Source organism: Plectrocnemia conspersa, unplaced genomic scaffold (genome assembly GCF_051122295.1).
Source record: "Plectrocnemia conspersa isolate PC_06_02 unplaced genomic scaffold, ASM5112229v1 ptg000012l, whole genome shotgun sequence".
NCBI lineage: Eukaryota > Metazoa > Arthropoda > Insecta > Trichoptera > Polycentropodidae > Plectrocnemia > Plectrocnemia conspersa.
Genome location: NW_028277176.1, coordinates 9,259,578 through 9,320,525, shown reverse-complemented (window position 1 = coordinate 9,320,525; position 60,948 = coordinate 9,259,578). Strand labels below are relative to the sequence as shown.

Genomic DNA, 60,948 nt, shown 5'->3' with positions numbered 1-60,948 from the left:
TGAATATATATTGCAATAATAATAATGTGAAGATTTCCATTTTTACATATTCATTGACTCATTTTTTCATTTTAAATTCTTCTTCATTACAAACTATAAGGCAACCTCACATTAGATGATGACTTATCGACCTATTGCAGAGGAAATAAACAAACGATTTAGACAAGCAAGCATTTTACGTTAATTAAATAAATAAAACCCTTCACATTATCACAATTGTTTTCTATAATAATAATAATAAAAATAATATATATATATATAATACAATATGTATATACTATTGTTTATAATAGTGTATAAGTATATTATACTGCTGTTTTATTCGCAGTTTCAATTCGAGGCTTTGTCAGCTCAACTGACAATTTGTTGGGTCCGGGGGGAGTTTTACTGTTTTCGTCATCAGCCGTTGGTTGTAAGGTTAAATTGGCTAACGCAATCAGGATAGAGTCAGACGTCCATTCTGTCTCAGTTTCCGTATTCTAAATATACACATATAGTTATTAAACGAGTTATCGTAAGTTATAAATAAAACTTGATTGTTATACTCACCGAAGGCAACATGTTTTTAGCAAAATGCAAATAACAATATCCTTTGTTTCCCTGTAACAAAAATTAAAAAAATCAATTATAGTTTTGTCAAAAAATCAAGCATAGAATATTCCGTTTAACCTCGACTTTTATTGCATATTGAATAAAAATTTGAATTTCTGGATCTGATGTCATCATTAACCTTTTAGCTGAGCAGTTTTTTTTTTACATGAATAAATAGTTGATTCTGAACGGGCAGTAAAATTTGTCAAATTAAAATTAAAGTTGATTAAAATTTAAAGTTAAATTTACCAGTCATAAAATAAAAAAATGCCAAGTGGATAATAACAAAATTCATTACAGAACGATTATGCACTGGCTCTTGTAATGATATAATACAAGGTATGACAAAATTTGTACCTCCCATTGAACACTTACAAAAAAAAGTTAAAAGTCAATGACGACATTTTGCATCACGCCCGTCATGCATGAAATTTAATTACAACGCCTTTAGGAGTCATGTCATGATACATTTTTAATGGATATTTGTTTAGGGGAAAATAACATTATTTTTATGATGTAATACTTCAATATTATGATCGTAATCCCATAAGACTGCAGCTAAAGGATTAACGATTTTCTCCTCTCGATTTTCCTATCTTATAAACCCTTTGGTTTCCATGGATTACATAGTAAATAAAATATTTGTTACGAAAAAATGATTTTTTTCCCAGAAGCAAATAACTTATAGCCAATTAAAAATATATCCGACTCTTTCTTCAATAAAAATTATACATCTGATAATTATCACCAAAGTAGCAAATGCTCATATATCGGATTTATGTAACCAAAGGATTTATTAGTCCAGATAATCAGTTTCTACGATAACATGGCTCAAAAATTTTCTGTCAGAATAATAATAACAACTTATAATTGTTTTGAAATTCCATAACAGATTTGTGTCTTTCGAAATTACAAAGAATGGGAGTGATTATCCGCTTAAAACATAGAACAAAAAACACAGCTATGCATTTCCATGCTGAGATCCTTCAAAAGAATCAAGAGTATCAAAGCAAAGAAACTTGCACTTGTTAAACTGGATATCTTCACCGAATAGGTATAGAGCAGTTTCCTTTAATTGCATTCTAACCATTGTTTCTTGATTTACACCATCGAGAACAAATTCCACTTGTTTCAAAAAAGGCAAAGTCTAATATGCATATTAGACAAAAACAAAGATTATAGTTATGATTTGAGGACTAAATGGGATCTGACCATCCTACCCTTGTTGCTACCATACTACTCTTCCGACTTGAAATATAACAAGCGGAGCTACACCGAATCGACTAAGGCCCACTGTCCACGGAGGCATCGCTGCATAGACGCGTATTCATCATTGTACGCCTGCTTGCTGAGTACATATAAACTAACGAAATATTATTTGACTTCCCACCTCACTCCAAGCTTTCTCAGTAATATATTTTCTTGCATAATTTGCAAGATTACTATTATAAGGACACTGGTACTTTTCGACGATCTGAAAAAATTTAGCAGCTGAAATTGCCATTGTTTTCTACACGTTCACGCAGTTCGATACTCTCGGGCGTCTGACATGCTTGAAGACTGTTGTCATGAAGCTTGCATGCAGCGACGTGAGCGTAACGTTGCAGCTCCGTCGACAGTGTTTCGTTGGTTTATATGTACGCAGCAAGCAGGCGCACAAGCGTACAATGACGAATACGCATCTATGCAACAACGTCTCCATGGACAGTGGGCCTGAGAAAACCCTTTGAAGCTTGAGAAAAACAACTATCTGGTCGAGCCAAGCAATCACCCCGAATTTTTAAGACCTAATCTTCAGAAATCAATAGGAGAGTACAACGACACAGCCATATTTAAAACTGTTGACTTGAAAAGGAAATTAAAAATAAACATGCGTGCCACATTTTACATTTTATAGATTTTACAATAATAATGTGGACTAATCATCGACACTCGAATTATACTCTTCAGACTCATAATAATTTTATAAACCGGTTTCTAATGTGTGTCATGATATAATAAGACAGTTTGAATCATTCTCTTCGATGATCTCACTTGTCGATGACTAAGAAACTCATCGAGTTTAGACAAATACACATACACACATACTGCTGCAACTTCATGGATCATCTTGATTGAGTTTGCTTTCCTTGCAGAAATTAAGTCATTATCAAAAAGGAAAAATCCCTTGCAAGGAAGGAAGAAAGAGCAAAGATCGATACAAATACTTCACCTATAAGAATAATTTATAAGACAAATAAAAGCATACTCGGTCAATGATATGAATTTCAATGTAATTTTTTTATTATTGTGTTCTATATAAACCATTTTACTTTTACCTGTGCAGTGCGACAAGTGCATTTTTGATAATCAAATAAAAATCCTAGGTATTTTAAAACCGCCCTACTCATACGAACCTACGTGATACATTCATATGGGTATTATAAAAATTATTCGGCGACATCTTATATTGAGAACCTCCGACTTGCAAAGGATACAAAAAGGGTCATAAATGAGTCTATTGTGTAAATTTTTTAGTTATATTGTAAACAAGTATTGTTATTGCAAAATCTAATGGAAAAAACCCGATGTTTTTTACCTACTTTTTGAATAATAACCAAAAGGTAGGGCGGTTAAATTCTGATATGTGCATACTTTTGCCCCACTACAATGGCGATCAGTTATATAATATAAGATCCTTAAAATAGAAGCAGTTTGTATAAATGGCATATCAACTAAAAACAAAGTGTTTTCTATTTAGCTAATTTTAAAATTAGCAATTCTAATAATTCTTTCCGACGACAATGACAAAATTGTGCTCACCTTCCAAGTAATCATACTGGGCTTAACGTTGCGTTCATTAAGTGCAGCTTTCAAATCACGGACACGTGCCAAGCGATCAATGCTACTAACCTACAAAAATGAAATAATATATAATCAAAAAGGAATAACAAAAAAATAATAAATAACAATGGATTCTTATTTACCCTAACTGAAAAATCAAGGGGGTATTTTGGTCGACGGTATTGATAACGTCTCTTTGGTCTCATCGACGTGGTATCAGGAGATATATTTCCACTCTCATCGTTATCTCCTAAATCAAATTAAATATTATTGTAATAAATTTAAAAATAAAAATAAGCGTCAATAAAGATTTTCGTACCATTATCCTTGCTCTTTCTTTGGAATCGTCTCATAGCTCTCGGAGGACCACGTCTTTTACGACCTTGATCACCCGATTCTCCTTCCGTCAACTATAATTTAATCAATATATTATTTATATTTTTTTATAATTAACTTAAAAAGGAAATAATCATTACATCATTTTGTTCACTCTCGCTATGTTCGTTCGATCTTGGAAGCCTTTTCTCAACTTCTTTCAATATGCAAGGCTTACCATCTCTGAAATTTTAACATCCATTTCATGTTAGCAATACTGCACATTACATATGTACTAATAAATATTAATCAAATTATTACTCACTCAATTTCCTTCTCCCTGAAATTTACTAGATAAGGTATTCTGCTCAAATATTGTTGATTAATCAAATTCCAAACTATACCCTGCGATGGCTTTCTTTCTTTGTTTGTCTCTATTACTTCGGTAGGAGTAATAATTGTGTCAACGGGAATATCATAATCAGCAAATAAATCCTCAGGTAAAGTGTCAAATACCTAATAAAGTACAAAAATCATATCAAATTTGAATTTTTTTAATATTTTTATTTATATAAATAAAAAATAATATTCACCTGACAATTGTGAACTAACGTTGATATTTTTGTATCACTATTGATCACATTCTTTTCGTTTAAAAACGCATATAACAAATCTATCGAACCTGTTAAAATAAAATTGCATTAAAATTTTCAATAAACAATGTAAATTTATTATATATAACGCAAATATAAAACATACCATTTCCTTTTCCAATGTGATTGCCGTCTTTAGATACGGCAACGGAACCGATGACCCATAAATCGACATTTATTGAATTATCAGGCTCTGTTTTTAATAAAGTTAATTAGCTATCTCGAATTTCATGATTTATTTATCTAATCTATTTAAATACTCACCAACTTTAACCCCGTGTTCTTGAAGCCCTGATATATTGACGAGACTTTCCAGTTCTAGTTTATTTTCGCTGTCGGGTTGGTTTACACGAATTAGCAATTCTTTCTCAGATTTTGGATTCAGAACGAATAAATTTTTACCATCTTCTAAACACGCTTTCCTGCATAGAATAATACAATTAAATGTATAATAGTTGAATGCACACACAAATTAAGCACAACAACATACCTAACTCCTTCGTACAACTTGTCAATGCTGACAAGTACGGTCTTGGCATTTTTGTACATATCTAAATCGCGAAACAGTTGAGTGGCTTCCTGCACACCCTTAAATCCTGGTATACGGAAATACGGATGACGAGGGGTAGTCGAAACATGATTAATGCGAAGAGTGTACCATGCCTTGTCACGGAAAGCTTTTTTGGCGGAATCTATAAAAAGTATTGTATTGAAATGAAATTGAAAATAAAGTAAAGAATAAATTCAATTTTTCAGAACAGTTACCTAATTGTGGGTTAACCTTGCGTCTTCTATAAATGTAAGGTCTGCGGTGCCTCTCAGGCTTACCGTTAGCATTACCTGCTTCTCCTTCTCCACCCTAAAATACACAAGTCAATAGTTAAATACCATAATTTTATTAAATTTAGCCAAGTATTAAATTAAGTTTTCAACAACACTGATCGGTTAACCATGTCTCACCTCATACTGTTCGCTTTCACTATGCACGCCATTTGGCAGTTGCTTCCTGTAACGACCTGGGCCTGTCCAGCGACGATTGTTTCCCCAACGCGCACGGTGGTAAAATCTACGCGTCTGTCTTTCGATTCCATTATCCATATCAGAATCGATACTCTTCAAAGTGCACTCATTGCCAGCCTCGATTTCCTTATCGCGTATCTTGGCGACCAGCTGATTAGTCTTTAACTGTCGTGAATTAATCAGATTCCATATTATGCCAGTAGGCTTTTCACGCTGGCACTCGATAACCTGCGTCGGAGTTATTATCATGTCGACGGGGTAGTCGTACGGTCCGATGATGTTAGACGGAATAGAATCCAACAACTAAAATTATATTAATGATAATTAATAAGGTTTTCGTATGACATAAAAAATAAAACACATACCTGACTATCGTGTACAGTAGTGACGAACTTGGTGGTCGGCTGGATCATCTTCAAGTGTGACAGTATGGCAAGATACAGATCTACGAAGCCTAAAAATTAAAATATTTCATTAGTTCTTCATACACATGAAATAAATCTATATTTTAAAATATGATCTACGCATACCTCCACCCCTGCCAATGCGAATACCATCTTTCGACACAGCAATCGATCCAATTATAATCAAGTCTAACGGGACTTGGTCTTCGAGTCCTAAAAATTGAATAGAATTAAATTATTATATTTAAATGTTTAAATTTTTCACTCAAACCCACCAATAGGCTTTCCGTATTGTTCTAAGCCCTTCAAATTCAACGCTTCAAGCATGACTTCCGGCGTAGCATCTTCGGGCAGATTTAAACATGTCATTAAAGACTTCAAAAGTCGAGGCACCTGGACGTACAGAGTCTTGCCGGCTTGCAAGCAGGCCAATCTGTTATTTTTCATTTTTATTAATAAATATTAAAGCATACTTTAAAATTAAATAAATAAAAAAAACACCCTACTCACTTGACGCTCTCTTGAGCCTTATCATATCCGACCAACACGTGCTTAGCATTTTTGAATATTTCCAAGTCTTTTAGCTTAATGACGGGATCATCGTCGCCAGAAAACCAGGGGATTCGGTTGTATGCAAAGTAAGGCACACGTCCGGATGACTGGTTTTTCCTCACTTGCTTCCAAATGTTCAATCGTATTCCCTTCTTCGTAATCTCCACGGCTGCATTTTTATCAAAAAAGTTAATCAATATATTATGCGAAAAACATAGCATGTGCGATATAATCGGGAAATTGAAATGATGTAAGCAAAAACCTTGAAAGTCTTGATAGTGAAAAATTCTCTCGTAGAGTAAACAGACAACAGTTACGAGCCATATCAATATTTACCATTAAAATGTGATTATCGTGAACTATACGTGCATTGTGTAAAACTGATACTAATTTTAAGATAAAATGATTAAACAACACCGTTTTGATGGAAAAGAAAACTTTAGGTATTTTTAGGTATCAATATCTTATCTATATTTTTTTAATTTAATTTTAGCAAAATTTAATACATGTAATTATTACATTTAAAATAATAAAATGCCTAACTTTAATATTTATAACTAGTAGTATTTACCAGAAAGAACATCTGTGTATATAACTTAGCTGAATGAAAAAAGCAAACATTTTGACAAATCGTTATTGACGTCATTGTAAATTGCAATGCATTTTTCCACTTTTTTCCACCTTTTCTGTTTAATTAAAAAGTTTAAGATATTGCATCCTATTGATATTTCCTTTATTTTTGAATTCTCTATCACTGATCAAATACAAAAGTAAATATCAATTAAAATTATAGATTTTACCTAGCATAAATTAAGAATAGAATTCTCAGATTGACTGCAACATTAGTCGTGTGTGAAATTATACAGAAATAAATTTAAAAAAAAGGAGATATTGAAACGAAATAAAGATCGGAGTGCTTAGGAATGTTCGCAAATAAAAATAAAAACGCTTGGATTAACACATGTGTTCCGCTTAAAAACGACTAGAAGCTCTTTTTTCAAATATGTTATTACTGGTTATGAGAAATAAATTCTTTTGGCCAACGGGACACATTTTAAAGAATTATCCCGATGTCAACTACTTGAAAACTTAACTTTGGAGGAATATTTAAGGAACTAGCTATAACCCGTCAAATGGAATTTCAGCTTCACATTTATTACTTATTTTTATGTCCTAGTTGTAAACAAATCTTGAAATTGTGTTTCAAGTATTTTTTATTTGGTAATTAAATTAAGTGAAAACAGCGCCATTTAGTAGCGTTAGTGACGGACATTGTTACATAGAAAATTATGTATTTTGATTGTACATTATAAATGTTTGAAAAATAAAGTAACAATAATTTCAGATGTTAATCGTCAGCAGTGTATAGAAAACATCCCAAGCTTTTCATTATATTTTCAAGTGAGATTAAAAACCTAGATTTGCTGCTGTCAATAAATCATAAATAATGCTGCATTAATAACTTATATTTAAAAATAATATTAATCAGATTTGGTACTAGAATGTAAAATAAAACAATGGAAAAGTTAGCTAGTTTGTTGAATACTGTTACAATCTAAATCAAATTGACAATCTCAAGTAAATAATGATAATTTTATCAGTGATAAATGATAATTGATCAATATAAAATGTTTTATAATATACTGCTGATAAGTTTTATGTAACAATAAAAATACATATTATATTTTAATTAACGACTATACGAACATAATAATTTCATAATAATTATCAAATATGCAAAATTATTCGTCAAAGTTCTGAATATATGTAATTGAGATAAAATGAATAAGTATTGTGAAGTCATGTTTTAGTAATGAACTATAAACTGATAACAATCAAACTTTATATTTAGAAACAAATGAATGCTGCATTACATTACAAATGGAATAAAAATCTAACATAAGCGGGTTGTGGATATAATGTAACAATAGTTTAAATTCATAACAGTTGACTTGCAAAATAAACGTTTTTTTCTTTGGTATTTAAAACCAAGTTTCAATAATGTCAACTTTGAAACAAATACCATTACTACTAAAATAATACTATAAGTGTTCCATCAGGAATAAGTCACCGAGTAGATAAATAGAGGTTATCAAGTCAAGATTCGGTATTTTTAATTAGAAAAGAAGTGCATAATTTCTGTACTTTAAGTGATTTGCGTAGAACGGGGCAAAAGGGCAACCTTTATAACAATAATATGAAATTAGAGCAATCATATATAAGATATGCAAATTTGCTTTAATTTGTGAAAATTGAGTATTGATAGTGGATGATTTGTCATCATTAAAATTTTGAATCATTTCTAAAATTACTCGTTTGCTTTGATAGCTGCCTACAACGAAATGCATTATTCATATGGTTATTTAAGTATGATAAGGATTAATCTATTAATATACATTAGTGTTTGTGCATTATTTGTGTTGTATGTATTCATTGTTATAAACTGCAATTTTGATCCGAATCATTTCATCAGACTGAATCGGAAGCGATCATGAGACGAAGTAATATAACACTGTATAGATCTTAGGTCCGACTGAATCATAGGATGTCAGAAATAATTCATGAGATGGAGGCCTATACAGCACTAGTCAATTTTGATGATCTGAGGAACACTAACAAGTCCACTCTGGTTGAGGAAAACAAATCAAGGGAATTTCTACCTAGTAGTGAAGGATCTCAAGCTTTTTTAACTGAATCTGTATTTGATTAAATACAGATTTTTAAAACCTGTAGTCCGGCCCATTTAATGTGTTATATATTACTCGTGAAAACAAGAAACAAAAATTGGCGTTAATTATTCTCAATCTCCATTTCAATGTTAAGAATTTTGACTTGGCAAGATTCGTTTACTTAATTGAGCATATAAGTGATTTTTTATGATACGAAAAGCAACGTTCAATTCTTTTTGAGGAAAATACTGAATGCGCGGAGGCGAGTATTTAATCAAGATAATAATTTAATGAGTAAGAATTAGGAACGTCAACCAGTGGTGGGGTGCCTCTCAAATGCTGCACAGTTATCAGACAATGCTCCTTTGTGTGATTTTTTGAACAAAAGTTCTGGCAGCAATGCTTCTCCATAATCATGTGCAAAGTTGTCCGAAAAATGGACAAGTATCAAAGTTGAACACATGATTCAATATATTTCTATTGCATGATGCATCCCCATACAGCCATTGAATCGATGCTGAAAAAATTAAATCGGGAATTCTTCAAGCATCCCCCATATAGCTCTGACCTTGCTCCTAGCATTTTTCATCTGTACAATGTTTTCAAAAAAAAAACGTGGATGGGGTTTATGTTGTCTTCAAATCAAATAATATTTTTAACTCGGTTCATATAAAGGGGTTTCAAAAAATTGTAGAAACGACAAATTTAACATTAATTACTGCAGAATATGCAAAACTATATTGTCTGGCAGCTATAATTTAATTTTAACTGAAATTTGAGCATATCAAGAGACCTCAGGGAATAAACAATCAACGATTATAAAAATACTTGTTGGATAAGCTACAATCCTGTTCCATTAAATTTTCTCATTTATCAATACAAACAACCAGCTTTTATTTACTTGCAATATATGCCTATGTTCAATAAGTGCTTTATAGAGTTGTTTTTGTCGATATCTGAGAAATTTACTCTGAATTAGAGTAATGGATCCATATTTTAGGACGCTACGATCTAGCGAATTGTTGAAAAATTATTAAAACACACGCTCTGTACGAAGAAGTCCAAGACAAGACCAACGGCAGCATTTCTACCGTAATTATAGAGAAAACCGGAAAATATAACAAGTTCTATTATATAGTGAATCGGCATTTGTGCAAATATAGAAAAGTAACGGCAACAGACCAAAATTGGATCCCTGTGATGCTTAAAAAATGAGCAAAATACTCGTCAGAACAAATACCATAGATCACATATAAGTTACTCGAGAAAATGTTGTCAAGGTGCGCGATTCTAATTCATCCCGGTGAATTAAGAAATGATGAAGTTTTCTGTGACAAATAGAAAATATATTGAAGAAAAACCACTACTTCACATTAAACCTTTGAGTAGTGAGTCAATTTATACACAGTTAGTATACTCCTGGGAGTGAATAAATTTTATGTATCCTTCCATAGTTATTTCTATTGCTAGTTATTATTTTATAATGCATTTATAAGTATATTATAGAAAAAAAACAGTGATTCTCAACGTTTTGTTGCCTTGATTAATTTTACTACATTTTTGTATTAGTATGTTTTAATAAATTATTTTAACACTTTTTTATCATTTTACATAGTTTTTATATATTATTCGACTATTGTGGATTTTTTTATAAAATGAATGTAAAATATATTTTTTATGTGTATTTACATCGTACTCTTTAATTTATTGGTATTGTTTTTTTATAAAAATCTTTCCCATTAAATCAAATTTAAAAAAATATATAATTATTTTTTATTCTCAAAACAGTGGAAGATCGACTACCGTACATGTACGGCGATATCGCTTCAAAGGCTAAAACTTTCATGTCGATAACGCCGATTTTATTCATAGCTAATACGGATACGACCAGGTGAATCTCCATAAACGGAGTAACAATACTATGCGAAAGTATCAATGTTTATATAGCGATGAAACAATTTTCTAAAATGATGAATCAGTCATGGACAAAGTAATAAAAAAACACTACCTTAATGTAGTGATATATCTAAAGATTTTTTTGCAATATGTTCATCACATATGATCTTAGTAAACTTTCAAGGCTGATTCCATATTTTCCATTGAATGGATATTGCTGTATAAAAGTTGACTAAGAATTTTTGGATCTGAGTTTATATTTCGAAAGCACTCATAATAGTAAGTAGTTGATGAGCATAAAGCAAAATTCTTGGAAACAATTTCGGTTATAATTGTTTTTTCATGCCCTAAGAGCTAGTTAATCACTTTATAAAAAAATTACTACCCTAGCCATTGTCTTTTAATAAAGTTCTACGAACTTTTTGACACCTTCTCGTAACTTACTTATCGACAATGGTGCTTTATTAACGTCTCAACAATAGTCATAAGTATCCGATCTTACTATTGTTTGGTAAAGAAGTTTGGTATTTAGGTTGCTTTTGAGATGCAGATGAGATGAGATCATTGACGGGTATACAAAGGTAATAGTAGCATAACTGAAAGATTTAAACCAAGCGTAGATGTTTATTATTAAGAGCTGATTTAATCAGAAAAAAATACTACCCTAACCATTGTCTTTGCATTCATTTCTACGAACTTTTCAAAACTTACTTACTGACAATGGTGCTTTGTCTATAATTCACATGTTTCTAAATAAGTGCTACAGATGGTTCCGAGATGCACCGGTTGGCGGAGACCAATCTCGTACTGATCTCCAATGGAATCAATACAAGTATGCTCAGTAGCAAGCAAAGAGAATAATAGTAAGATGCGACTTCATTAAAACGATCAGCTCGGAAGATGAGCATCGGCAGCTTCCGACGATCGCCGCCAGAGAGGAGATAAAATGCGTCGGTAGGTAGGTTGTCGATTTCCGTTCGGGTCCGAATGCGCCATTTATACGCATCGCGAAAGGGTGGGGGTAGAGGGAGAAGAGGGCGAAGCTCTGGCGGCGGAATAAAAAAAGCTAAAGAATAGAGTAGGCGCAAGCAGTTTGAAGGTTATGTGTGCGAGTGTGTGTGTGTATATGCGTGTGAGGTTCTTACGCGAGGTGTCGGAAGCCCGGGAGCTGTCGCCGTTGACGTTGGCGTCGGTCTGCTGCATGGCGTCGAGTGCGGTCGAGTTGGGCCGATGGAAGGCCGGTCGGTCGAAAGCTTGGCGTCCGCTAATGTAGAGCCGGTCGTCAATGAGCGCGCATAAATACGACGCCGACCACGCGAGTGAACAGCTAGCGACAGTGTTGCCGCATCGAAAAAAAACAATGCTTTTTCGAGAACAAAATATTTTAATTCAAATATTTCAAATGTAGCGTTTTTCAGTATGTATTAATTAGATTTTATTATGGCCAAAACTTGGTGGCACTCTGGTAACACTGGTGTGACGGACACACATTCCCTTGGCGACTCTGGCGTGCTGGCACGCCAGTTCGTGCCTCGCGCACCGTCCACTCATTCTAATAAAATGTAACTGTAATAATATTCAATAAAAGACTAGTGCAGTGGCTCAATCTGTGTCTAATTGCCACCCGTCACCTCCCTTCGCCAAAATAATATCAATTATATGGCCGTCTGTGGACCTTTTACAGCACCCGATCGTTTCGATGACTTTTAACTCGGCTATAACTTGATGGATGTTGATTTTTAGGTACTCCAGCGTTTCGAGTGTGTGCCAGTTGATGTCAGAAAAACGTGAAATAAAGTGATCTGGAAACTTTTCATGCAAAACATCCAACGTTGCACCTACTATATGACAAGTTGCATCGTATTGATGGAACCACACGTTTTCCACAATCAAATAATAAATTACACTTATCTTCACGAAAACGCAAGTCTTGAGATCAATTTGCGATTATAGACTTTTATGACGAAGATTTTTACTCATATGGAAAAAATTTGAATAATATCATATATTTTGATTATAAATGGATTTCATCAACAATATAAACACAATTCGTGGTGACCAAACTAACTTGTCACTTTATGACTATAAAGATGCCAGTAAATTTTATAAATAAGACCGCTAAAAATCCAATTTAGTATTTTCATCTACGCGCTCGCCACTAGAAATGAATTTCGAAGATAATTATTAGCGATATGACGTAACATTTATTTGACAGCGCAAATAATGATTTTAAAACGGATATTTAATACTGGTCTGACACAAGTTCAAATGCAATAACAAAGGAATGCGCTCTTTTAAGACGGTCGACCATTCCACAGACACAAAAACAAAAATGGCATTGAGGAACGTCAACATTTATTATTTATATCGGCACTCACAGTCATTGAAGTAGATCTGCTGCTAGGGCGTTGCCATTGGCCGGTCCCAGAGCCGGCTAGAGTCTCGGGAAAATATTATATTTATGTATTTTATATCATGAAACATACTTTGGAGGACGGATGATGACGGGTGCAATGACACACAGATTGAGCCGCTGCAGTATTTATTTATATTATATATAAGATAGTATTTTCATTTAAAGTTTACAATGCATGTTACATGTTAAAACGATGTGAGTGATCAGCGGACGAGGCACCGCCGGTTATCAAACCGCCTTGGTTTGGCCATAATAAATAAATAAATAAGCCCCCACAATACATTTTCTTTGTACTTCTAATTATATTTTTAATTTTATACAATGCATAAAATTTACGACAGTATGCGGGGGCTCTTTATGCGCGAGAACCTGGGCAAAATCTCGACGTCTAAGTCGGCCCTGACCGTTCTTTTTTAGAAACAGCCGCGCTTTCCAAACAAAACGCACACCCCAGAGGTGCATCGCAGCCACCAAACTGCCCCTCTAGAACCTTAGCAACTGGAGACTGGCAGTTCTCTAGAGTTGTGACCTTTCGCATCGAGACAGAAATATGAAAATTAAAAAAACACACAAAGTGCAGTAGAGTGCTGTGTTTTTCTGTGTTCAGTTGCACTCCGGAATTTTTTATTTAAAATGCCTAACTTCAGTGGTGAAATGCCTTTGTAAAATTACATAAGTATAAACTAGGGTTTTCAAGTCGGTTAAAACCGAAACCGATTATCCGGTTTTTCAGTAATTTAAAAAAAACGAAAAACGGCTTTTTACATTAAATGAATAATATTCGTATTTTCTCAGAAAGTATAAATAACGTATAAAATCGATGAATAAATTTCTAAGAGATAATACTGCCGTTTCACAGAAAAATCGTTCCAAAAATAATTTCTTCCGGTTATCTTTTTCTGTGAAAAGCGCGGTCAATACCTGATAACTAGTCAGCTGGTTGAGGTAAATATAAAAAATAATAAAATGGTTGAGGTAAATATTAATGTTTGAACAGCCCAATTTTTTCGATGGTCAATGTGCTTTATTTATGTACATGCTTCCATTATCTTTTAAGCGCACAATTTATTATATAGTAGCTTACTAGTTATTAGAATTTTAATTTGTCAAAGTTCTTCTTTTCATTGATCCTATATGTCCAACAAATATCAGACACTACAATTCTGAATGGTTTTTGGAATGTACTATATACTAGAACAGGCATGGCGAACCTTTTTGGGTTCGCGTGCCAAAAATCCTCCAAAAAAAAAAAATATTATTCCTCGAGTGAGTGCGTGCCCAAGGAGTAAAAAAATTACCAAGATAGAAAAAATAAATAATTATTTTTTTAAAACGATTGTCGTTTATCTTAGAAAACATTTGATAATTAATAAAATGAAATAAATTAATAATTCACGGGTTATTTAATCAAGATTTTAATTTTTAAATTTCAAATTAAAAAATATTTTTGAACTTGGAAATCGTTCGCGTGCAATCCAAATTCTCAAACGTGCCACCTCGGGCACGCGTGCCCTAGGTTCGCTATGCCTGTACTAGAAGATAGAAAAAAATTTACAGCAAGCACTTCATCGTGGCTTTTATTTATTTCATAAAAATTTTAATCACAGGATTTTTTAATAATAATTTATTACAAAAATGTTAATTACATATAATTTCATTTTAATAAGTACCACATATAAAATCTATAACACCAAGTACCGCATATAAAACACAAATCATGTACATATTTATTTTACATAAATATTTATTAAAATAAATAAATAAATATATTAAGCAATTAATATCAGTTCAACTGCGACATGTGTAACGGAGTCAACATCAGTTCGAACGTCGCATTCTTCAAGTTGGCCCCTCTCAAGTTTGCTTCTTGTAAATCGCTACCAGATAAATCACAATTCTAAGCACGGAATGAAAAATGTAACGTAACCATTTAAAATATGTATAATAAAGAATAAAAAAGTCACCTCGAGATCTGCTCCTGCAAGAACGGCAGCTCTTAAATCACAATTTTTTAGATTAGCATTTTTTAAAGACGCTACTCTTAGATTGACACCGCTCATATTACTTCCTTCTAAATCGGCTCCTAAAATTAGAATTAAATTTATTTTTAATATTATATTTTATATTAACTAGTAATATCAAATAGTGCAATTTTACCACTGTATAAGTCGCATAAATATCATAATGACCATTATAAATAAATGAATGAATAAAGGTTCTCAAAACAAAGGATCTGTTTATTAACTTGTGTATAGCAGCTTGATTATAAAATCACTAAATAAGGAAATATAACGCCAAAATTTAGTGAATTCTGCGGAATGACGCAATCAAAATTAATGTGCTCTCTCAAGTAAACGAAAAGAAAAATAAGTGGAGCTGGGAATTCGCAGGTCAAACGGAAATGAAATGAAATTATCATTATATCAGTGAATCCAATTATTATGCTAATAGTTGTGAGGAGTCAAATAATTATAATGAAAACTAAATGTTATTATCTAATCTTATTACCAGAAGTTGTGAATATAATAAAAGGGTTTAATATTCAGAAGATAAATCAGATTACTATTGCCGTTAAACGAGAGGCAAGATAAAATTTCTAACGGAATCTTACTAAAAATAATTAACGAAATGTGAAGTATTAGATATTTCGATACTTTTCTGTTATCAGGAGGGGGGGGGGGGGGCAAATTTATTCTAAAAAATATTTATTCATTTGATTATACATTTTATTTATTTATATAAAATTATAAATGTAATTTTTTAAGTAGGTTTATTGTAGAGTTATTTATGGAGTGTTTTCCATGCTGACAAAGGCTCACTCGCTTGTTCGCATCTAGCATGTTTAACTTTTAAAACGTATTTCTGTAGCGGCACGAGTGAGCCTTGGCCAGAACAGTGATCTATTATATATAATATAAATAAATAAATATTTTTTAGAATAAATTTTACTCCTAATAAAAGGAAAGTAACGATATTTCGATGCATATTGAAGATTTTTTTTATATGTGAGCACATGACACCTTTAGTGAGAGATCTTTGTTTTTATACAAAATCTTAGTAGCAAAATGAGACTGTGGCGTAACTGAAGGTTTATTATATACCTCTTAAATTGACTCCTTCTAGAACGGCTTTAAATCCTTTGGAATCGTCTAGTTTGCATCCTCTCATTTTAACTCCTATAAAAATAATGAGTCATGTTTATTGTTATTATAAAAGTGTTATATAACTAACCTTCCATATCTGCACATAAAGCCTTTATTCCGTAAAGCTGAGCCCCTTCTAAGTTCGCTCGAGTTAAATCTGCTCTTTCTAAGCAGCAGAACGATAGATTAGTACCTATTAAACTGCAGTTTGCCATGGTAGAGTACTGTAATATAAAATTATACATGTTTTAAAAGATTAAAATGCAATAGAAATAATTAAATTAAAATAAGATACCTTAAAATTAATGCACCTTAAATCTAGTTTATTTAAATTCGCTCCTTCTAAATTGGAACCTTGGAATCTTAATTCGTCGTCATTAGTCGTTGTAATTAAGGCGTTGATCACATCTCGTCTAGTCAGTGGGGCATTGTCTTTAGTTTTATCTACTTGACTTTGTATATAAGTCTCAATTTGAGGTACCATAGATTCGATTCCGTAAAACTTAGCCTCTTCTAGTATACCGATAGGGTTGACATTGGTGTCTATTATAATTTCGCCGTTTCTCAAGTAATTTAAAACGGGTTCGAAATACAGCGGACTACGGTCTATTAGATACGCCCCGGTAGAATCTCTAGAGCTGGGGTTCATCATATAGTGGTCGTTCTCTTCGGCGAACATCCGAGCTAACATCGAGAACGGCTCTTTGTCCGTGACGGTTGATTTTGACGTGACGAAATGCTTGCCGCCGACGTTCAGAGTTATCCAGCCGTGTGGGTTCGTCGATTTCGAAGTGAAATCCTCACCGGATGAAACATATAATATTTCATCGTCTCGTATCAGTTCAATGTCGTCTATTTCGCCTCCGTTTTTTGTGAATATTCTGGTGACGGACATGTTAAGCTTCTCGCCAGCTTTCAGCAGGAGTTCGTCGAAGTTTTTTGGTAATTTAATGACTTTACCGTCACTTTTGTATCCATTTTTGAACAGTGTTACGCGTTTACATGTAGTTTCCATAACCTCACTTTTATGACGTTTGCTCTTGGATTTTCAGTGCTGCCATCTATTGACCATTTGTTTGAAACTATGATAAAAATAATAATAATGTTTTTGTTACACGGTAGATCGCGCTAAACAATGTGCAACTATTTTAATATTTAATCAGAGGCGTACTTAGGATTCTAGGTAATTGTTAATAATATATTAATTTAAGGAATTTTTTACTGTTCTAAAATTACGATCTCAATCGTTTTGTGTACTCAAACATCTGTTGTTGTAGCTTATTATTACACATATTTTTTTAAAACTTTTAAGTCTCTTAATCGGTGGCAATTCTACGAACTTTTAGAAAAAACTCTCTCACTTTAAGACACATATCTTACTTCAAATACACATGAAAGTGTAATGTAAAATTAAAGAAAAGGATTGCGCATATCAGAATTTAAAAATGGATTGTAGAGGAGCAAGAATATTGATTTGATATATATTCAATATAAAGTCTAAAATCAAGTTCTGTACTGTAAAGCTATGCTATTTGACCTTTCCAAAACCATTCTAAATGTTGAAAAAAGTAATATAGATTTATTTTATATATAGCTTATACAGACGATCAACTGGATCCTGAGGTCAGATTGGCTCCATTGTAACCGGGAGCTGAAGATAAGTATCCCCAAAACCTTCCGATTCTCTGAAGTAATCTCAGTGGCAGGAGATCATCGTATGCTTAACTTATGCCCGTAGGGCAAGAAACTTCTCACTCACTTAAAAAAATACAAATTGTGCGACTTACCAAAACAAACATTAGTTACCTAAATACATTTTGAAAGATGATCCACTCGAGAACTTTAATGATCTGCGTCCCGGTGATTACTTCTGTGGCATCTGTGAGCTTCCGAAGTATGCGAGAGCGTCAAATATTCGGTGTTGAATCTGCGCAGGAGCCGCTTGTCGTTAGTTTCAGCATTCGTAAACTTATATTGACTTAAATAGTTAATCTGTACGTGTTAAAACCATATGTAAGTAAAATATATTTATATATTTTTAATTAAAAATATTCTTAATTATACAGAACTCGTAGTTTTCTATTCTAATTATACGAAATTATAATTAATTGGGTCAGTGAATAGCACTTGCGGTTAATAATGATATATAATTAAAGTTCCAGTTTTCTTGTAACATCCATTATAAGGAATATTTATAAATTGCCTAATTATTTATTACTATTGCAAGAAGTTTATCTTTAATAATATAAATTTGATTTATATCGCAACTCATAGTTAGAGATAATATATACTTACCATTGATCGATCTTATGAAACAAATATATTTTTTCTCTGTTTATTGGTATACTTCGTATATTATTGTTATAACGTTTTGACACGAGATGAAAGAAAACAATATGTAAATTCAAAACGCCATTCTATAACATATTTTATTTTGTATAATGAAAAATGTGCGGGGGTAAATAGAAATGGCAAGCAAGAGACGGTTATCTTTGAACTAGATCTATATAGATTTCAACCCTTTTCATTTTCATGCACTGAAAATAACAAAGGTATAGCTTTCTTTGCGTTTTTCAAACGGGGATCGTATTTCTTGACACATCAAAGGTAAAATAATAATGTCAAATATAAATAACTGCGATAAAGGGTTTGATAATGGGAAAAATAATAATAATGAATAGATAAATCAGGAAAACGAATTGCCTTTTAGTATTTATTACTTTTTAATTCCATACATTAATTTACATATATTACAACCATTTGCTTAAAAGTTTATGTATAACATCAATATATTTTGCTTTAATAAAATATTGAAAAAAAAATAGTTTGATACAAGATTTTTATTCTATCTAGTATATCTGTACAGATATGTAACTTGTTGAGTATAAATAGAATTTTAAATTATAATTCATCCTTGAAATTACAAGCCAGTGCTTGTTTTACTTTATATAAATAAAGTAAACAATAGCTAGATTGTCCTAGCGAAATATTTTCAGTTAAAACGTTTTTCATGTTTCAATTTGAAATGTTTCCTATAATCTTTTTATATTAAAAAAGTTTCATATTGACGATAGTAAAAGCTGGGGATTATATTAAAAAAATGATTAAATATTGCTATTATATTAATAATTTTATTGTAATAATTTGTTCTTTTTCTTTATGGATATATAAGTTTAAAATGAACTATTTTAACATGATATATTTTTTCATTAAAAAACACTTTAAATTAAATTATACTATATTGTAAAAGTTTATTGATTATGTCATCATTATATCTAAGATATGCCGATTCAAAAATAATATTTCTATTCACATTATATAATTTATATTCGCTATTATTTTATTAAAATATTCAGAAATAGTTTTGAAACGATTGATATAGAGAAAACAATCTGAAAATATGAGACTCCATTTTTGTATAAATATTCCTCATAATTAATAATTTAAAAAATATTATTATTCTTTGGTTTATTCGCGTTTCACCCTGTTGATTCCACCATAGTCAATATTTGTCACACTTAGAAATGGATGAAAGATTAGAAAGTTCTATTAGATAGATTTTACAATAATCGTCGTATCTACTATGTATTGCTTTAATTTTAAGTCGTTCATTTTTTAAGTATTATCATTTACGTAATTACACACTATAACATAATATTTACACATAATGCAGTAGATTTTTCACATACATAGATTATATATTACAACATATTCGAGTGGAAGTTAACATTTTTAAAGCAACGATAGAAAAATAATCAGTACATTTTTTCAATAGAGTTAATAATATATATAATAATAATTAAACTAGGATCATATGATATATTTGAGTTGGACATAAAAATGTGATTATCACATATTTTAATATGTATCATGATATGCGCATTAAATGCATTTTTTGCCTAATAATTTTGAACTTTAAGCGCTTACAAAAGTGGACAATAAATATCTCATTTTTTGAGAATTATGAAAACAATTAAAATCTAGTATTATACTTTGTCCACGCTGTACATAATGGCATATAACAAAACAACAATCTAACTATTTGCTTGTAAAATTAACAACACCAATAATGTTCGTTTATAAATATTAATAAATTTTGACTGAAGTTTCAGAACTATGATTTTTTTATATACAAATACATATATTATATGTACAATTTTATAAGAAATAAAATTTACATTAAATTGGCACATTTAGCTCAACTTGTCGCTTCAGTGCTATCTTGTAATTACAATCAAACGACAGCTTCAACTATTTATATGTTCTGGCCATATTATTTGCATAATGAACATTAAAAATATAACACCAATATTAAATATTAGATTCGTTTCATAAAATAAATATTAATTATATATTAAACGCATATTTGAACTGAAATATAAATTTTATGTATTGTTATGTATTTTCTTCAATATGAACATTCACTAAAGTATTTCGTTTTACTATGCAATCAACGTTTAAACTACATCCACGGAATCGAGCAGTCCACTGTGACTCGAGTGTTGCGTAGTCGTTCCGTTTTCCTCCTCGGGTCAAATTTGGCTGTCCTTCAGATTCCTGACCGATTCCACCGAAGACCTAGGGGTAGCACCGACGAAGGAGCACTCTCTCAAAGAACCACTCCTCCTCACTACCAAAGTTTTGGTACCGTAATCCGTGACGAAGTTGTCGTTTCTGGTGGACACTGCTCCTCTAACCGTTTGATATCCACAGCACGGCGGATAGTGAGATGTGAGAATGCGTTTGAAAGCTTCTCGAAACTCAGTGTTGAATATGGAATAGATGATCGGGTTGAATGCGGAATTGGAATAGCCCAACCAGGAGAGTATCTTGAACGCCAGACCTGAAACAAAGCAATTTAATAATGCATCTGTGCAATAATATGCTGATTTTGTACAATAAGAGTTCCACGAATAGTTTATTTCAAATTCATATGCCAATGTAAAACAGATTATTACCATATAGAATAACTTAATTTTAAGTTACATTTTATTAGATTTATTTTCGGTCTTCGTGAAATTTTATTTCATCCACGCCTTAGGCGTACGTCTAGGTTTCTTAGGATAAGGGCTGTCGACAGAGTTTTGCTATTATATATACATATATGTATAAAGCTCTATATTCAGGATGTACATGGTAATATTTTAGAACGTATGGTTGCACGAACTTGTGCATTTATAAAAGATTTATGAGTTTTACTATCACAAGTCGCGCGCAGTACCCCGGTACGGTTGACATCATTTTATTCCCAAAGTGACAATGAAATATTGTATGTTTTATTAAATATTCACTCGTCCTTATCACTCTGCACATGAAAAATGTATCATGTGTATTTTAACCATATATCACTTTTTGGCTTAGCTGCATTTCGGTTATTGATTTTAATATGTATGAATTCAATTCAATTCTCGGAAGAATATAATTTAATTATAAAAGTGATTTACCAATGCCTTTAAAATCATATTAGATTATTTTCTAAAAAATCATAAAATATTAAAATTTAATGATACGAACAAGGATCAATGTGCAATGCCAGGGTATTAAGGAGCCGGATGGCGACAGCCATAGGCGTCCTGCCTCTAACGGGCATTAGAAAAAGACGTGATCGTGATTCTTGAACACGTTCCGGAATTCAAAACTGATTGTCAATAACGAGAGCGCTAGAGGCCGATCTCACGCTCGGGAGAAATACTATTGTATTGCAACCCAGCCGTTAAAAGCTGCGTACCCACCCGCAAGGGTTGGACTCGTAGGGCTCTAGTAATGGTAACGGCAGTGGCGTACGCAAAGGATGCCGTATCTTCTTATGAGGATGCCGTATCTTCTTATAAATTTTAAGCTTTTTCGATAGAGGGAGTATTTAATTATTCGGACACTCAAACTTTAGGTCCCCGTTTAAGAATATTGCGTGCCAAAGTGTCATGGAGTAAATTTATAACTCAGGATCATTGACACATATGCATCGAAATACTACATACACTGTGGTAATAATTATAATATATAAATCTAATATTTATAATTATTATTATTATAAAAAAAAGTAATACTGTAACACGATTAACTATACATAGTATATATAAATATAAATGAATTGATAAAAAGTCTTTACTTATAAAAATAGTACTTTTCTCACGTATTGAGGATAGTAACTTAATTATAGCAGCATGTGAGTTTTCTTAAGAACCGAATTAGGCTAAGTGATTTCCGTTCCTTTTACACTAAATTCGTTAATATGAGTGTGAGAATTTTTTAGACCCATTCCAAGTATTTATTTTATTTTGTAAATATATTTACAAGCTAAAGTATGTTATATTTAAATATATAATAAATATATTTTAATAAGAATCACTTTGATTTTTGTGATGTAAGTGTTTTAATAAAATATAAATTTGTAAATTCAGAGTAGGCAAAGTTTTTTTTATTGAAAATTAAATTTGTAAGCATATTTATATATGTTATACAATGGCTAAAATGTTTTATACCATAACATAAGAAAAAGTGGGTATTTGAGTATTTTTTAAAAAAGTACTGTGACCATGAAGTGGTTAAGGTTTGGCACCAAGCTAAAAAACAGGTTAAATTAAGTGACAACTAGTGCTTCTTCCTGAGAATTTATCAAGAAAATTGCCAAATCGGGAATTTGTCTGATTTATTTGCCTTTATTTGTTAAAAAAATATTTTGTATGAATATTTTTGAATTTAACTACAGTTACATTTTCTTATTGAGCTGCATAAAAAAGGGCGAGTCTGTGCTAGATGTTCGAAAATTTGCAAGCTCGGAAATATTAAAATGGTAAAAAATTGGGGCTTCATATTAGGAACTACTCTAATTGGACTTATATTTGCTTTGGTAATCTGAGAAGAAACCACTCTGCGTGGAAATAATCAGATTGCAAAAATGTATGTGGGCTTTCTACAGCTCGAATTATTAAACATGTAAGCAATGGTACCTCGACTCACGAACCGCTCTACATACAAACTTTTATTATGTATTGTTTTGAATTCTATATACGAACCTAGATTCGAGATACGAACCACGATGTATTGCGCTTGAGGGCGCACCGAAACTATTTATTCGAGCAGTATTTGTTGTTTTTTTATTTATCTGAAATACAAAGCAAAGAGTGGTGTGTGCGAAGTATGCTACACGTATTGTACATATTTGTTTTTTTGTGTATATATTTCGGTATTTATGTAATCAATAAGATGTAATGGGAAACTGGGTTTCGAGATACAAACCAATGTCAGAAACGAATTAAGTTCGTAATTCAAGGTATCACTGTAATAGCAACAGCTGTTAAGGAAAATTTTCTCTATGATTCGGATATAAATACGCTAGCCCCAATTTCCTGGAATTGAAATATGTCGATCCATTCTGGTCCTTGGATTATTCACATCCATTGTAACAAATCATTATATTTGTTCTTTTAAACGACTATCTAGTTATCTGTTCATTAATAATATAAAAATATCTACAATAATATACTGTATTTTTGTATATATATTTTTATTTATCAAAATTTCTATAATATAAAATCGTAAAGTAAAAATGAGAATTCTCATTTCTAAAGAAATCAGAATGATTAGTAACAACCTATTATAATTGATTAAAATATTTTTTGTTGCAAAATTCTTTTAATATGCAATATTCTTAGTCTTATCTTTGACAGTTAAAAAATATTCAAAGGTTTTTAATCTAGAAATTCCATCTAAATGCCAAAGCTCACCATACGAGAATTTCTGCCATGAACGAGTGATATGTATAACTACATAAAATGTGCGTAACGTATTTAAAAGTGTGTATGTAATATATTCTATGGCGATTTTGCCATTTTAGTATTTTAGATTCGGGTAAACGGCGTTCCAGGAACACTTCATACACCCTTAAATATTTGTATTAACTCACTTTGTTGAAGGGTCTAAACATACAGGCGATTCTTTTAAAAAATTTATTAAAATTAATATATAACCCCAAGAATTTCACTTTTTAGTATAAAATATTTAGGTACAACCATGTGAACGTATTGTCTGATAAATTTTACATTTAGTAAGAATAAAGTTATTCTGCTTAAAAGTTTAAAACTTCGGTCGACTGTCTCCTGCCTGAAAGTCTTTGTCTTCGGTGTTGACGTGCCGACAGCGCTTAAAAGTTTGTTACTTATTTCAAATTCATGATTTTGTTTAATTGTTATTTCCTATTATTAAATTGTTTTCATATAAACTAAAACTACGTTGATGGTGGCTGCCTATAAGCGCTTCACCCAACAACAAATAAGTCAATAAAGTATATATTATGGAAACATATAGCCATTCTTGTCCCATAGGTAATATACGTAGGTACAATGCCTCGCTGCGGCACTAAATAAAATATTTCGTTTGTCATACTTCACGCATTATGCATAATATATTGTACATTACCTGGTATACACGTCTTGCAAAAGGCGGCCACGATGTTGACGCAAAAAAATGGCACCCAACACACGAGGAACACTCCCATGATTATTCCTACGGTGATTGCTGCCTTGTGGTCGGACACATGGTACGGCGACGACTGTACATGGGTTTGGACTCGCGCCCTGACACTTTTGCGATTGTCGGGTAGCTGGACAGTGCGGGTTACGGCTCTGATGGACTTTACGTGTTTTTGCGCGTAGCAATATAACCTGCCAAAAAAAAAAATTAAAGTTAATGAATCGACCAACTTTCGTGAAAATAATTTGCATGATGGTTGAACATAAAGTTGAATACATATTATATGTACACATCGATGACCTAAAAGAAAAACTCCATAATGGTCAACAATATAAAATGAAAAAATGTGCGCTTTATATTGATTAAATTGTTTTTGTCCATAAATATTTAATATAAGAGGTAACGATAAATTTTAATTTTATTTGACTAAGAGGGATGTTTTTCAACATAAGTATGATAAGCGTACACGCGCCAATGGAAGAAAAATATAATATCTTAAAAGACACCTTTTACTACGAATTAAAAAACATATACATATGATGCTTATCCAAGAAACGATTTTAAAATGGGCATAGGAACAGGGACGTCATTTCAGCTTTCTCTATGGAGGAAGGGGCAAAAGTTGGCCAGTTAGTAATAGTTTTTTTAATATTCTTATTTCATTAAGATTCATAGTACAGGTGGCCATCGACTTTCGCACAATTCGCTATTTCGCACATTTAAAAAAAAGCATCTTTTTAAAAAAATAATTATAAACATTAATGAGAAACGGAAAAACTTCAGTGTTGATACGAACAAAAAGAAATCAAAGATTCATAAACTTCACACGATTCGAGACAAAGATGAAAATTATTAGGCGTTCTGATAGCGGTGAATCTTTTGCTTCAATCGGACATTCGTATGATATGTTAAATTTTGCAAAATAAAAATATAATCAAGAAATACGTTCAAAATTGTGGAAATTAAAGATATATTTCCACAATCTTTCCTAAAAAAACACGGCAAAAAAACATGGAAGAAATGGAAAAATCTTTGTCATCATGGATCGATGACTAACATCAAAAAGATGTCCCTCTGAGTATTTCAATTATTCAAGCAAAAGCTCTTAGTTTGCACAAAGAGTTGAAGGATAGATTAAAAAAAAGACTTTAACACGATTTTTCAAGCAAGTAACGGTTGGTTTTACAATTTTAAAATGAGGTATTCTTTTCATAATATTAAATTTACTGGAGAATCGACTGATGCGGATAAAGATTCTGCAAAAAAAAATATTTCCTAATTATTCAAAATTATTGAAGGTGGAGAATATTCCTTTAGCCAAATATTTGATGTAGATGAGACAAGTTTATTTTGGAAAACTCTTTAACAATGAAAAATATGAATGAAGCCTTCACGCATCTTCAAAATTTTTTAAATATTATGGAAGATTTTGATCCCAATGGAGAACGCATACTCAAGTGCGTAGGGTGAACAATAAAGACATAGCATGTTATAAAATACTATATGAAGAAAAAAAAAAGAATAGTAGTACAGTTAACTCTTCATAACTTTTCAAAGGAAACACCCGCAAACCATACTTAAACGTGTCTCTTAAACGCCTCTTAAACATCTTATATTTACTTGATAAATAAATATTTTAAAATACACACAATTTAAATTTTTTTTACTTTCCTCTACTTTCGAACATTCAACATTCGCACACATTTTCAGGAACCAATTATGTGCGAAAGTCGAGGGCCGTCTGTATTTCATTAAATGACATGCATTTTTCAGACCAAATTAAAGGGTTGGAAACTCTCGCCGCAGTGGAAACGCTTGGTTATCTAGCGTTAATATTAAACATTTTTATATCAATATTACAACTTAAAATAAGTGAGAAATGAATGAATCATATATAAACCAAATAATGTCTGTTTACCTCTCAACTCATAACATTGAACAAATGATCAAAAAGTAGAAAGGATGAAAGACTTGCACTAGCCCTAAGAATGTACGGAATTCCCTTCCGATCAGGTGTTTTTACCAATTAAGAGAAGAGTGAAACTTACACTATGTGCAGTTATGCCGAGTATCGATTGAGACAACAATAAGAATATCGAGAAAGAAAAGTAGAAACAAAATAAGTATTTAATCATAAATTTACACTTAATACCATTGATATGCATACTTATCTAAATGATTAAAAAAAATAAAAAAATAAGGGGAGGTGTATAACTTAAAAATAAGTAAATAATATTGTATGGTACATTTGTATCTTTAATTTTCATATACATAGTCTGTTAAATTATAGCTGATATTATTCAATTTTAAATCATTCATTGCCAAAAAAATGACTACTGACAAATCTCAGGGCGATTCATCGTCTTAATGTTGAAATTGTGTTTGAATTGACATTAAGAAGAAAAACCAAAATATATTTCATAAAAAAATGTAACTTTAACGTTCTAATAAGTGACTAAATAAGTACTTATACATGTATGTCCGTCTGACATGCGACAGTTAAATCTTCTGAAAAAGGAGACGGTACGTGTAGGAGAAATTCAAGACCCTTCTGAGAAATTCAAGCTTTCCATGAGACGGAATAACAAAAACGTTAACATGTAGCATCTCAAGGGAAGGTTCACGACGATTTTGGTAAAAAAAATCAACTGAAAAGGTAATACAATACGTCGTGGAAGAGTTGAAAGTTGATTCGCGCATCGGTGCGCGGATAGATTCGGTGTCGTGTCGCAGGCTCACACACCGATGCGCGCACCGTGATAAATATCTATTATATAATATCAAATACTTTTTTTCGACCTGTAATATTATATAATATGTAATATTCCACCTCTTTTTTTATTATAGTATTATTTTGATACACAAGTAAAACATAAACTGATTAAAAAAATAGTTTTAAAAGTGTAGTAAGTTTTAGATATTCTTAACACATTACGGTCCGGTCACCTGTTTTCGCGTGATAGAAAAACTTCGCGGTCAGTCCGTTCACGCGTTTTCGAGGGATAAAAATAATGTGACTAAGCTTATAAAAATATCATGCAAACGCAATAAAAATAAAAACCTTTATCAAGAGATAGCAATATTTACATTTATAATTATTTTTATAGCATGATAAATATATACATTTAAAATTCTGCGAAAAAAAGCGGAAAAAAATGTGTTTTAATAACAGTTAGTACTCAGCAAAATTATCAGGCATTTTAAAGCTCTTTTCAAGATTCCATAGCATACCATTAGCACAAATATGTATTATAATTAAAAAATTGCGTTAATATTCTATGCGACTTTTAATATTAAATTTATATATATAGTGAAAAACGCATCTAATGCATATATTGTCCAATGGTTACATTATTATTCCGTTGCCTTGAGATGAGTTTTTTCATGTAGTCACCACTAATATTAATTTTAGATTTTTATTTAGTGACTTCGTAGTCAAAAAAATATTTTTAAAGCTTGCAAAACATGCATTAACTAATATTGAATGAAAATAATGTATCTCTCAAAGCAACACCGTCTCTGAAATTTGCGTTTTAGTATTGTCTTTAATTTTTGCATTTTGTAATATATGTTAATTTCAACCGATAGATGAGAAATGAATCAAATAAATATACACTTTAAATAGCCTAACCTAACCCAACTCAACCCAGCACAACATAACTCAACCTCGACTCAAACTGACCGTTACTCCCTTATTCCCTATCTCAATTAAAATACCTTATCTATATTGCCCTCATTTTAAACTTTAGTTTTGCGCTTACGATAAAATTTATATTCATTTTTATTCCTAGGATATAACCGATCTTATGTTAAAAATTGCACCTTTTTTGTTTACATGTGTATTAGGTATATAATACATTTAATACATATTTGAATAGACACCTGCGGATTAAGATGATAAATAAACACAATAGCGTCCATTTAAGCACCACGAGCCCTTATGGACGCATGAAAGGGAGATCCACATATATAGAAGAATGAATAAAAAGCATCCGGTCTCGGACCATTTCGCCCCCTATACTAAAAGCGTGAACACCGTACATTGCTCTCGTTAGTTCTTTCGAAAGATATTCTTTAACGACCCTCGCCATTATATCTAGTTCACCGCCGCCGCTGTGACGTACCAGTATAAAACGATTTTAACTCGAAGCTGTGTGTACACACTGACAAAGCGAACGAAAAGGCAAACACACCATGGCCTTAGATATATCTATGAGCTGAGTGTGTTTAATTTTTTTCCTGTCTACGGCAATATTTCGTTTTATCGAACTTTTTTGACATCATATATTGATGTTTTATTTTTGCTCGCTGTGAATACTGTGCACTGTAAAAACTCATTTAAACATGTTCCAGCAATAAACAAACTCTGTATGAATAATTTTATTTCGAGCAGAATTCAAGATACCACTTTAGCACGAATTTCTTGTACAAGATTTGTAAAGCGGCATAAAGTTACGTTTTCATGAGCGGCAGTAAAATATTAATCCGTTTTTATCGTGTGCTAAAATATTTTTTGATTCGAACCATATGAGAGATAAATATTTTATTATTCAGAAAAATACATCACTCAACTGTACAAAAATTATAATTATATATATGGTGCTTATTATTTTTCCTAGAAACGTATTTGTTTCTTTTGTTCCTTTTTATTTTTTTATCAATTATTGTTTGAATTTTAACAGTTAAATATATTTGATATTTTCACATGTTTATGCGATTTAAATTTTTGTCTTGCTGCGGATAATGAAACATTCGAAGCAAATCTAAGGCAGAAAAATAAAGAACCGACTGACTCTTATTATTAAATGCACTACATTTAATAAAATTGCAGTAGAGAATAGTAAACATTGCTACTAGAACATAGTAAATTGATGAAAAAAATCATAAACAAATCGTAAATTATATTTGCTATTTGGTAATTAAATAATATTAATAAAATTCTGTAATAGTTTACTTTAAATTTAAGCTCATACATTTTTAATTAGTAACAAATATTATTTTTTTTAAATTAAAAATATATAATTTTAAATACCAAAATATTTTTTTAAGACTTATAAAAATAGTAAAAAACATAAATATTGATTTGATATATATAATCGCTAGCTTAGCATATTTTTTATCTTGGAATTGCTTATGTAGATGTAACACACATAAAACACTACATAATTTACATTTAACAAAATAACATTATATTAGTTTTTAACCAATATTATTCCCTATACATACATACTAAGAATAAAGACGTAGTTCTACGTCGAAACAAAATGTACCTATTTCCGTTCATTAAACAATCGGTTAACATCATTATTTTGTTTTCGTTTTTGTTCGGTTCTTATTCTTGATAAAAACTGAATCAAATAGTCAGAAGCCGAAAGTTAGAAGTTTTATTGGGTACTTATAAGTGTTAATTAAGTATTTTGAGATAGAAAAAGTAATGGTCTTACTACTATTTAGTTTGCATTTACGAAAAGAGTGGGTATACATAATAATTATTAAAGTTACTTTAATAATATAAACTATAAAATAGTAAAATAGCTCATTTTAAAATATATTTTAATTTCAGTAGGCAAATTTTTAATCGCTTGATACAAAAATATAAAGACTACGTAATCACTGAATAGATCCACGTAATCGTTTTGTTATTGCATAAATGAGCCCTAAATTTATTCACGGAGTACGCAAATATATAAAGACGATTATTGTGCAAATAAAAAGCCTACATATTTAATTCTTCCATATATAATGAATGAATGCAAAATGGGGTCAAATACTTTATCTATGGCTTTAGTGGAAATTTAGCACTCAAAATTTCTTTAGACATTCACGGTTATAATATAAAGCTGATTTCAATGATGGATTTATTTTAATTAGTACAGATTACAAACATTTTTTTATTTGCAAAAATAGTTGCTAATTTATATAAATTTTAAAATCTTAGTAATGAAATAATATTATTTATATGAAAAAAAAATATTTTACAACTTTTAATTTATTGTTTTAAAAAGGTAGTTTTAATGCTGAATGGTATATTAATGCCCTGTTTTTATAAATGCATATGTTTATTCCATAAATCTTTAAAATGGACCATAAAAACGCTGTTCAGCCGGCGCGTATGGTGAGATACTTTCCCTTTTGCTCGCTCGCGTGTTAAGTAACGAGAGTGAGTGAGAGATAAGCGCGTGTGTTACATGCGTTCCGCACGCCCTTATCTGTCACTCACTCTCGTCACTTAACACGAATATGATTTAATAATTTAGGCATGCTATCTTAGCAAAAACATATTAAATTACTCAGCTGAATAAAAATTACACTGCAATGCAATGAAACTGCGAATATAATAAAATATTAAATTATAAATACGAAAATCAGACTATTGTATATTTGTAGTATATGATCTGTTGTACCAAGATATTTATTATTTAGAGCTTAGATATTTTTTTCATACCTGCAATATATTCCTATCATTACTATGCATGGCACATAGAACGATATACAACTGGACACTACAGCGTAGGACGGTGACAAGTCCAGAGCGCAAGTGGGATATCGCAGCCTAGGCGCTTCTGCAGCATGAGCTGGACGATGTAGACCTAACGATATGGGAACGAAGCTGATCAGTGCGGCTAACAGCCATATAGTGGCTATTGTTCCCACGGCAACTCTTCTCGTCACCCACCTGCCGTACCTGAAAAGAAAACAACATTGTTACTTGAGTATTTTTAGCTAGAAGGTGCGATTAAACTAAGGTAAAAAAATGTTTATTGAGCTTGTATAAGTTGATCATTCATCGCCTATAATTTTGTCAATATTCATTTTTAGCCTTCTAAATCGGTAAACCAATCATTTAAAAGTATACTCTCAGCAGTCAACGAAAAAATATCGCTGCTATAAGAACATAACAGTGATTTATTTTATTTATTTTAGTTAAATTAAGAGCATTGTGACTAAGATTACCCCAATGCGTCACGATGGTAAAAAATAATACATAGTATTATTTTAATACTAAAAGTAATATAGTAAAAATAATACATGCACTAAAAAAGAATCAATAAAAAAACATGAAATAATAAAATTAAATGATACGAACCGGACCAGCTCCTCGAAGCTGACGTTAAACATGTGCAATATCAGCGTATTAAAGAGCTGGATAGTGACAGCCATAGGCGAGTCGGTAAGTGCGGACGTCCTAACCCTAACGATCATCAAAAGAGGACGCGATAGTGATTCTCGAAGTCGTTCCGGAACACAAAACTGGAATTCCTCGAGAATAGTTTGAATGTCGACAACACTCTTTAGTAGTCTAAAGAAATGTTTAGCTACATAAGAAAGGCGCTGAGATACAAGAACGGATAATAAACAAATATGCTATTATAATAGTATATTAATAACCTTTTCGCCTAAAAAGTGAGTTCTTTTCGAACCTCATTACAAAGCCAAGCATCTTGGAAGATTTCTTATAGACGTTCTTATCTACTTGTTTTTAAGAGCGATTCTAAGATCTTTAGTGAAAGTTTCTCTAGCAAATGTACTCACTAAGATAGTAGGAATAATCTAATGGCGAACGGAATCGAGAAAATGACACATTTTCCTACACTAAAATGCAGACGGTTGATGGAACTCCATCTCCAAAAAAAATCTAAATTGCTTTATAGAGAGAAGGTGTAATTAGTAATCAAAAGTATAATGGTCAAAGTTATTAAAAAAATATTGTAAAATAAATTGCACTGTAGGAGTTAAAGATTAAAATGAAAAGGAAAATAATGATTGCAGAACTTATAAAAATAAGCTTTACTATTAAAATTAAAAGATAATATATTTTTTTTGAAGCTGTATTATTATTAAAAATTAAATTCCTATAATCCACTGATTATGCTTATTTTATTTGATGAACTTTTACTACAAAATTATTACAAAATAAATCAAAAACAAGTCCCCACAGATTCTAACAATGGCAGTTAAACGCAACAATGCTGAAGGGTATTGTTACAATCCAAGTAAAAAATAAAATTCCTTGGGGTGATTTGATAAGGGTCGAACACTGATGGTCGATTTCTAAGCGGTTCCTTCTTTTTGCCACATTTCAGCTGCCATATTCAGACACTGTAGGGTATCGTTATAATTAATATAATGTCCATCTATAGCTTACCTCAAGGGGTCTTTAATATGTATGTAGCGATCCAGAGATATGGCACAGAGGTTTAATATCGAGGCTGTGGAACACATGACATCACAAGCGACCCAAGTGTCGCAGAATTGGGCGCCGAACACCCAGTAGCCCAGCAGGTCGTTCACGCCGGCGAAAGTCATGACCATGGCGGCCACGAGCATGTCGGCGATGGCCAGCGAGGCCAGGAATAAGTTGCCTATTCTTCTGAGGCCTCGATCTGTGTATATGGCGATGCACACCAGGACGTTGCCGGCCACCGACATGAAGATCAATACCGATAGGAATATACCTGAAAACAAAAAAACGTGTTAATAAATGGAATATGGTATATGCAAGTTCTTGAATAAATTTAAAAAAATATTTGTGCAATTAATATTATACACAATACGAGAGTAATTTACACTCCCTTTGATTTTTCAGAGTGAAAAGTTTATACAGTCTTTGAAGATGCTAATCGACCGACGACAAGACGTTGTAAAGTTTCATTGCTCGTTACTTTAAATTGAGTTACCTTTTTTATATTTCGAATAAAAATTAATTTTATTACTGGTGTTAAATAATAAAGTTGTTTAATTAAGGTTATTTAAAGAGCGACGAAAAATTATATTAAAATAAAAACACGTTTTTAAAGAGCTGAGAAAGGTGAAAGGATATTTTTTCTTATTAAAACGTGTTCTCTTATACTGTATTTATTCACGCTGCATATTTTGTGATATTCAATTATATTGTCACAGGCAATAACAATCATTTCCTAAGACATACTCTCATAGATTTTATCTGATACTTTTACTTCTGAGTTGAAGTGCATTAGGCTCGAGAACTTCAGCCCATAAGCCAGACAAAAAAATATTATTGAGTGTCGTCTTAATCAGATGTGACACATATGGCTGAATATAAAATATGAAAACTTACATTTAAACCAGCGAGTTTATTGATAGCCTTGCAAATATACACTTTAAAGTTTAATAAGAAAACATATTTACATCCTTAAGAAAGTTATTAGCTGCAGTACCTCAAGGTAGTGTGCTTAGAGCAGTACTGTTATTAATATCATACATGCGATAACCCGAGCTCTTTACTGAAACACATTTATTTAAGGACCACAGGTGCAAGTAACGCTGACCCCTACTATTACAGATTATTGCCATGATCTAAAACGTAATGTATGGTCCATCGGGCTTTTCGTTATTGTCATCAATCTTCGGCTATGCGACGCAGCTTAGCGTCAGTCTTGTAATGCCATCGTTAAGAAATTGTATCAAATGTGATTTGACACGATGAGCTGGCAATGAATATCGAAGTCGATTATGGCCCTAATTTTTACACAGCTTTATGCCAAATACGTGCAAAACGTTACTGAAAAACAACAGTGCTGTCAACAGAAAAAAAAATCGCTTCCACTTTTACTAGCTTGGAATTTTTACTATCTAAATATTTCGTAGAAATATTCCATTATTTAAATACCAATATAATACAAAAAAGCGCCTTTTCATACTTTATTACAAAGGGAAACCTCAGCTTTAATAAGTACGTGTAAAACTTGAAAAAAAAACCCGTTTTCAAAGTAGCAGTTTGGTGAAACTGCACGCCCAAAGTTTCGAAGATCCGCTCGAGCGAAAAAAGACCTACAAACACCCGGCGCGCAGTATACATGAATTTCAATCAAGCTCGAAACTTTCTACTCAAATTTATTTACTGGAAAATACTTTCATAACACCCCGCGAAGCGAGATTCACGGCTGCGTGTATCGCTTATTCGGATGCTTATTGGAATTCGATAGTTAAATGGAGCGTGCTGATATGTTTAAAGGCAGACAGACGTGTACTGAACCGACAAATTTAAAACCTAATTTCCACTTTCGATAAAGCGACACACATACTAAGGTGTGCTAGGGATCCTGTCTGGGAAGCTTTGAAAAAAATTGAGCCGCAAATGCGGTAAAATATTTTAAATAATCATTTAAAGCTTATGGTTTTATGTCAATTTTTTCTCAGAATAACGAAAACTGTTATCGTTATTCTGAGAAAAAATTAAGCATTTCTCACTGCATTCTCACTTAAGTAAAAAATGCTATTTAGGGACTAAGTAGCAGAAACAGTGTCTAGGTCATCTCAGGAACTCTTGGTAGTTCGAACTGGAAGTAGAAAAGCAGCTTGATCAACCTGAAAGTTTGTACATAAGCTTGTCTGCCGGTGTCGACTTAGTGACCGCTACTGTTGATGACTTTTATATCATCGTGAGTATGGGAGGTGAGCAAACATATACGCCCGTCTCCATTTCAAAGGCAGTTGAAATGAGGAAGACGACGATGACAAAATAACAAGATGAGATTTTAAAGACGTTAGTGAAGCGTACAGGTCATACGTAGTCTCTTCTATTGCGTTGGTAGGTCCTTATTGAAGTTGTTGGTACTTGTTCTTGAGCGTCCTGGAGGTAATGCTCAAACAGGAAATGGGGCGTTAGTCCGTTGTCGAAGTAGTCATTGGAGCGAAGTAGTGATCTGAGTTCGAGTGTGTCTAGTCTATTTTTTCCCTCGTTATATACATCATCGTGCGCGTAAGCTATATTCTCACCTCGTTCTTTAGATGGGATAATAAGAATGCAGGCGTAATTTCAACGGCTGCTAGGTCCGCGGGCACTGCACGCGGGACCGTTCGCAGACGCGCAAATGCCGTGTCTCTTGGTAAGTGTAGTTTATAAATCACTTCACTAGTATTCGTAAAACGCATCTACAGTTTTTTAAAGTAAAACTAATCAGTTTTATGTTAAAAATACAGTTTGTTGGTAATTTAATAATTTCACTTAGACACGTGTCCATAATGATTATTGTAATGTGATCAAAATTTTAATATTTGTTTTCCACAAAAATATAAATTAGAATATAATTATATTTCCAGTTAATAAATATCTCACAATGTGTTTATTTATATGTGAAAATAAATTTAACTAATATGTTTTTTCTATTAAAATGTGAGCACTGTTGCTCTTTTCGATTTATGCTCTAAATATTAATCTTAGCTTTAATTTAATGCAATGTATAATAATAAATCATAATAACTACTGAGCTCAATTAAAAATTTAAATATCAAGTTATTTGTTCTTTTTGGCAATACCTAATATAATAAAGTCCAAGTGACACAAAATTATTTTTTTACTGAAATTACATAATACATTTTAAACTTCTCGAGTACCCAAAAGAAGTTATTAGGATTCCGAATAGTTCTATAATTTATTAAAAAAAATACACCAAATAGAGTATTTAATTTGCATTATTTATTGATCATTCATGTTTTTGTATTCCAAAAGGGCCGCTGAAATTAAACCCTAGATTAACAATTAATCTTACTCTATTCGATCTAATTGGCGGTGTCTATCAAAATCAGATTCGGGGCGATCTGTGGAAAATTTTCGCGTTAAATTTTCAGCGATTATTCAGACAGATTTCATGAGCACTCGAATTTGCTATTTTCCCCTCCATAATCGTTTTGACTTTTTTGCCCGTTTTTTTTTGTGTTAGGAAATATTGTTGAGTTGATAGGACGCAAGATATTTTTCTTTATGAGGGGCATTTCTTTGTCGTTTTTAGAATTCGCGCAAAATTGCTCGCAATATGAAAGCCATTTGTAACAGAGCAACAAGAAGAATAATACGCTCGACCGTAAATAGACAAAAGGAGAAAAGCTAAAAGAAAACAATACGTCAGCTTTGAAAAGTGGTGTGCCATCACGCCATCTTATAATTTCACTATAAAAAGATTAGTAAATTCAAAGTGTTGTAAATGATTGTTTTTAGAGATTACTCAAATTAATAACTATATGAAAATCTACACATTTTATATTTCATGAAAATATTGGTTTTGGATTATAGGTAATTATATCGTCACTAATTTCAGATTTTCTGAAGGTCTCGGTAAGTTTTATTCAAATCTGACCGTAAAGTATGAAAATTCATTTTATACAATAACGATACAATACTTTTACTAAAGTATTTGGGTCTATTGCTGCTTCTATTGTTCATAGAGACGGCAACGAATTACTCATTTTTTTATTATATTTGGATGACTTGAAAATTTTCAAGAAAATGCAGTCAATTTCGGATTCTTTCGACCTGCAATTGTCTTTAATTTTTGATAACCGATTGCCTTTCAGTGTCATGGAGACAATTCATTATACAAATATCTTTTAAAAGCCGGCGGAATTATTCTACTATCTCAATAGATATATTCTAGACAGGCCTTCCTTTACAAAGGACATTTGAGGATGTTTTATACTTTGTAGGGACTCACAGCAGATCGATAAAGATGCTCAATTTTATTTTGAGAAATGCGCACTACTTCAATAACATATTCTTTAAAAATCAATTTCTAGAGTAAAGAGTGCCTCAAAAAAGTGAAGCATAAATTCCATTGGTGGAAAATGGGTACTGTGGGTTCAGAGGATCATAATCCTCTGTTCTATTCAGTAAAGACTTGGACTAGAGCACTTGCTAACTCATCTCTGACAATGGCCGTCCGACTGCTTTATACGGTACAATGAGATTTTGATATCTTGTCGTGGACATAGTTCATATAAGAAATGAGTTATGTCCGTCTTATTTTCATGTTTATATATATATACATATTATGCTTTTGACCATCGTGACGCATTAGCATCACAACAGTCTTTATTTTAACAAATAAATTAATGAAAATAATATATTGGATGTAACGTTTGTAATACTGCGAAATTATTCAACAAACATCAAACATTTTTTTGATATTTGTATAACATATTGTCTAACAAGATTTTTTTATATTTTAAAATGACACAAAAAACAATATGTAGCATTAGTTTGAGAATTGTCAAAGCTGAAACAATTTACAATAATGTATGTGAACTTATTTGCGAATATCTTGATAACATATGAAAGCTAAACAATACTCGTATAAAGTTATACATTTTACGGGTAAATTTTAACTTGATTTTCCTCGGCGAAGAGAAATATTTATGTCGAAAGATACAGCATGGATAGTAGCGATATCAATTTGCACAAAGCTACAGGGTGTGCATAATTAATTTTGCTACATTTCACATGCACCCTCTCTCATGTTTTTGCTGTTAATTGTACATACATTTGAGGCTCTCAAACATAGTTATTGTGTCATGTGTGGACACATTTGAACATTGAGCTATAATTGTATCTCGTTAGGAGTACTTGTTAATTTGTGTTGAATTTTGAAGTGTAAGACACGTACGAATTATCACTGAAGAATGTACCAAAATAAATGAAATATATTCACTATAGTACAATACAATAATTAGAAATAAAGATAATATAATTTATCACATGTGCATTATTAAACATATTTAATAAAGCATCGTATAAAAGTAATAATCACTAAATGATATTAGTGAATATTTCCGCTTAACGGTCATTTTTTTACTATGTGAGTTGTTTCTGGGATATTCAGAGAGTAAACATAAAATCCAGATAATATATATAAGGCATTTTGTATCTAAATTTAGCTTACTAGTTTGTAGTAACTATACAATATAGTTACTACAAACATAATGCAATAGATAAACCTGAGAACGAGTCTTAATTGCAACTTTTTAATTTGACACCTAACAAGTGCACAATCTTGATTCAGTATCTAATGTTCATCGATCACTAACGAATTATTTAGATGATTTTAAAATAAGTTTATTAATGATTACATATGGCTTTTTATTTCCCATTTCAATGCTATCGTACGTCAGTAATGGTCCGCTATTAATCATAGATTCTATAACATCATACGGATCCAAGCGGTAAATGCAGTGTAAACGAAATACTTAAATGTTATGTGATAAGTAACTAAAACTTTTCCCTTTTCAAGATCGGTATGTTTTTTCAATATGTTTAAAGGTATTGACAACGCGATGGCACTAAAAAATTGTATACAATTGAAAATAATTTTAACATGGAAATCAGCGAAAACGAAGAGGGAGAAAATTAAAAGCTAAACGTAGCCTTGCGGAAAATGTAATATCAAGTTTATATTCGGGTCTCGCAGTACAAAGTTTTTTTTTACAAAGAATACAATCTCTCGAAACGTAAATCCGATTATGATAATAATTTAATAAAAAAACCTAATTTTTTGTATTTATTATTAGTACTTTTGAACTTATTTTGAGTTGAACAAGAAGCGCAAAAAAGCTCATTTGTACTCGTCAGATGTTTTACCTCCCAAGAAACATTATTAATAACGAGACATTTCCCATGTTACAATAAATCTAACTGTACTGTCCGTGTATTGCAATAAGAAAACAAAGACTCTTCAGAAACTTTCACAGTTTATAACAACTGCTGTAGTATTTGCGGCTAAGAGCGTTTCTGAAAAGTGTCTACCATTATCGCGCGAACGTTAACACGTATTGTATCATATTACACAACATTTCCTCGTTACGTGTCATACTATACTAACGTAAAGTGAATAGATTTACTGCTAAGAGACAAAATTTTCAAGATATGTAATATTATAGAAAAAAAAAACATTTAAATTTATGTTTTTCAGGTATACAATTTGAATTTATATCAGAGGTTGTCAATTAAAATTTTAATTGTAGCATTCCTAGAACGTTAATAAGACACAAATATCAATACCGTACTGACAAAAATATTGACAATAGCCAGACGCTTTTTATTTATTTTTTTATAAAATATAATCCTTTACGGTTAAAAAAATACACTTTGAATGAGCCGTTCATTTGTAAATTTTGATATATCGCGACATAAAAATATTTCTGCTGTCATGCGGTTTGAGAAAAATTATGTAAGCTTATTTGGGTTACAAAAAAATCTGGATAAAAAAGATTAGGGTCGGAATAGCGTAGTTCGCAAGTATTGAAACACAGAGGCCACGGGTTCGGGTCCCCGCAGCGGATTCGAATGTTTATTAATAAAAAAATCCAATAATAATAAAAACCTGCATTAGCTGCAAAGTGACATCAATAGTCTAAAAATCAGTCAGTTTTGAACGGGTTTTTTGGAAAAAGTTTGTTCACAGATGTAGGTTGTTCAGTTTTTTAACAAAATTTCAAGTAAAAGTTCCAAGAGTCAAGAGCTAAATGGAAGTTGTCTCTTGCAATATGTTATACAGATCAAATAATTTCATGAGAACAATATGGCAAAATTTACCCATACTCAGACGACATCGTTATATTATTTTTATTTTATTTTTTATTTTTTAGATTAAATTAAAACCATCGTCGCTTAACAGGTTACCCCAATGCGCCATAATGGTCGAAAACAAATTTTAAATTTACAAAACAAAAAAAAAACTTCTCATAACAAAGCTGAGCATATTAGAAGATTTATCACAGACGTCGTGTATGTGTAGAGAGAACCTCCATTTGCTCTCGAAAGTGATTCCGAGATCTTTAGTGGAAGTTTCTCTAGTCAAAATGTTACCACCGAGATGGTAGAAATAAGCTGATGGCGAATGGGATCGAGAAAATGATACAGTATGGCACTTTCCGACACTTAACGGAAGCCCATCTCCATAGAGTCTAAATCACTTTGTAGAGAGAAGGAGTCCACAACAGATCGAATGCATTTATACAATTTTAAATCATCTGCGTACAGAAGAAAACTTGAATTTGTAATTGCTGTATTTATGTCATTAATAAATAACACAAAAAGCAGAGGGCCCAGATTGGATCCTTGAGGAACCCCCGAAGGGGTAAAATATTCTTTCGACTATCAGCCCCCATTGGTTACAAACTGTCTATGATTGCTTAAATAACCGAGTTAAATTATCCGAGAAACCGAGGCTCGACAATTTTTTTAATAATAACCTATGACAAACTTTGTCAAAGGCTTTCTCAAAATCTGTATACACGACGTCTACTTGAATTCCCGCATCGAGAGAAATTGTCACCGTTTTGGTGAACGACAGAAGGTTAGTAACAGTGGAACGGCCAGGACGAAACCCGTGCTGTTGGTCTAACAAAATTTGCCAAAAGTGATTATAGAGATATTTATGAATTTTTATTTTAATTAATTTAGCAGGAGCTGACAACACTGCGACTGATCTATAATTCTTTATATATAATTTGTCACCCTTTTTATGAATAGGGGTGACTTTTGTGCATTTCCATAGATCAGGAAATGATGATATCTTGAGAATCAGATCATAAATACATTTTAGAAGAGCAGCGAGACTGACTTCGCAACCCTTCAAAATAAAATCGGGAATTAAATCAGGTCCAGAAGAACGCCTTGTCTTTAATTTATTAAATCCGTATTTAAGATCTGAGTGCTCAGTTTTTTTGATGGTCAATACTAAAGACTAAGAACATGAAGAAGGAAGCGACTGAGCAGAAGGCGAAAAATATTCCTCGAAAACAACGAAAATATTGCGCAAAACCGTCAGCAATATTTTGTGAACCGTTCAATGTTTTATCGTCGAGGTTCATCACTTTATGTTACATTATCTTAGAAAGAAATAAGTTATAAAACAATATACGAGTAAACACAAATTCTCTAAATAGGTGGTTTCTGAACAAACAGCTGTTGATTGAGTTGTCGCGTAAAATAAATTGTAACAGGCACTTTATTTAAGCACACCATACAAAACAATAATAAGCAATAAATTAGAGATATGCCGCTATTTGTTTTTAACGGGGACAATTACCGTCTTTAAAACGTGTATTTATTTACATTATTTGCTTGATTCTCCGATCGTCACGTACGTCAGCACAACAAATGCATATGAAAACTCGTAAAGGCTAATAATGATTTAATTCATTATGCTTTTTAGCGTATTTGCGTCGGGTGATCTCGACATAACAGTCAGATGTTCGATTTTTTCTTTAGTCCATATTCAACAAGACCTCTTTTGTTGCTCAGCCTACGCGAACAATAGAATTAATTTTTGCGGCCTTTGTCTTTGTTCAGATATGCAAATTGTAACGTTTGCCAAGAGTCTTTTGTACTCGTCACGTGTTTATGACGTTTATCGCGAGACGCTTTTCTTGAGTGTGCACTCTTGATTTGGTTCGCAGAACTTGCCCTTCCGTGTCGTCTTATCAGATTTAATTGATAATAAAATAGCGTATTAGAGTGATGGGCGTATGTGTATATGTAATAGAAAAATCTTTTAGTGAATAATTTAGTTTATTTACTCGATGAACAATCGACGGTTAACTGACGTATTTCCGATTTGTGGTTAAAATTGAAATTGTTAAATTATTCATGCGCTCGATGGAGCGCTTCGGTTCATTTAATATACCAACACGAATTACAATATTTGAAACAAGATTGGATAATATTTATAAAACAAATTGCGTGAATATATATTTCAATAACGAAAATAATTTTATTTATTTCACACAAATTAATTTACGTCACATATTAAAAAAAATTAATCGTTATGCTTTTATTTAATGCTTACAGTTTATTTTATAAATATATATAAATAACCACATATATTGAGAAATATAGATGCCGATTTCAGGTGGTAGAGTTTAAATGGCAGGTCTTGGAAGTTGAAGGGTTCATAACTCTGAGGTCGCGGGTTTGAGTCCCGGAAGCGACACTCGGTTTTTATTTATAAAAAAATTGCGCTATTATCAAAAACTGTTCCCATGAGAAAAAATACACTATTTATTTATTTTTAATAAATAAATATATAGTTTACTAAAATAAATTCATAACAACATACACATAGTTTAAAGTATAATATAAACTAATGTTAAAGTTTTTATTATTAAAGCTCGCGGATTCTAAGGGACAAGAATTTCATTACAATATTTGCATAAATTATTAAATCTAACAGCCAAATATGTAAACATACATTTGCATAGCTTTTACTTAAATTAATAAAGCTTATTAGTGATGTACATATTTTCCTTGTATTATTGTTATTATAAACGATTTAATATTTTGTTATATATATATACATATATATTTGCTTATATTTTGAGGACAGTAAAACTCATATTTTAACTGAATTTCAGCTACAAAGCTCACGCTCGCAATATTCAAATGAGTATATATGGATATTCTATATCAGACTCGGATGGCGCAAGATCAAAGCAGCCTCGGAAAAATATCCGATATCTACAAAAATAGTGTTATTACACAAACACACGAGGTTAGTGTGCTCGGCGCGGTGTCCTCTATTTTTTGGGCCGTCATCCCACCTATATATAAAACGGCTTTGTGTAAAAATGAAGGCGTCCATAAAACGATAAAAAGGGTCGAGCTGAACGCGCCGTTTAAAAGGCAAATAACTGCGTAGCGATAAAATAATTATCTTTGTCGTGGTGTTTTTTAAGGTCACAGGAATACGTGCACGAATAATTGAGCTAATTGTAAAACACGCCCATTGCCGTCTTTTTTCATCCATTAAATTTTAAATGTATTTGTGTGACCCCAAAAGAATGAACCGTACAAAAGGACGGAAAAATACATATACTTTTTTGTTTATAAGCGTTTATGAGAGGTAAAAAGGAAAACGCGTATGCAAAGTTGAAATTTTCTTGAAAGCACAAGAAAAAATATTTTCAATTAAGAAGAGTTTAAAATATCATAAATTTTAAATCATAATGTACTTCTCTTTATAAAAACATCTATATTATTCAGAAATATGCAGTGACTCACTATCAATGTATATTGTTTAAGGGAAAGATGAGAAAATTATAAATAAATAATAAATATTAAATATGGTGTAAAGATGAAATTATACAGGAAAAACTACGCAGGAAAAAAATACACAGTAAAAATTACACAAGGAAGAATTTGCACATGGAAAGAAATACACAAATAAAATATTACACACGCAATTTATTTCATAATTTTTTGTAACATGTTTAACCCTTACAGTGTGCATACAAAATATAAAAGTGGAACCAAAAATGTGTATAATTTTTTCATAAATATTTTTTTAGTGCTGAAAGAAAATAATTTTTAAGCAAAAATATTTTAAATTATATGAGTAATCAACATTTGTGTACTTTCTTATAATTACAAAAAACACAAGGGAATTTTTTATTAATATAAAATTTGTTTTTATTATAAAAAAAAATTATTTTTCTATTTAAAATCATTTTCTATTACTGATATTTTTATGGAAAAAATGTACATTTTTGCTTCCACTTTAATATTTGATATGCTCACCAAAACGGACAAGCATTTTACTGAAGATTATGTAATTACTTCAGTGTAAAATTTACTGCACATGTAATTTTTTCAATCTGTTATTTCTTTCTGGTGTATTTTTTTCTGTATAATCACGTGGTTTTTACTTGAGTGATTCTCTCTCTGTGTAATTTTTGCTGTGTAGTTCCATTATTTAAACGGACATGACGTCATAATTAGCAAATTTAATTTATTTAAATGCACTTAACTATTTTTGAAAAATTTTAAAAATTCAGGCTATTGTAAATAATCTGCATGGCGATTACTTTGAATCATTACATGTTTTCACTATAAATTGCCATAAGATACAATGCAAGTTGCGTTAAGAAATTCTCTGTTGAAAAAGTCATGAAAGAGGCATTCTAGAAAGATGATAAAACGCTAAAATTTCCTTGCCAGCGCAATTATAGCTTCAAAAACAGGTATTTACTATAAGCCTGGTACATCTTAAATTTTTTATTACTCGTTATTTATAAACTACAGACAAAAAAAAAATACGACAAAAAGCCACGGCGCGAAAACTCCGAATGTTTGTTTTTATATTATAGTTTTTGTAATTTTAGTTTTTGTAATTTCAACTTAAATCAACATATTTTCAATATTTTCATACTGATTGTTGTTTCTACCATGCACAAAATAATCGGATTAACACATATTATGCTGAAACTCATTCGACATTGTTATTGATTTTTTCGTTTCTAATAGCTTAACCCTAAATCTTACGCGTTTTTAATATCTATAGTATATGCATCAAACTAGTCAATATATTTATACTATTCGATTTATTCTAACATTTTTTTAAGTTTATTTAACACTGCCATACATGTCAATAATCGTGGTTATTATTAACATACACAAATAATACAACAGCCGATGCAGCAATGTAACTATGAGAGAGCTAAATATTTTTTTTGTATTTTTATTGTATGTTACACTTTACCTCAGATATAGTAGAAAGTAAGAGCACTTTAAGGGGTCAGTTATAACGTATGAAAAAAACTGAAAAGCATAGATCCTGAACTCTCACCCAGCGAAGTTTACGCCGATCGATACGCGTGACACATTCAAATATGTCCAGAAAAGGCAGTTACTTTCACTTTGATTGTCAGATATGGACCAATAAATTAGCAAAAAATTAATTCGAAAACAACCCAGCACGTATCTAAATATATTTATTATCGAAATCCATAATAAATAAGTATTTATATTTTCACCTCTTTCTTAAGGACTATATTGAATTTCATACTTAAATAAAACATTATTTGTATGTTATTAAAACGTGTATTACGAAATACGTTTTCATAAATAACTAAATAAATATTAAATAATATTAAAAAAAACACTGTTTCTATGGTTCAATATTAATTTTAAATTAATTATTTCTTTATGCCTTAAGCTTAATTTGGCGTTCTTATTAACTCTAAGGTGCTTGGGTTGAAGTTGAAATGGACTCCTGAAATTTATGAATATTTAATAAAACGGAAAAGTTGTAAAAAACTGACTATGAACTGAACGTGTCTCTTGTAATAATCCAGCATGAATTATGAACGGTATCTTATAACAATGATTCATTGACTTTATTCAAAAACTTTTTAATCCAGCATTAGAGTAATGTGATAATTTTATAGGATTTGGTATGGTTCGGTATTATCATATTTAACACGTTAAAATGTTTATAAAGCTGGTTCGAAAAATTATTCATCCTACATTAGAAAAAAAATATTTTTCTTGCAAGCCGCAAAGAATATCGTAATTTTGTCTAGATAATATTTGTGGAACGTGTCAGGAGTATCGTTTCAGTCGTGTTCGGATTAGTTCAAACGAGGCGAAGAGTTTTCTTGCAAATTTTCCTTTTTCAGGCGAGAGACGTGACAGTGTTTGCATACTTTTAAAATTTGCGGAAAAATTGATTCAAAGCGAAGAGGAAGAGGAAGGTATGTTAATGCGAAAAATACTTTTTATAAAGTGTTCCGAGATGTTTTTTTGTGATCCGAGTAAATATTTTGAGACGAGAACGAATTCGTTTACAGTCTGTTTGTTTGTAATCACTCGTTTTGTACGATACTTAGGCAAGTTTGCGGGTATGTGTTATTCATCGATTTACAACGTGTAAAAAAATACAACCCCTTTTCCCGTATACTAAGAACGGTGACTCGAATGTCTCTGAATATGAATTTTCTTGGAAAACGTATAAGATATAATAGTTTTATATTGCATTCTGAATGAAAAAGTGCGAGAAAATTAATAATATTTTATTTATTTGTAAGATATGGTATTTTAAATATTGCTTACGTGACATTCTCTGATTGCTATTTAAGAATGTTTTTTTGGTAGCGACCGGAAATATTTTAGAAATATAATTTCCTTATTCTGTCATAACCACCTTCCCTCTTTCCGCCTGTTTGTCTGCCTGGCACATGGTAATATAAACGAAAAAAAGGCTATTGTAACTGTAGTCAATGGCAGTTGTTACATACATTTTATTTTTTTGATATTCGCTATTATCACTAATAAATAGCAAATCGAAATTTTAATTAATTAATAACGCATAAAAAATTGTCTATAGTTCACATACTGATGACGGCCACAAAGTTTCTAAAAAAGGAAGTTTATGACAAACTTTATAGAACGCTTTGTGAGTCGGTAAATAATACGTTGACATGGATTTTATTATGGAATACTTTATCACTACCTTACATAAGCATTCCAAGTTGATACGGACAAAAACCCTGTTGCTCGTCCACTAAAGCCTGGCGACAGTGATTGTTTGTAAATCATTATATTAAACAAAATAGCAAATTTTCGATACAAGATTTTAAAACCCTTTATTTTTATTTACTTTCGTACATCTACATAAATCAGGAAACAATAAAGTTTTAAATTGGAAGTTGAAAATATATCAAAGCAAGTAGATTTACCTAGAAGCATTATTATAATATAATCCTGCCATATAGAGTTAAATCCCTACTTTTTGTCAAAAGTTTATTATTTATTATTAATAAGAGAATTTTGACAAGTAATCTCAAACACATAAAATAATCGTTTTTTTAGCTAGAGCTTGCAAGGAATGAATCTGTAAATGCGAGCAGGCTTTTAATATTTTTCAAGTATCGAAATATTTTGTATAAGCATTTACCTAACTAGTAAACCAACCCACACGTTTCATAATTCACTGTGCTTCTTTTCATTCAATAAATATATTAAAGGAATATTTCATTTTAATGGAAAACAGAGACAAAGACTTTACATAAAATCGTAATTTACTTTACATGAAATCATAATAATAAATTGTTTTGAGCTGCTTTAATAAAATCATAAACTATTGTGTTTTGACGCTTTAATAAAAGCAAATATTCGATGGAAGCTAATATTTATTATGAAATTTGTTAACACAAGGATAAGATCAAAATATTTCATAACATTGATCAACGGTAATTGTATTATGCATTGTGAGGTTAATAAATATAAAAGATCGCGGTTTTGTGTACTTGTAACTTGTATTTTCATAGTATAATATATATAAAAATTTTGTCTAATATATTGGTTCATTCATAGTTGTGAATGTCCGCATAATATTGAATGAAACAATGTTTATTAACGAGAAGTAAAAAAATTAATCAACCAGAATAAAACAAAGTCAATTATATATATTTACGAAACGTTTACAATTTTGCCAGCGCCATTCCAAAGCGTATTGGGCAGTAGGATAAAATTAAATTCTGGCGTTAAAGACTACAAGATTAAATTTTACAAACACACTTTGGAAAGTGGCTCTTAAGGGTTTGCTGTCTTGAACCGATGTTTATTAGAAAGAGCTCGCTAACTACAAAAAATAAATTTTAATATATAAACACATCATCAGACCCATTTAACATATGCTTGCTCAGTGTGGAGTAACACTGAAATAATATACAAACACCTCATTCTACTAATTAAACAATAGCCCTATAATATTAACTAAAGATAATAAACAACTAATATAATGTATCGAAGACTTTGAATTTAAATATAAGCACCAACTGCTTTAGAGCCTATTGCTATAGAGGGTAAGGAGTAGATTTTAATGATTTCATATATTATTATAGTAAATAGAAAAATTGTAAGCTTTAAAAATAGTAATAAATCAGTACCATTTATTAAATTTAATAGTTTGTATATGTATTGAAATAAAAAATCTATTTCTGTCTAGACTGCATATATATGTATAAGATCAAATATTTATATTTTATATGTAAGTATTTTTTTATAAAAAATTGCGTTCCAATTTATGTGTAGTTATTATAAAATAAGAATTATTTATTTTTAAATTGCTTTCAAAGCAGCGAAAATTTATTAAACAAATCAATACAACACATATTAAAATTTATTAAACTATTAAATATTGGCTTAAAAAGTCGTTTTTAAAATTGAAAACATACATTTTTATGTAAAAATACCCATTATTTTATAAACAGTATTTTAGCTATTTATTTTAACTCATGTATAACTAAACCTCGGGGGCAACGCCGCGTGCAGACCGCTTGTATAAAATGTAAACAAGCGGTTCTTTTCTTGCAAACAACTTAATACTTAAGTCTAAACTTGATAAACAGACAAATAAAATTTTAGTATAAAATATTTTTTATTTATACTACGAAAAAGCAATAAAAATAAAGTACTACTATTGACATAAATAACAAAGAGAAACATTTTTAATATTATATTATATATATATATATTTTACTATATTTGATCTAATCAAGGTGACAGATATCCTCCAGTTAATCATTAAATCTTGAACTCGCTCGAGAGTACGCGGGGTTATTAAGATTACTCTCAAATATTACATCAAAGCCAAACGAAATATTACATAATATAATATTTATTGTATAATATCATAACCTGGCGCATGAACTGTAATAAAAATCGCACGGTAAATTTCAAAACAAACTTTTTACTTTGTTCTAATATTATATACCGCCCGTAAAGATACTTATCAAGCAGCGAAAATAAGCAAACGGTAAATTTACATTGATGTGAAACGAGACGAAGACGAAAACTTAAATAAGATTAAGCTGGCAAACAAGAATCGTGGAATATAAACCAAATAGCAAACTGCGCCTCGATTGCAGGTTAAACGTGGCGTTAATTTTAACCGAGACCAACTGTAAACACATACTATGCGGTCTGGATGATTTATTTTATACGTTGAATATGTAAGTATTATATACCCAACTCTGCCGATAAATATTAACCGTATGAAAGTACCATCTCAATACAGTGTAATGCAAAACGCTATTAAATTATCAGTAAATTTTATGATTTATTAGAAAACGCTTTTACCCGGAACGGATAACAATTTAGCGTAAAAAACATGTCAAAAATTGAACGCACCCTCTATTCTTAAAAAAACACACGAATATCGCAAAATATTGTTTTTATCGTTAAGAAAAATGCTACTCACTGTCTTAAAAACTTATAAACATTTTAAAAATTGAATTTGATAACAAAATAATTCACATCCCAATCTGCTTTAAAATCACAACATTCGAAGTTTCTTATTTTCTGACTTTGACAGTGATATATCGGGTATACACGGGTAATAAAATGAGAACGGAATATCGCAAAAAGGGTGACACGGGTTCCATTATAGTGCATACTTTGTAATTTTCAAAAGTTTGAAATGGAAAATCGCGCGCCAGATTTGGCCCGCGGGCCGTAGTCTGTCGACTCCTAATATGGAGAGTATAGACATTGCTAAAGGTTTTAATCTCATTTGTTATGTTTATAATATTTTTTAAATTAATAATAGAATCTTTCAAGAAAAATTAAATAAATCTGGCAAATTCGTCTCATATATATTGACATTCATCAATGTTTAATTTTGGGATTCTTGCGATTTACATTATTTACGAGAGATTTTTCAACTAAGCCACATAATAACGACATTACTGCTCTATTCGTTGACAAACAGGCATATTATTGCTGCTATAAAAAAATCTATCGAGCTTGAAATGTTTAAAATATAGCTTTCAACAAATAGATAATCACTGAAAATCGCACTAAAAAGTAGTATTTTTTCTTAGTAAAAAACCTTTGTCATTGTTAAATTAAATGAAATATTAGTCAAAATATCTAGATAGCACTTAAGAAAAAATCTATGTAAATTAAACAATTCAAAAATAAAGAGCCTGAAGATAAATTGAATCCCCTTCTTTGTCGTAAAAGTAAACTAAATATGAACAACAATTTACATACAAAACATTTTATAATAAGACCGGCGCTTTAATTTGCTTATTCTAAGAATTATATCAAACGCTACATAATAGTATACTGAGAATTTAAAATAGAGATCCCTACTGAAAACACCTAGAACTAATAAAATCTCACAAAAAGCATCATTATTAAATTTATTTATTTGGAAAAAACAATAATGATTAAAAACTATAGAAGCAAATATATTACTTGTTAAATAACTTTCTAGACCACGAATCTGCACAAAAACTAATTTTAATCTATAATATAAACCGTTTTATAATGATATTATAGTTGTTTTATTAATCTAAATATAATGAAAATTAATAACCCATTTTGATAGGTTATTAATTCTCATTAAGTTAATCAAGATCTCTCCAATAAGTCTCGAAACTTTTAGTCTTGTTACAGACTCCTTAGTTTGTTGAATAATAACGTGTACTAGATTAATTTTATACACTTCAAGTAAATATAACTTTATAATATCACATTTTTATACGAAACTAAAATTAAACGCGATTTTAAAGAGCAAAAAATAAGAATTATATTATAAGAAAGACTAGAGAAAAGTTTAGGACTAATATGAAATTCAAGCGTTATTTTGCTCAAAACTTGCAATCATTAAAATAAATGGTTAAACTATTCATAATGTGCTAAATTTTGTTCCTTTATTATTGATCTTAAATTGTAATACGAGAATTTTAATATACATACTATGTAAATATGATTGTAAAAGTTAAATATAAACATGATTTCATTATTATTTATGTACGTCGTATTAATTTTATATTTAAAGAGAAATGTAAAATTTAATACAGTCCAGATGCTGCAAATTACGTTTGAGGTTTTAAATTTTGCATAAGGCGAATGAAACTATTCCTGAAAGCTTCAGTTGCTATTTAATAACTAGAGCAGGTCAAATGGAAACTCAAACGCAGATATAAAATAATAATTGTTATGTATTTATAAAATAAATGAGTCCACAAAGTTTTTATTTATTAAAAAATAAATAAAATAATTTGTAGTTTATTATGTAATCAATATTATCAATATTGGCCCTACAACCTAAAATGGGTCTTCCTTTCTTCGAATAATGTTCTCTCCGGTACTCCTCCAGGTTCCCCCAGTTGTTGGCTCCGACTGCACTGGCATCTTTTGTCATGTCGTCCAACTTGAGTAGTAAATTCCAATTTCACTTTCCATCGTTAAGCAGTACATGGAAGTGCTTGACGGTTTATCCAAGATCTTTGATTTTTCCGCTATAATGATTCCTTCTTTATCCTTATACATGGAGCTCCTAGGATTATTATATAACTGTGGAAGCTATTTTAGATTTGTATTTTTCTATATTATATTTACTTTATTTATATAGTAACATTTCATTTCATTTTTAGAAATTTTCAGTACTGCTTTCAATCATAATTGATTTAGAAAATTTTCTTAAGCAGTTTTTTTATGATTATTTTTCACAGTTTATGTTTTAGAATAGTAAGAAAAAAATGTTGTTCATAAGTAATTTTAAGACAATCCATATGTTATTACAATTCATTTAAAATGTTTTTTTAATATAATATTCTTAGTAAATTGCGTTGCCATGAAAAAAAGCAATTTAAAAAGAGCTGAACAACCTTTAAATATTTTTTACACAACTTGCACGAATTCCCATTTCAATATCGTATTAATCTCCCATAGCGATACTTTATAAACATTATACACAATTTAATCCATCACCGAATACAAATAAATGTAACACATTTCGTTTTATCAATGTATTTCAGACTTTTTTCGGACCCTATGTGTCCCGGGTGTTGGGTCACGAATTTTTAATAAACACTCGAAAGGAAAAAATATTCCCAACTTGAATACCTATATAAATATATATTCCACCCTGTTGCTCCCCCGTGGAGTATCAAGGGGTTGAACAAGATCAATGTAACCCCATTAATCCTACCTATAAATCGGGACTGCCTGATATTTTATTGTCTTCGGAACGATGTTCAATCCATTGTGATGTTCAACAGGTTACGAATGTATTTTTAATTTTTTTTTGTTTTGAATTTGTATGCTGTGTCGTTAATATGTTATGTACTTATGTGTTAAACTCAAGTGGCATTCAAAGCACACAAAAGCTCAAAGCGTGTTCAATGGCGTGAGAATAATGTAGAAATTCGTACTAAATTAACTATTAGATTTAATTAAATACATATATACACGTTGTATATTTGTGTACTGGCCATTGTAATGACAATCGGTGTTATTCATCATGGCTCTCTGTTATTAGCGATGTTTTCCTTTGCGGTGTGATTATAAATGGGCGCAGCGATGACAATGGAAGTTGTATATAATATATTTACCTATGAATATAACCACAGCGATAAACTACAGCCTACGGAAAGCTTAAATACAAGGTTAAATAAAATAATTTTAAGTTGTAAAATTACCATAACCCTTTTTACAAACATATGTATATAAGGAAACAATTTTCACATGTTCTTTAAATTTTAGGTTACTTCAAAAGTAGGCGTTGAAAAACATATCAAACACACACAGATAAATGTGTGTCACGTGATCGTCAGCTATTTGTATTAGGTAGATTATTTCTATGCTACCGCTGACTTTTAATCTTAAATGATTTATATCCAATAAATAAAGTTTTATTATTAGAAATATTAGCAGCAAATAAAAACTAACATTCACATAGAAATAATTATAGAATTTAAGATTTTCTGATTATACAACTCGATTAAGTATTTTCTTGAAGAAATACAAAAGTATTACATAAGATTGAAAAAAAATCAATCCGACTAAAACCATCGATGATTACAAACATAGAAGGAGGATCTTAAAAAAAGTAAAAAAGAAATTGTAAAGATATGAACAAATATTTTTTAGTTTAAGTTAAAAAATATGTTCGATTTACGTACTATGTATTATCTTAGATAAAAAGTATAATATTTTTGCATGTTTTGAAGAGCAATAATGTATGAGATATTTGGTGCAATAAATAGAAGAGGTGTCATATCTACATACATATATATATTTTCCTCAGAATTCTAGAGAGCAAGTGATTGTTAACAAATAAGAAGCTGATAACATATCGATTCAATATTATATTTACACCTGTATTGAATTATAATTTCATTATATCAAAACTAAAAAATATATTTTACAATAATATTAGAAAAGAAGGGGGTGAGGAGTCTGGGGCAGGAAATAAAGATGACTTTATTTTTCAGGTTCTAAAGTATATATAATATTTTATTGTTGATATAATACACATTTATATTGAGTGTATATGTTTTAAGAAGGATCCTAAGGTATAACTTTAAATACATAGGTTAAGGGCAGAAGTATGTATGTATATATATTTATATATATGTGTGTGTGTGTGTCAGTGTAAGTTACAGAAAATTCATGACCATGGCTGGAGCATCACAGCCGAAATATAGAAATAAACTAAGTGATAATCGCAATGAATCCCGAGATTCCAAAAATATTAATACTCGCTAGCCTTCAAAAATCCATATTTTTAACCTGTAGGCAGAGAAATTTTACATGTTACATTAAATTCGTGAGCATGGCTGGAGCATCACAGCCGAAATATAGAAATAAAGTAAGTGAAAATTGCGATGAATTCTGAGATTCCAATAATGTTAATAATCGCGAACCTCAATTATTTTTATTTTTGATACAGCTGATATTTCAGCCGTGATTTTTTGTTGATATATGTAGATACGTCTTTTAAAACTCTTGGATGTGACAGCTTGCCTGAGCAAGTCTGTCAATATAAGTTAAAAGGCAGCTCTTCTCCAAAGTTATCTGATCTAAAAGTTTAAGATTGTTTGTATGAATTTGATGTGAGCTTTGCTGATGGCGAATTTGGAACTGAACCATTGTTTATAAATTTTAATCTATTTAGTTTTTGCTGACTTTACACAGGTTTTTATTACCACTTTCTATATGAGTTATTTGTATCAAAATCGCATTTTTTTATTATTTTGCATTTAAACACGTACCAGACGAACAATAAATAATTAATTGTGATGTAAATGATTTTTCAGCATCATATCGCAAGTAAATTATTCACAAAATGATTTTCACGTGCTATAAAAACAATTAATTCATTTGTTTTTATGACTTGTCGCACTTTATACAAATCGATTTGAATGAGGCGATAATTTTACTGTAATTAAATATCATCGGCTTTAATCTTTTTATTATTTCTGTGTTGAATCACGTCAGATTTGCAGCCAAATAGGCGACGGAATAGCTTGTAACAATTTATATAATAATCGTTTATTAATTACCAGTGGATGAAAATGGAAAATTTCAGATCTTCGCTGGCGTGTAAAGTTGTATTATTATCGGCTGTGATTTCGTAGAGCAGCTGAAATATTTCATTACGTGTCCTCTAGACGATTTCTTGAGCTCTCTCATATATCGTAGCTTATCTTTGCCGCTATGACTCTGTGGCGTCTTCGCATTGTCTCCTTGGCGTCTTTTACTGCGTTTTTTTTTCTATGTGACCATGTGTCACGTATTTTATAATTCTGGTTTGAGACAGCTCTGGTGATTAGCAGATAAATTACATCGCTTCTTGGTATTCATGACTTAAAAGAGAAACGCTTCAGATGGTCAACCCAGTGATCGGTAATCAGAGGCTTAAATAACAGTAGTATTATACGCAGCGTAGAATGTATTTTCTAGCGCGCGTCTTCTCCAAACAAAAAGTAGTTTTTTTAGTGGTACTTATGGATGATTACCATCTCGAGATGGATGTGCTATTAGGTTGTCCGTGCAATATTTTTAACAAGTAAAGCAATTGTTTGGTCACCAGATCTCTAAAGAGAGATGTGAACATTAATTCATACAACAAGGAAAGCATCATTGTACGAATTACTGTGTGTGGCAATATTTTCTAGACGTGTTAATTTGAAATGGTCATTAGACTAACATCTAAATCATAACGGAATATGCAGGTGGTTGCAACCTTCACAATTATATAACAAAACTACACGAGTGTTTCAGTTTTAAATTTTCGTATAATCAAATAAGGTAGGTTAATATTAATAGGTACTTTTAAAAATAATATCCATTTTTTATCTGTAGATGCAAATTCAGTTAAATAAGAGGTTCTATAGTTATAAAAAAGAGTATTATTTCGAAAAGTCATTACTATTATTAGCACAAGCTACTCTATTTGATTATATGAAAAAAATAAAGTTGAGTTATAAAGCATTATTTTTTATGGTATAGAGATTTTTAACTGTATTTAACCATGTTTTATAAATAAAATATAATATAATACAGATATAATTTATAATTTATAGCCAGAATCTGTATATTCCTGTGAAGTGTTGATTTAATTTACAAAAATATTATCCACAATGATTTTTTTTTGTTATAATTGTGCAGTAAAAATACCTTGCATTATATATTTTTAAATATATCATAAGTTGTTAACCCGCAAAACTAAATGCAATAAAGTTAGGTACTAGAAATGTAATCCATTTCTAAATATTAAGTTTCCAGTAGCATATTAAACTCAGGCACGAATGCAATATAACACAAACTAGCTATGCATTAAATAAGAGCGCATATTCTCATACATTTGTATGCATATAACGCTCAAGATATCTCAAATTTAAAATGGTATATTTCTTAAAACATGTTTTTTCAGCTGAGGCCGATGAGTTTAGTTTTACGCGATTTGAACAAGTTACCACCATAAAAGTTCAAGTGGACTCATAGCGAGCAACGAAAACTTTGCCACTTCGCGCTAGTGAATTTTCTCTTCACTTATTTCATTAAGACAATAAAGAAAAGTTTTTGACGTATTATTTACGTATATAAATATAAAATAATCTGGTGAAAATATATGATATATTTTCATCTCGGAAGTTACTACATAATAAATATCAAAATTCACTTACCAACTAGCAAAACTGACATCAGAGTGACAGCGTCGGGCTCCTCGTCTTCGAACTCCGTTGTCGTTGAATTGATAGCCCATATTTCCTGAAAATTAAAACAAATTGAAAACTTCACCAGGCTATAATGTGCTTTTAACGAGTGTGATAAAATAAAAAGTTTTCTCCGTCGGTTGGTAACATCTGACCCTCAACCGAAGCTTATCGTAAGATTTATACAAGTACAAATTACAGGTTAGATCAATAGCGTTTTTTTTATTAGACTTTATGGTCATAATAAATTTGTGTTACTTTTTAACGGTGATTCCTTAAGCCTATTACAAAATTAAAATACAAAGACGTTATTTTCCCAATACATTTTTATGAGCGTCGAAGGAAGATTGTGTATTTTCAATTAAACTTGATTAGAATCTAACACCGTACGATACATTTTAGTTCACCCTCGTTTAATCTGATCGAATCATCGAGTATCAGGTGTCGGAAAATACGTTTTTTAAAAGAAATCGAAGTGGTTTGAAAGCATGAGGTGTAAACAAGATTCTTTTCACCAGGATAATTTACTTTTTATACATATGTATAAAAAATAACGTATACAGTGTTTTTTCTAAACAAATGTCAATACAAACTCTATGAATATAAAATATATAAAGAAATATAATAATAAAAATAAATTATATGTAATACTGTAACCCTTCTGCGATCATCGCTGATCTGAAGTTGAAGTTGAGTTAGTCTCCTCTCTGTTAAAGTTGTAAGACTCTTAAAGATATGATACATTGAACTCCAATGTAGATGTTTTAGTGTGGATGTCAGTGGTGCCAGAAATGATAAGTCAAAGTCATCTCTTATCTCTTCATGATAGATTTTGTTGTCCGCCCCTTTTTCGGTGGGACGACAGATTACAGAAGGGTGGCGAATTTTTTGTAGCAAATTGAGATATTCTTCTATATTATATTCTTCTCAGATATTTCTCCCTCTAACTCAGATTGCAACCAAAAGGAGGCCGACTAAAACCAGCGATGATCGCAGAAGCTGCCGTTTTTCTCGTATCTATTGGTCCCTATTAACGTCTAGAATCCCTCATTTGTTACCATAACAAGCAAATCTTTATCTTAACAAAATATACCTCTCTGAAGACCAGGACAAAAGGGTTCGCAAAAATCTACTTATCACACTCATTTTGTCTGTATATCATGACACATAATTACTTGTACAATAAAATATGTATCAAACAGATCCACAAAAACGCTTTACTGACTGATTAAGTCAAACCACTCGGACAAAAACCGAAAGATCTCAAAATTAAATGAAATATAAATTGAAGAGGGTTCAAAATACCAGACTTGCATAATCGCAGAAGTAAAATCTAAATATTATAATTAGCATTTTACTAATAACCCAATTTTTATTTTAGACATTCATGTAAAATTATTGCAAAATGCATGATAGTACCTAATTTATATATGTATGTAGTACTAAAAATGATATTAATGTTAACTATCACTCCTAAAAATAAAATTGTTCATAAAAATCAAAACACGTATTATATTTTATAGCTAAAAATGAATTAAACCTATTTGCATAATGCGTCTACAAACTTTACGTTTACGCAGATTATGCCTTGCATGAAGAATCACGAAGTAAATTAAATTTATTGCTCCATAAATTCATATCTGTACTTGTGCACGAATGCTTTAAAAATATCGTGACATTCACACCCGCCAATTTTTTAATTTTACGACCGACGATGCCATAAAAGGAATCATTTCTCAGTAGGACCAAACGAGCACTGTCGTTAAAAATAATCGCCGAATATTCATCGCTTTAATTTCGCACCAGAGTCCACAAATCCGAGCCGTAATAACTCCCCTTTGTCATCGGACACGCCACTTAGGCACTTGTAAATAAAATAATTTTTAGGTCCCGCACGAAAAAACCCAAATATTCACCATACTTTAATGTTTGCCCTGCTAAATAATCATTTCCCAAGGGATCTGTTAATTTGAGCGTATTTTTCGTTCGGTTCGCTAAAAATCGCGTTCTCTCGCTCTCTCCATTCGGGACAATTTTTCCGGGATAATTTTAATTAATACTTGAGACCTTAATGAAGTTCCGCACGGAGCGCCTCGCGTCTCCAGCTTTATCGAACAATTTATTTTCGTTCCTCGTTCTTGCATCAAAGCGATGTCTGATTTGATTGACAATGTCGGGCTTTGATAATTAAACTGAAATATTCGCAAATTTTGTCAAGGATCCAGTCTGTCTGTACCTACGAACGAGGTGCAAAAATCAAAAGAAACCGAACAATACCTATATATGTATTATACATTAAAATAATATCATATATTATCAATGCCAAGTAAAAAAATAAAACATATCAATGATGTTCACGCGGAAGCAAGACATATATTTCCAATAAAAGACGTGGGGTCTTGAGGGGAGCAAACTGAGATTCTGATCACTTCCTAATCAAAAAGATAGTTTACATCTTAATAAACCCAGAGACGCAAAGCTTATACAGCTTATATAACCGATAACGTTAATTAAATATAACCATCACATACGTGTTTTATACTAAAAGCTTTGCTTATAAAACTATAAATAGAAATTCTATGTCATGCGATTGCCAATAACTTTCAGTAAAACCCATAATCCTGATTAATAGTAACTCCGAAAGCATTGTATAGTAAAAATTCAGTGAGCGTGATTTCAATAGTAATATTTAATACAGTTAATATCGAGCAACGTGAAGCTCATTCTAATTCGGCTCTTACTCTTCATCTCATAAAGTAGGGCTTAAGCAATATATACGTATATAGTACATGTAATTAACTCATATTTAATCCCTTTATAATATAAAAAGGCAATATTTGCTTAAAAGGAAATATAAGTAAATAACAACTTCAGATTAAACTCGATTGAATATGCAGTAATTTTATTACGAAATGATATTATTTATTTTTCACTAGGACCATGGCATACCTCAAAGGAATCGAGGAAAACCCTTTTACGGTTGATTAAATGTGTGTCAATTTTGTCCTCACGGTCCTTTAGTCAAGGGCTCCGACGTGCGTTCACCTGCCATGTCCAAATATTATACGCAAAAAATATATAATCAATATCGAAAAATATCATTGATTAAAAATGAGCCGGCAACGCGAGGAGAGCTATCAAATGTATTTTTTCTGTAAAGAATAATCAATCATTTCCATAGCGGTGTTTTTATCATCGATCATTTTTACCTTGAATAAATTTTAGCTTCACAACGAGTGAAGCAATCATTATATTTGACTAAATATTTTTTTTACTAATGTACAAACATAGGATTTGTAACCTTTCAATGCTTTCATTAAGTTAAAAGCTTCTAGATGACCTTGTTTCCTGTGTCTAGAAAACTTATTATGCTCGCATGTTCTTCACTAGTAGGAAAATATAATTATAATAAGTAATGCGATGAAACGATTCCATAAACATTTCACTTTATATAATATTTTAGTATAAAAACAATGTTCTTTATATAACTACATATTGTCTAGACTTGTTTGTGGCCGTTATTAATCGTAAACTTTTTACATTTTATTTTATTACACACGTATTCTAAATATATATCACGTGGTATTATATTTTTATGAGCTTTGGGTGCAAAATATTTAGTAGCACCAGGGCGGCGGTACTAAGGTTTAATTTTATTTTGTAGTAAATCCAAAATAACATCAAATCATTAAAATTTTATCCCAGTTTTTATTGAATTTTTAATACGATTTAATACGCGACAATTTAAAGTAGAATTAAGTCTCATCTTTTTGTCGACACCTGTCAATGCCATACAAAACTAGCAATGTCATTTTTCCTGCATTATGGGAAACTTATCCCCCGGAATCGTCACGTAAAAATTTCAAAAGGAGCGTTGACTACTGCGTTCTTCGATGATATAAAATTGGATCGACCTATTTTTTGCTAAAGTTCATACAAACTTAGCGAATCAAAGTTAAAGTGCTCTTAAAGATATGATGCCTTGAAGTTTGATTATCAGTAGAAGTGCCAGAGAAGTCAGTAAGGAAGTGATCGTCGATTGCCGGCGTTCCCGTATTTAAATCCCATACCTCCACGCCCTGAGATCTGATTTTTCGCACATTTCGGTGGAACAGCCGATTAAAAAAGGATGGTGAATTTTAGAACAGATTGTCATTGGCCGCTATAGCTGATTACTAATGGCCGTTTTGATGGCAATCACAAATGCATGGATTAACGACTACGGATATTATTAATCTTTACGCATATCACATGCTTAAGCATATGGTTTAATAGCATATTATTTGGATTCACACGGCTGTAAATTTTATTAAAAGTTTTTTGCCTATTTTTAGTCCTGCCTAAAAATCCTGATGCAAATAAACGTTGAAAGTTTTATTAATTTATAAACGCGGTAACTAAAATTGCAAGTCTTCTGATGCAAGCCGGATATATTTTTGATATATATTTTAACTTTAGTTGTAATTT

The 60,948-nt window shown here is 31.1% G+C and overlaps 3 protein-coding genes across 5 annotated transcripts; all 3 read right to left on the bottom strand.

The window, feature by feature from the left end:
• Nucleotides 1-207: 207 nt before the first annotated feature.
• lost (methenyltetrahydrofolate synthase domain-containing protein lost) lies at nt 208-12,258 on the bottom strand. The gene is made up of 18 exons (XM_088199501.1): nt 12,069-12,258; nt 6,317-6,527; nt 6,082-6,239; nt 5,933-6,019; nt 5,768-5,856; nt 5,343-5,705; nt 5,148-5,241; nt 4,873-5,074; nt 4,647-4,804; nt 4,489-4,575; nt 4,323-4,411; nt 4,055-4,245; nt 3,891-3,972; nt 3,734-3,824; nt 3,558-3,664; nt 3,394-3,483; nt 550-600; nt 208-479 (listed from the first exon to the last, which is right to left on the bottom strand). The coding sequence occupies exons 1-18, from the start codon at nt 12,124-12,126 to the stop codon at nt 306-308; spliced, it is 2,382 nt and encodes a 793-aa protein (XP_088055627.1). The 5' UTR covers nt 12,127-12,258; the 3' UTR covers nt 208-305.
• A 2,690-nt stretch (nt 12,259-14,948) lies between these two features.
• On the bottom strand, nt 14,949-17,527 carry LOC148228139 (BTB/POZ domain-containing protein KCTD9). Of its 3 annotated transcripts, none has more exons than XM_088199689.1 (5): nt 16,778-17,527; nt 16,571-16,706; nt 16,441-16,515; nt 15,304-15,422; nt 14,949-15,236 (listed from the first exon to the last, which is right to left on the bottom strand). In XM_088199689.1, exons 1-5 carry the CDS (start codon nt 17,495-17,497, stop codon nt 15,123-15,125), a joined length of 1,164 nt encoding a protein of 387 aa, XP_088055815.1. In that variant the 5' UTR covers nt 17,498-17,527; the 3' UTR covers nt 14,949-15,122. The 3 variants fall into 3 exon arrangements, 2 of the variants coding, with proteins under 2 accessions (XP_088055815.1, XP_088055816.1); XM_088199690.1 differs by having other exon boundaries at nt 14,985-15,236; nt 16,794-16,933; XR_015811616.1 differs by lacking the exons at nt 14,949-15,236; nt 15,304-15,422 and having other exon boundaries at nt 16,443-16,515; nt 16,794-17,527.
• Nucleotides 17,528-19,750: 2,223 nt separating this feature from the next.
• On the bottom strand, nt 19,751-56,530 carry Dop1R1 (Dopamine 1-like receptor 1). Its single transcript, XM_088199544.1, has 5 exons — nt 56,452-56,530; nt 33,101-33,410; nt 31,400-31,639; nt 24,901-25,145; nt 19,751-21,325 (listed from the first exon to the last, which is right to left on the bottom strand). Exons 1-5 carry the CDS (start codon nt 56,468-56,470, stop codon nt 21,015-21,017), a joined length of 1,125 nt encoding a protein of 374 aa, XP_088055670.1. The 5' UTR covers nt 56,471-56,530; the 3' UTR covers nt 19,751-21,014.
• Nucleotides 56,531-60,948: the final 4,418 nt, after the last annotated feature.

What these genes read in the sequence shown, in the direction of transcription:
- lost (XM_088199501.1), bottom strand. Translation starts at nt 12,126, where the DNA reads ATGCAGCAGACCGACGCCAACGTCAACGGCGACAGCTCCCGGGCTTCC. An exon ending in TCGCATTGGCAGGGGTGGAG is followed by an intron (nt 5,857 to 5,932) that starts GTATGCGTAGAT and finishes TTTAATTTTTAG; the next exon opens with GCTTCGTAGATCTGTATCTT. An exon ending in CAAGGTTAACCCACAATTAG is followed by an intron (nt 5,075 to 5,147) that starts GTAACTGTTCTG and finishes TACTTTTTATAG; the next exon opens with ATTCCGCCAAAAAAGCTTTC.
- LOC148228139 (XM_088199689.1), bottom strand. Translation starts at nt 17,497, where the DNA reads ATGGAAACTACATGTAAACGCGTAACACTGTTCAAAAATGGATACAAA. An exon ending in TAAGGTGCATTAATTTTAAG is followed by an intron (nt 16,707 to 16,777) that starts GTATCTTATTTT and finishes TTTATATTACAG; the next exon opens with TACTCTACCATGGCAAACTG. An exon ending in TTGCAGGAGCAGATCTCGAG is followed by an intron (nt 15,237 to 15,303) that starts GTGACTTTTTTA and finishes TTCCGTGCTTAG; the next exon opens with AATTGTGATTTATCTGGTAG.
- Dop1R1 (XM_088199544.1), bottom strand. An exon ending in CATATTAAAGACCCCTTGAG is followed by an intron (nt 31,640 to 33,100) that starts GTAAGCTATAGA and finishes TTTTCTTTTCAG; the next exon opens with GTACGGCAGGTGGGTGACGA. An exon ending in ATGATAGGAATATATTGCAG is followed by an intron (nt 25,146 to 31,399) that starts GTATGAAAAAAA and finishes TTTTTTTGGCAG; the next exon opens with GTTATATTGCTACGCGCAAA.